Source organism: Magnolia sinica, chromosome 13 (genome assembly GCF_029962835.1).
Source record: "Magnolia sinica isolate HGM2019 chromosome 13, MsV1, whole genome shotgun sequence".
NCBI lineage: Eukaryota > Viridiplantae > Streptophyta > Magnoliopsida > Magnoliales > Magnoliaceae > Magnolia > Magnolia sinica.
In genome coordinates, this window is record NC_080585.1 from 49,759,201 (window position 1) to 49,831,289 (window position 72,089).

General features: G+C 40.9%; 1 protein-coding gene across 1 annotated transcript; it reads right to left on the reverse strand.

The window, feature by feature from the left end:
* Nucleotides 1–10,391: 10,391 nt before the first annotated feature.
* Nucleotides 10,392–46,928, reverse strand: LOC131223755 (reticulon-like protein B5). Its single transcript, XM_058219255.1, has 6 exons — nucleotides 46,773–46,928; nucleotides 42,998–43,192; nucleotides 12,980–13,160; nucleotides 12,274–12,415; nucleotides 11,862–11,931; nucleotides 10,392–10,625 (listed from the first exon to the last, which is right to left on the reverse strand). The coding sequence occupies exons 2-6, from the start codon at nucleotides 43,176–43,178 to the stop codon at nucleotides 10,456–10,458; spliced, it is 744 nt and encodes a 247-aa protein (XP_058075238.1). The 5' UTR covers nucleotides 43,179–43,192; nucleotides 46,773–46,928; the 3' UTR covers nucleotides 10,392–10,455.
* Nucleotides 46,929–72,089: the final 25,161 nt, after the last annotated feature.

Consider the following 72,089-nt stretch of genomic DNA (forward strand, 5'->3'; position numbering starts at 1 on the left):
TGTCAAAGGAGGCCCCACGTAATGGGAAGTCCACATCAAAGGTGGGGCCTACATGATGGATGGCTCATTTCAAAAGTGAGCCCCAAATTATGGATGACACATATCAAGATGAGCCCACATAATGGATTGGCTACATCTAAGGTGGGCCCTTGATGATGAATGACCCACATCCAAAGTCGGCCTGCATGATGGATAACCCAAAATGAAGGTGGGGCCCATACAATGAAAGGTCCATATCAAAGGCCGACTCCAAATGAGGAGTGGTGGATATTGAAGGTGGCTCCACATGATGGATAATAATATTGAAGGTGGGTCCTACATGATGGGTGACTCACATCAAGGTGGGCCCCAAAAAATGGACAATCCACATCAAAGGTCAGCCCCTAATGATGAATGGCCCACATCTAAGCTAGGCCCCACATGATGGACAATCCATATTAAAGGTGGGACCCACATAATGGACGACCCACATCAAAGGTAGGCTCCACATGATGGGCGGTGGGCATCGAAGGTGCATCCCACATGATGGAAATTTTAATTTAATGGTAGGCTCCACATGATGGATGACCCACATCAAGGTGGGCCCCATATAATGGATGGTCTACATCAAAGGTGCTGATGATGAATGGCCCACATCTAATGTAGGCCTCGCATGATGGATAGTCCACATCGAAGGTGGTGCCCATATGATGGACAATACACATCAAAGGTGGGCTCTACTTGGTTGTTGGATATTAAAGGTGAGCCCCACATGATAGATGACCTATATTAAGATGGGCTCCACATGAGGATAGTTCACATTGAAGGTTGGCCTTAATGATGAAGGACCCACATCTAAAGCAGGCTCCGTTTAATGCACAATCCACTTCGAAGTTAAGCCCTACATGATGGACGGTCCACACTAAAGGTGGGCCCCGCATGATGGATAGCCTACATCGAAGGTGGGCCTCACAAGGTGGATGGTCCACATTAAAGGAGGCCCCAGATCATGGACGATTCACATTGAAGACATGGCTAAGGTGAGCCCAACATAATGAAAAATCCGCATCAAAGGTTGGGTCGACATGATGGATGGTGGGTGTTAAGGGTGGACCAACAAAATTAAGGGATAAGTTCTTTTTCGATGTTGGAAACCAAACATACATTTCTACCTTTTAGTTGATAAGTATGGCATTTACCAAACATAAGCATACACTAAGATAAGTTACTTAAGGCATAAGTAGCTTATGGAAAGTAACTAATAATCAAAATGCCCCTTACGTAAATTACAACTTAAAGTTACTTACTACTTAAAAACTTACAAGCAGTCAAATGACTCCTAAGGTTCCATCACTAGTTGTTTTACCTTTGCAAACCTTGCCAGCTTGGAAATATTAAGGCTGAAAAATATATATATATATATATATATATATATATATATATATATATATATATATATAGATAAGAAGAAAATATTGATAATGATGATGTAGCACATGTACACATTAAAAGATGTAGCATATAGTTAGAGGTGATTTTCAGACAGTTCATAGGTTCTCCAGCAAAGCGTGATTTTTTTATACTTTAGTAATTTGAAATTTTACATGTGTAGAACACTGAAAAGTTATAAGTAGATTTTTAGGTTATCTAAAAGAAACCAAAGAACTATAACTATTTTACTCAGAGTTTCCTACTGTATTGGAAGGATATACCGATGCGTGTTAGATATCAAGTGCAGGGGATAACAAATAGATAATAGGGTGGATATTCACCTTAAGAGGTGCAATTGTCTCTTTGGGATTCAAGAAACAAACTTACATAACGTGCTCGACAATGGATTCTGAGTTCATAGCATTGGCTACAACCGGCAAAGAGGCTGAGTGGCTAAGAGATCTTCTATTAAAAATTCAATGTAACGTCTCAAAAAAATCTGTATAAAGACCCAGGTACCACCTCAGGCCAAAATCGCTAAGGATCGAATCATGTAGAAATTAGACGAAAATTTTATTAAGTAATAAACTGAATTATTCGGTGAATTAGCTCGAATCACTTTCTATACGAACTACAAGACCCAAAACTAGTAGAATCGTTAACTCTACATTTTCTAAAAACCTAGGATCAATCTCAAAACCCAGTTGCTCTCGGGAGAATCTTGAAACTCCGTATCGAACCTGGACCGTGCGTCAAAAGCCCAATTAACGTGAAACTATACGGTTATGACTGCTTTACTGGGCTTGACAACTATTTCGGAAATCAAGTCCAAATAGTATCCAGAAACGCACAACTTGAGCCCGGAGTGAAGTGTGTGAGAAACGCAAATATCTTCAGGAAATAGACTCAAACTTAAGTGAATTGTTTGCTTGCAAACTAAGTTTAAGGTTTCAGACCATCTGATTCTGACACAACTACACCCTTGGATCAGGGAAAATTCCCTACACATGTCAGTGTACTTGTGGCCCTGATCAAGTGACGATGGTTGTTGAACAGAAACTGGTCCTCCGGGTCGATATACAAACCCAATCGGATCGAAACTTTAACCTGGCATAGATCTATTATTAGGGAGCCTTCTCCGGACCGTATGCAGGAAATAGACTTCCAGATGAGCTTCGTTGGCCCGAAACAGACAACTTTTAGCTATAACCTAAGTATACCATGGCCCTGGGGCCATTGACATCAGTTCTGGGCCTATATAAGGGCCTTAACCCACCCCTCTCTCATTCTATACGGATTTCCTAACCCTAGGAGAGAGAAAAGAGAAAAGAGAAGGAAAGAGTGAGGAGAAGAGAGAGAGTGAGAGATAGTTGCTGGGATTCGTTCCTGCCACTTCATGTGCTGAATCACCTCTTCTGTGTCGCTATACCGGTGATTTCGACTCCACTTTTGGGTAAGGAATCCTAACCTTAATCTGCTTTAGGTATTCAGATAGGTAGATTGGTGAAATAGCTAACCTATTTCATGATTTAGGTAGCCGTTGTGCTATAGACAAAGGCGTAGTGTTCGAACTGAGTTTAATACGAGTTTACCGTTGGAAGGTGAGGATTATAAACATTTAGGTTATGATTTTCAAGACTTTTAATGTCAGTTAATGATTTATGACTGACTTGATTGCTATCACATATGCTTAAATGCGATGTTTTCCACGAATTAGATATACATATGAACTATGTTGAAATTAATGCATTCCATGTGTTTGTTGAAATGTTTGTATGAATACAGAATTATGATTTGTGCTTGCCATGATTGTTGTTTGGAAATACATAATTGTTGTATGTGTGGCAACCCCCTTATGAAAGGATTTGCTATAATATACGTTATAACTAATTTATTGTATGTATGTTAATATGTGTAGTCTAAGTGTTTGATAAAATGTCTGAATGAGAAAATGTTTGTTGAAATGTATTTAATGAGGGTATTGAGATATGATTCTCAATTACCTTATCTATAGCTACAGTTTCTTTTATGTAACCTCTCTTACTATTATGTGATTTATAGATGAAATGCCTATGTATAATAACATGTGCACTATGTGTTTGTTGAAAGGCTCAAATGAGATTTATGTTTAAATTGGTTGTCACATGCTGCTTGGACTATCACATATGAATGCCTATTATGTTTGAGTACGATTGGGATTAATACGTAGTCCAGGCAATCGATAATGGTTTATGATCAGTGGTCGAACTAGTTTCGCCACGATGGATACGTTTGATGAATTTGTGTTGTAAGATGATTATGACAGTGGTTAGGCCACAAGGAGTGCATGTACGCTCCGTATCGATTAATTCAACATACGCTTGTACCAGTCGAGCTTGTCAAGTAACCCGATTGGCCTAATGTATGTTCACCATGTATGGACGCTACTGTTTGAATCTAAGGTACCACTTACTATTGAAAAACCTGTTTAACCTTGGTACCATGATCCTCTAAGACTCATGAGCCGGGCATGGTGGTATGGGACATTGGGTCAAGCTTTCGGCCTATGCTGGGGTGACGAACCTCCCCGTAGTGTCCAGTGAGCAAACCAAACTCGTGAGCTGAATACGATGGTATGAAACACTGTATTCGAACTATCGGCTTACGCTAAGGTGACGAGCCTTTCCCATAGTGACCTCGAGTATAAAATAGGCCTACGATCAGGTGATGAGCTCCTCGTAGTGACCTCGAGTGTGAATTAAGCCTACGCTGAGGTGATGAGCCTCCCGTAGCAACCTATAGTGTAAACTTGCGAACTTGCATATTGTATGTGATTAACTAGGATTGACGACCCTAGATGGATCATTGTTTGGGTAAATGATATAAAGAGAGGTACCTTAGCTTCCCAAACCTGCTGTATGAATAAGTCTAAGTAAGAACTTGGCTAACACGACCATGCACCTCATTGCATGTGCCTTTGGCGTGGGTGTTGAGCACAATAGGAGTTTAGCATGCGCGACCGTGAGATGATGTTGCAAAGGGAGTACAGGCGAGGGCATGCATTATTAATACATATCATCCTTGCATTAACCAGAGTACTTAGGAATGCTTATTGTATTGCTTTATCATTATTGCTTGACTGAATTGATAACATGTTAACCTTTGCCTTATAGCTCCACTGAGTTGATCACTCACTCCCACTCTGGGACGGTGTTTTAAAACACCAACCAGACTCTGTTGTAATTTCAGATGATGGCGAGGCTTACGAGTTGGAGTCGGCCTTCTGCGACGATGAGGAGTTTTCCTACCTGCAACTCTCTGGCGGGTGTATGTAGACCTGGAGTTGCGTCACCAGGGCTACAGAGATATGGATTAGATGACATTACACTTTATCATTTGTATATTTTGGAACTATACTTGTAATTATTCAGCCTGGTGACATGATCATACTCTGGGGTTTATATCCACTTGCACACTTTATATATCTATTAGTCTTTCGCTTGCTTAATTTAATCGCCTCTGGAGTATGATATGTTGATTTGGTATACTCTCATGTTTAATGCATAAATATGAACAAAATTTAATCATCATTATCTAAGTTGCATAAGTGATGCGTTGGAACTCGGGAGTTGAGCATCTGCTCAACCCTCGATTTCAGGCCGTTACATTCAATTATGTGCAAATTATATATCGGATGTTTCATTTCATTATGACAATGAAACCACTCTAACTAGAGCTTATAGCAGTACATATAATGGAAAGTCTTAACATATAAGTCTAAGACATGATTATGTAAAACAGTTGATTTAAGATGAAATCATTGCAATCTCATTTGTGAAATTAAGTAATAACTTGACTTATCCTTTTACTAAACCTCTAACAAGAGAGGTTGTAAAGACGACGTCTAGAGTGATAGGGTTGAAACTCTTCAACCAAAGTTTCACCAGTGATGGAAACCTAACCCAAAATTAGAAAATCTTTAAAGTTCAGGTTCAATGGGTAAAATAAATAATTAATAAGTGGAAAGCTTCAGAACTAAAATTGTAAATAACCTCAGCCAAGATGAAGAGTGTTTGTCATTACAAGTAAAGAGTCAAGTTTTAGAACTCTTAATGAAATTCAGTCTATAAGACAAATGTTTTAAATAGTAACGGAAACACTAGAAGGATTTTACCTATATAAATGTAGAAGTGATGTCGCTTCTAATAAGAGTTAGAGTTTTTTCTCGCGATCGTTGTGAAACAGGATAAGCACATAGCCATTAAAAGTGTTAAGCAAGTAATATACAAGAAATTATATGACGTGAATGCTATTATGTGTGTAGTATATTCGATTATATTATTAAGGAATAACTGATTCAAAGCAGTGGCTGCCAATGATTTTGACAAAACTTTAAAATACTTACACTAAGAAAATATTCAAATTGTAAAGATATCTTTAACTATGCATAAGAGTTGTCTTTTATCTTTGAAAAAATTTTCTACTATTTATTTTAAAGCCAAGTGAGAGATTGTTAAAATTTTGGATTAAAAATAAATAATTTTTTTTAAAACAATTTGTTTCCCACTAAAATGAATTTGAAAAAAAAAAGAAGAAATGTTATTTTTCTGTTTAGTCCCACATCGTCGGATAGAGTGGGAGAAAACTTTTGGTTTATAAGTCTATGACTGTGGAGTATACTTACTTCGAGATATAGAGATAGAGATCTTCGATTTACGTGCTCCAATGCGTAGCACTGGAACACACGCATGCACGCCCGCGTACTCGGATGTGGGCATGAGCAGTGTGGTTGTAGTGTAGTGGCGCTAGATGGCGCACTTTGCACTTCTCACGTGCACATCATGTTGCAAAGTGGTGATCGCTCCCTCGTAAACCATCACGAGATGGTGCGATCGTGGTGCAAGAGAGGGGTGCGAAGTGGTCTGAGTTTTATAGGCTGTTAGAAATAGTCAGATCAATAGATCCAAAACCATCGACCGTTTTTTAGAATGGCTAGTAACCTTAATAGCCAAAATAGTCCGAAAACGGATGACCCTTGGTGATCAAATGGTAAGATCATTGATCTAATGATCTGAAACATTTAGAATTTAGTACCAACAGTTAGAAACATTTCATAAATGTTTTGAACCATTGATGACCACCTGGCAATAGTCCACACCCCAGATGCTATATAAATTGGACCCTCTATGTTCGGAATCATCCAAGTTCAACAGATTCAATTAGAATATGATCTGATCTCTCTAAACATTTTTTCCTTTTAAGTTTATTCAACAGCATGCTGAGTGACTCGAACAATGTTTGAGTCACTGAGTTTGACCATTTAACGAATTTGCTAGAGTTCCAAACTATACTAACTGAGTCCTTGAGTAGGTCCTTTCGTGATTGCTGCACGCAGGACCTTAAGAAAAAAGACGTGTCTTATCCGGAAGCAATTCGCTTTTCCAGTGGAAAAAACATTTTCCAATTTTCCGCGGTGTATCAACCAAACAAAATTTAATCGTGATCCAGGCCATCCACCTAATAGGACCCACCATGGGTAAGCCATAAGGGAAAGTGATGTTGTACAAGATTCATTGCCCACAAAATGGTGTTGAAACATGGACCATTTGTTTTTCGAAAATGATGTTCTTCAAGATTCACTGCCCACAAAATGGTGTTGAAACATGGACCATTTGTTTTTCTAACCATAATTTATATGGATGGTGAAGATCCCTGAACAATGGGATTTTTTCATAGTAGGATGTATACTGTGAATGGTCTGGATCTCATCATGGGCAGAAAGAAAAGGTGTAATAAGGGTGACAAGTGTTTGAAAATCTCTATGCACAATGACCATAGAGCAAATAATCTTATAATAATATTCCCTGCTACCACAAGAGGTCTCAAAGACCAGCCAGTTGGACGACAAGTTACAGTCCACGCAGCAGATGACTTCCAACATATTAAGTACAACATCCATCACTTTTAATTTGTTGGCCCCACCATGGGGATCACCTAATGCAAAATAATAATAATAATAATAATAATCAGCTCCATATAATAATTAGGTGGACCACAACATAAAAACCAATGTCTAGCAATTGATAAATAGCAAACTACAAATATATGTAATCAGTCCACTTGATGAGTAGATGTAGCTGATTTTTGCACAAGGTAATCCTCCTGATAGGACATGAGACCTTCACCTTATATCAATGGTGAAAATTCCTCCAACAGGCCAGGTGGGACCATATGGTCATTAATGGCCATTAGATGGAAAATGCCTATGGTACATATATGAAATAAATATAATTAAGATAAGATTGGGAGACTTTTTTTAGGGGCTCCATCTTTAGAGAGTGAAGTACCGTAAAATACACTGTGAGGCGTAACTTGCAGGGTTCTTCACAGTCATGTCTAGTAGATAAGGATAGCTATGCATGATGTGGATATTGGGTTGGGCGTATGATGAAATCAAACAACTCTCCATACTCACTCTACATGGCCAGTAAACGAGATGAGCGCACCAGTTAATATAAAATGCATAATGAGCGGATTGGATCTCTCACACTTGCGACAGTGAAAATTTTCCACATTGATCTCTCTATAGGCTTAGTCAAATGGCTAATTCGTTGGTCCCACATCTACATATTACTCTACCTCTCATTTTCGACCCTCGACCATGTACTTACAGCAATCAGTGATCAAGAAAACGGGGCCCGGGCATCAAAGAATAATAGATCCATGAAAGGAGCATCCTCACCATACTCACCCCCAAAACTAATAATCTTTCCACTTTCGTATGCAAGGGATTTCAACAACAGCTACGTTTCAACCACGAGAAGAATCTGCATGTCTTGAATTATGTGGTCAAAGGATACGAATGTCCAAAATCTTCTCTACACGTGAAATGCTCTCGTACAAACAATGCATTGACCTGCGTTTTCACACGTGAGAAACCAATCAATTGATCCGGATGGTCGGCCTGATTAAATCCGCTCTTGATGGGTCACCATACACGTGAATAATGGCCTTTCTTTCTTTCAGTCCATAGATGGATGATAAGAATTACGTGAACAGAGCAATTGTTCGCGGTTCATGAACTGTGTGGGCTTGATAGAATTGACGGTCCAGATGTGCACGACATTGATTGGAAACTCTACTTGCAGAAATGCAACTAAATGCACTGCAAGTTGCAAATGTGGCCAGCAATGCTCTGGTGGAGTCCCTTAATCAACATATGAAGCCTGACTGCTCATATAAACTGAAACACGTGCCAACGTGGCACACATCTGCAAGATCTGTGCTTCCTACCATATGGGCCTCGCTGATGAGATCTCCTGGCTCAAAATTAGCCAGTTTATGTCCTGGGGTAACTTCTTTTTAAAATAAAAAATAAAAAATTTACGTAGCTATCCATTTGTGATGTACAATGTAGCCCGCCAGATCTTGGGGCCAGGAGATATTGTGGCCCACCTAACAAAAAGCTCCAATCTCACACGTGTCCACAAACATAGTTAAGCGTACGTTAGTCACAACTTGCCATCTTAAGTTAAACTAAAGCGATATGTAACTAGTCTTTTGTTCAATATCAAATCTCAACCGTTAGATCTGTGGGTCTTTAGAAACTTGGAGATGAACTATCGTCCCAGACCGACACATATCGGGATATCACCTGATACGTAAGTCGATATTGGTTGCGAATAATACGACACGCAAAAGCAATTTTTGATCCTTTAGAACAACCCAAATTACCTAATACTACAGGGATACAATGGGGGGCAATGAGCATTGAGCACAGAGAGAGTTGGTGGCGATGGCGACAATCTTTTCTTCTCTTGAACAAACTAGGGTGTGGGCCCTAGACTAAGATGATTGGTCCACCTCTTGAATTTTCCCTCTTCTTTTGGTGTGGGCTTGAGGAGGATTTGAGTGATACTTGTGTGGACCCAACCTGTGAAAACCGTGAATTGGGTACAACTCAGTGAGACAGCAGGAGGATCAATGTACAGTCACGCCTAAAAACATACATCAATTCACTTAAGAGCTCAACTGACGACGGTAGATGACAAATAAACATGCTAGACCCCACATTCCATCGACATTTTCTATGGTTGGCTGGCCCATCAGAGGTAGGACCTACCTGATGATCGGTATCAGTTCAACCATTCTAGTTTTTGTCACTGAACTCATTGTCAACAACTTCCAGGGCAACCAACCCACATACACAGCTTCTCTGGTAAAAGAGTGAGAGTTCCCACGAAATCTGAGCACTAGTTGTCTTAACGGTCAACCAAGCAACATCCTCATCCAATAACCAGACACGACACGACACAACACGACATGAGGACTGCATGCAATGGGTTTTCTCCTCTCTTTTTTTTTTTTTTTTTTTTTTCTTTGTTTGGCTGTGGTCCACCAGGCAGACACTAGAGCTCTCATTAGTTGAATCATTGGTACGGATTTAGAATTAAACAAAACCAATGGGTTATATATAATGAAATTTAAAAAAAAAAAATTAAAAAAAAAAAATTTTAAAGGGAAAAAGAAAACATATTCCAGCAGTTACTGGGCCAATGAAAAAGGCCAAAATCAACCACGTCCATATCAAAAAACTATGTTTTCCACACTCCCATGTTTTTTCACCATCACTTTCAGACGCTTGAGTTGATCTCACAGAGTCTCATTCTAACTGAAAATCAAAACACTTCCCTGAGCAATTCAACACTTCATTAACACCCACCTCTAACACGAGGTCCATCTTTTGCAAATAGCGCCTCTAAAACAAGGCCCGCCTTTTGCATAGTTGTCCCTGAACAACCCTGGGCTCAGGATATCCTCCTCAACCCATGCCTTTCTAGTAAACTTAAAACTCTAACCAGAAACAGGAAAAACAAAAAATGCAAACATAGAGGATATTCTTTGTTGCAAATAATAAAAAAAAAAAAATGCAAACATACAGGATATTCTTTGTTGCATAAAAATAAAATTTAAAAAAAAAAAATTTTTTTTTTTTTAAAAAGCCAGCTAGTGAAATCTTTGAAAACGAGTACCTATTCTACTTTTTTAATCTTTTGGTTGCATCTCTCAATGCTGCTTCTTGACCTTGAATGGCCCCATTGGGAGCTTCCGGAGCACCTTGGCGTCCAACACTGCATACTGCTTGTTGATTTCAACCATCGCCTTCTTAGCAAAGGTATCGACGAGGTCCTCATGCTTCTCATAGAGGACTGGTACCGTGTGCAGAATCACAAACACTGCACACACAAGGAGAAAAGTGATGGGAGATATATACTAACAAGCTGCATGTACTTGCATCTGATAAGCTAGAAACATCATATGAAGCACTAATCACAACAGGGGATTGTCCACATGGTTGGAGTATCCAAACCATCTGTCTGGTTGCTCCAACAGCTGGGTGGTTATGGCTAGAAAATCATGCCCACTGATGGTCGTCACCACCTTCATGGGTGCCAACCAATGTTTAGAAACTCAGACAGGACCTCAACCTGTTTTTGTGGGCGGTTGGGTCCAAAACTCCAGTTGAATAGGCCAGATCCTTTGGCCCATTTCGCCCTGGAAATCTGATGCATTAATAAAATAAAATTAATTTTTTTTAAAAAAAAAAAAAAAAAAGTAGATCTAACAGCAACTCTGCTATTAGCAGAGTGGTTAATCATCTGCTTTTCTGACAGAGATCTAGGGTTCGAGCTTAGACAGGTGAGTTGCATCTTCTTTTCGGAAAACAACTATGCCTGTGAGGGGCCTGTTTTTCAAAAAAAAAAAAAAAAAAAACGATAAAAAACAATCAGCGCCATACCAAACTCACGTGGGTCAAAATCACACAGAACAATGTATAATAATGCCTGAAACTTCTAAATTCAGTGGTGTGACCTGCCTGAGTTTTGAGTCAAGCTAATCTTTGGGTTGTCCCTTCATCCTGGTGAGTCCCACCTGATGAACAGGTTGGATAGAAGATACAATAATGGGCCACACACAAATCTCTGGTTAGTGTTCCCTTCCCATTGCACCACATGGTGTGGCCCACCTGGGTTGTGGAAATTCTAGATTGATGGATTGAACAGTTGAAGTGGCAAATGTACAAAAAAAAAAAAAAAAAAAAAAAAACAGAAGGTCAAAGTGGCATGCTGCCACTAGGAGCACTGTAACTTGTAGTTCTCAGAGGCACTGTTTACATATCTCACAACTCACACAGATCATGATGATTATTACACAACGTAATCAGGTTCAGAAGTGACATTGCAGCTAAGGCTACATTTGCTGAGTCAAAGGCCCTATATTACAATAACACAAGCCACAAATTCTAGTGCAAATAGTGCAAATAAAAGGTGAACCAAAATTCATCCATCAAACAAAAACAAAATAGTGCAAATAAAAGGTGACAAGAAATCAAGCATTAAGAAGTCATGGGCAGTACATATAAGTAACAGATCACATGTTGCAAGTTGGAAGAAAGAAAGTGGGAAGCTGACCTAAATAGAAGAGGGTCAAGAATGTGAACCAGCTGCCGACTACAGAGAGAATCCACAAGCCTGTCACCACCTGAACATCGGATTTTACCATCATTTAGAAGGGGGAGGGGGGGATTTGGTGGTGCCCACAAAACCCATTGGGGATCGCTTGTTGTCTTTGCAGGTGGAGGTGGCAATGGGACCAGCCCGGCCCGACCAGATCAAAATCCAGGCCAGAGGCCTCCCCATTGCCAGGACTACTTGCAGGAGGAAATCTCACAAAACAGAACTGACACGCGAAATTCAGGTATAGGTTTTGCCGAGTTTCCTCCTACAAGACAAGCAGCATCAGGGCTGGCACTGCTGCATTTGAAACCTCCTTATTCCTCCCAGAAATTTAACCAAAACTGGCCTACACCTTAAAAAATGTTACCATAAGAAGTTTCTTCAAGTCCCTTCCAGCAGCCACATTGCGAAAAGTTGCAAAAGCTCGGTTAATTTCAAATCTTAATGACAGTGCAATGCTCACAAACAGGTCTTCAGGTAAGACAACCTCGGGAAATTTTGGAGGAGCCCTAGAGTTTCAGAAAGAAAATTTCAGAGATCAACACTAAATAAAGAGAAACAAGAGTTGAACCAATGACCCACAAAATGTTCCATAACAATCAATGGGGAGCAGAAAATCTGCCTGGACCATTTTGCCCAGAGGGGTTGTTGGATGCATGGAAAAACCACTAATGAAAAAGATGTCCATGTCCAGGCCCTTTTCCTCATGTTCTTTCTTATATTGTATGCATAAAAAAGTCATTCTTAGAAGTGCTAGAATGTTACAATTCCAAATGTCAAATATGAAAGTAACTCAACCACCCGCAATTTTTGCCAAAGTGGCCCATGAGAACATATTTTCTCAACATAGAACGACAACAGAGACATCTACTTTTCTGCAAGGTTTCCATAAACAAAAGCCATCCAAAACAACAAACCCCAATGTCATTTCAAATAGAGCTCTCTTTCTGTTTCAAGGGGCACCTTTCCCAGATATCCCCCTTGTGAGATTTTGTTCAAAATTTTACTTGCAGGAAACAAATGAAGTAATTCAAAGTAATAATCAAATATTAAACAAAAAGGGGGAAGATTACTTATTTATGGCGCTAGAGGCCCCGGACCAGCAGAACAATATCCCCAAAGAAAGCATCAGAGCATGGCAAACAAAAGTCAGCAAGTGATAGCCAAGCCATTCAAAGAGAAGCCAAATAGTAGTCGCACTGATTAGTATGCCAGCTGATATCTGCTTGTTTCTCCACAGTATAATATCAGCAGCTGTAAACGCAAGCAATGATTATTTACTAGCAAGCAAGATCGATTCATGCACATAGCTAGAGAAATGACAGTCAAAGGAATTAAATAATAAAAAAATGGCAGCCCCCAGATTTCTCAACTAAAGAATGCAAGCAAAATACTTTCATGTCCACTAAGCCCACCTAATCAACACGAACCTCATAAATTATGAAACCGCATATTATATGCACCAAATGTAAAATAAGCCATTCGCTCATGTTTTCCAATAAAATAAAATCACATTCAGCAAATGAAAAAAAAAAAAGTTGGAGAATTCATGTTCGACTAAGAAATCAACCTTTCAAGTTTTGATTCACATCCAATCAGTGACTGATAGATGGAAGACGAGCAAAATATGACTGTAAAAGTCTCAAACAATGGACGTTACCACAAAAAACAACGGCCTGCAGCTGTTATGCCCTTCAACATTTAGTTTCACTCGATCAGTCCATGTAAATCAAGCATCAGTTTCGCCATCATAGGCCAGAACTTGAGAGTGGTTATGATGAATATGCTCAGCAACCTTTCGAGTTTAGACTCACATCCCGATCAATGATCTGCTGATGGTAGACAAGCAAAGTACGACAGGAAGAGTCTCAAACAATGGAAGTTACACATAAACAACAACGTTCTGCAGAAAACTGTTGTGCTCTTCACTTTTTAGTTCCACTCAATCATCTGCGAAAATCAAGCATCAGCTTCACCAATATATTATTGGAGCAGAATTTGAATGTGGAAATGATGAATATGCTCAGCTGAGTACTAAGATCATTGTTAGGGTAGATTAGTATAAATCGGATGTATCTCTGGACTATCTCTTAAGATTTGATAAGATATAATCTCTCTTGTATATATATGGATCATTATCAATGAATACACAACTCAAGATTTCCACCATGCAGTCTCTAAACCTATCATGGTATCAGAGCCCCGGTGCCTATATGATCCATGTCCTGCACATCCATCAGCCCATCCTATATGATCCTCACACCTTTCGATCTCGATCCTCACCATGGTGGATGGTTGTTGTGCTATCCATCATAGGCTACATCTACATCCATCATTTTCTGCACCGTCCACCGTCTTTGACCTCCAGTAGATCAGTTTTAACAGTACATCTACGATTAGACCCGCCACCTGCTTCATCTACCCACTGTTCTGCATCACCCATCTGATCTTGCCTCTGATCCACCAATCTGGCCAGGGAACCCAAACCCATTAGCCCCTTCATTCATTGCTGGCCTGCCACTGAATCACCACCACTCCTAACCATTCGTCACCCATTGCAATGCTATTAATCTTGGCCATTGCATGACCACCTCCCTTTGCAAACTCACCACCAAAGGGCACCAGCTTCATGCAGATCAACACCACCATTCCTGGATTACTATTTCATATTGTCGGATGCCACCTCTGCAACCAATCCGTCTGGAAACCCACTGGCGTCAGGCCAAGATCCACCTACGCTCCAATTCCATCGGACATTGGCCTTCCATAATTCGTCACCCTTGGCTCTATTGAATCAGAAATCAAGTCGATCCGAACCCATCACTATTGAAAGTTAACCCACCGTCACTGCCATTGCAACCTGGAATGCCCATCACTACCATCTTCACCATCAATCAAATCTACTGGAAAGCCACCAGCTTCATCTCTCATCACTACACAACTCCAACCCATCTCCAAATCCAGTAGCCAGCAACCCAACAACCACCAAACCCATCGCCACCTCCACTTGCAACCTCAAAATCTGGTCCAAATCCAATTTGAACATAGACACCTTCAACCAAGCACAAGAATCACGGGCAAAGCAAAACAATCACTAGAAACTTTCATTCATTTCCAAGGTGCCTTGATACTACTCATCCTAGGCTCTTAAATAAGCTTTGAGACGTACAAATAAGGAAGATTCTTAATGTCGTTGACAACCAATGACTTATTACAAAAATAGATAAGTAATAAAGAGATGCCTAAGAGATAAGAATGCATTTTAAGAAGATTTGACTAATTTATGATTGCATAGCAAGCTGCATAATTAGGAAGCTTGGGCCTCCTTGTTGATGGAACAGTTGAGGGGGCTTGGGCCCAGCTCGACTTACATCAATTTTATTTATTTATTTATTTATTTTTATTTTTTTTGAGAGATAACTGATTCTTTATTAAGAAGAAAAAAGGAAAACAGCAAACAGAAGGGAGGCGATCAGGCCGATGAGGTAGCAGGACGATCACCCTCCTAAAGAAAGAAAATTACAACCATCTAAGTTAACACAGATAGAGGCCCACTCAGCTAAATAATGTTGAACTCTACATCGGACAGATTCCGACGTGTTAGAGATATCATTGAAGCACCTCCCATTCCTTTCTTCCCATATTGCCCACCAAACGAACAGGAGGGCCATTCTCCAAACTATAGTCTTTTCCTTCCCGAGGGAAGGGCCATGCCATGCTTTAAGTAACCGGTTCGTCGAGTCAGGAAATACCCATGAAAGACCGAACCACTGTAAGGTTGCCATCCAAACCCGTTTGAAGAAGAGACATTGAATGAAAAGGTGATCAACTAATTCTTCATTAGCCAAGCAACACAAGCAGACATTTGTGATTATCATTCCCCTCTTTCTCAAATTGTCTACTGTCAGGACCTTCTTCTTACCCACCAGCCACCTGAAAACCGCTATCTTTGGGGGGACTTTGTACTTCCACACATGATGAGTCATTGAGTCAACCGAGGGGGAGGGAATACTACTGAGAGAGCCGTATAAGGATGAGGTGGAGAACTTTCCTAGATTGTCGAATCTCCAAACAGGCCTGTCTTCTCCAGACAGATCTAGATTAGAACTGCTGATACACCCTAGAAGAGCTGCATATTCTTCAATCTCCCTATCTAGCAGATTTCTACGGCAAATGGGATTCCAGATTATTTCGTCCCCGCTAGTGGAATAACAGTCGGCTACCGAAGTAATGGGATTAGAAGCTAGGCAAAAAATATTAGGGAAACCATCTTTTAGGGCCACGTCTCCCATCCAAATGTCTTCCCAGAACCAAATGTTTTCTCCCTTCCCTATAACAAATCCGATTCCTTTATGCACCTCTTTTTTGATAGATAAGACATCTTTCCAAAGAGAAGAAGCACGATAAGCTGAGGAGTCTTTGGTCCACCATCCTCCCGCTGAACTACCATATTTGCACTTGATTAACGTATTCCAAAGAGTCCCATTTTCAGTCCCTAACCTCCAGGTCCATTTACCCAGGAGGGCCCAATTCATTTGTTTCAGATCTCTGACCCCTGCTCCTAATTTCACATGATTGCACACCTCCTTTCATTTTTATTTTTATTTTTTTTGAAAGATAACTTATATTAAGAAAGAAAAAAGAGAGAACTGACAAAACAGAGGGCACTACTGAGATAGCAGAAAAAGCAGAAAACAAAAGCTAAGCCTGAAGGAAGGCTATATCAACATCAAACCCATCCATATGGGATACCCATTCCGCGATCATACACTTAACGAAGGAAGCTACTATGTGAGAGGACTTCGACTCATTGCAAAAACAACAGTTATTTCGTTATGTCCAGACTACCCACCATATTGCCATGATTGCCATCCGCCAAAGGCCAGACGACAGCTTGCCTATTCTAACGCCATGCCAAGCCTTTAAAAGCGCTTCTACATCCCTCGGGAAACACCAACTGATCTTAAAGCTTGAGATGATGTCTGACCAAATGGAACGAGCAAACGGGCAGTGGATCAACAGATGGTCCATAGATTCTTCCACTTTCAAACAATAGATACAAGCATTGGTTAAAGCCATGCCTTTTCTTCCGAGGTTATCAATAGTAAGGATTTTCCTGTTCGCAGCCAACCAACCAAAAACGATTAATTTTGGAGGGGCGTCATACTTCCAAAGGAAATGAAAACCCTGCGACGAAGGAACTACCGTGACTGAGAGAGAGCTGGTTGTAGAGAGATCTGACCGTGAAGACTGAGGATTTGTCCGCTTTCCACATTAGACTGTCCTTTAACATCTGATTCGGCAGAGCATACTGAACGTAGTCCAAAAGCTCAACCAATTCGCTGATTTCCCAGTTCTCCAAATTCCTACGGCATTGATTATTCCAAACCACTCTATTTGCCACGATAGAATAATTATCAACAATAAAGCTATTTTTCTTCACAGCAAGATGGAAAATGGATGGGAGCTTGTCTTTCAGAGGGGTGTCTCCAAGCCAAGTATCCGTCCAGAGGTGAATGCAATCACCTTTACCAAGGACAAAACCTATTCTTTGAAGAACCTCTTCTTTCAGGCGATAGATGCCTTTCCAAATGGCAGACGCCCTATACAAGGAAGACTTCGAAGTCCACCAACCTCCTTCCGAACTCCCATATTTTCCTTTGATAATTTTGTTCCATAAACTATTCTTTTCCGCCCCAAGTCTCCAAATCCATTTCCCTAGGAGGGCCCGATTCATCGTTTTTAAATCCTTTATGCCAGCACCCCCGTCCTTAATCGGCATGCACACTTTTCTCCACTCCATCAAGTTGAAACTCTTCCTGTCTTCCTTGCCTCGCCAGAGGAAATTACGCCTGAGGGAGTCTATGATTTTAAGGACCTTAGCAGGGCAGCGAAACAAAGACATGAAGTAGGTTGGAAGATTGGATAGAGCTACTGTGATGAGCGTGAGCCGACCACCGATAGTTAGGTAACGACACTTCCACGTGGTCAGGTGATGATGGAATCTCTGTATGACCTTTTCCCATTGCCATATTTTTGGCCGGCCGATGCATAGAGGGAGGCCTACGAAAGTAGCAGGAAGAGATCTCGAGGAGCACCCCATAAAATCAGCCATATCGCTAACCTCCTCATTGTCCATGTTGACTCCATAAATTATGGATTTGAACATGTTTACCTTCAGCCCTATAACTGCTTCAAAGCATCTAATAATTGTGCACAGATTTGAGACAATTTCAGTGCTGGCCTCAGAGAATATTAGGATATCATCCGCGAACTGCACATGAGAGATTGGATCAAGTAACCCTTGCATCTGGACACCCCTGAGTATACCTTCCAAATGGCCTTTAAGAAGCATCGAAGATAAGGCTTCGGCAATAATTAGAAAAAGAAAAGGAGATAGAGGGTCTCCTTGTCTTAGGCTGCGTGAGCTCTTGAAGAAGCCTTTCGGCGTTCCGTTCAGAAGAACAGAGAACCGCGCTGAACTGATGCATTCCTTGATCCATTTCCTCCATAATTCACCGAAACCCATACACTTGAGCATGTATAGAAGGAAATCCCAATAGACGTGATCGTAAGCCTTCTCCATGTCCAATTTGCAGAAAATATATTTCTTCTTCAATCGATAACCGGAATGGAGGCATTCATTTGCAATGAGGGAACCGTCGATTATCTGTCTTCCTGGGATGAAAGCGCACTGAATGGGACTGATGATTGATCCTATAACTTTCTGAAGACGGTTAGCTAGGATCTTAGCCAAGATTTTATAAAGGCTTCCAATGAGGCTGATGGGTCTGGTCTTTGAATTCTGAAGCACCCGAGAACTTAGGCACCAGCGCGATGAAGGTCACACAAATGTTAGTTGAAATTCTCCCCCTGACATAAAATTCCTTGAGAAAGTCCATCACCTCATCCTGAAGAAGGTCCCAGAAGACTTGAAAAAATTGAATCGGATAACCATCAGGTCCGGGCGCTTTGTCTCCCCCTAAGGCAAACACAGCCTCTTTAACCTCTTCTATTGAGAATGGCATCTCCAAAGCTGCTGCATCTGTTTCACTTATAGACTGGAAGGAGAGGTTATCCAGCCGCGGTTTGGACCAGCCATCATTATGGAGGAGACCTTGAAAATAGGAGATGGCTTCCCGAGAGATAATCTCTCTATCCTCAGATCATCTCTCTATCCTTAGATCAATTGCCATTTATCATTATGCTGTTGACGCGATTGACCCTAGCGTGCATACCAGCGATGCTATGGAAGTACTTCGTGTTCTTGTCACCTTCCTTGATCCATTTTGCATGAGCTTTTTGTTTCTAGGAGATTTCGTGTTGAAAAGCTTTGGCTGATAGCTGTTGATTAAGATGAATTCTCTTTCCTAGGGATTCCTTTGACATTGGGATGCTTTCTGCATGGCTGTCAATCTGTTGAATTTCCGACAATATTAAGTCCATCTCCACTTCCGATTGCATTCTTTCCTCCTTGTGCCGCTATCTGAGTTTTTCTTCTAGCATTTTTAGTTTGGAACACAGTCTGAAGCCTGCAAATCCTTGAGCCTGAAGGTCCTTCCACCACTCTACCACCATAGCTTTGAACCCTGCACGATGCATCCAGGAAATATCAAAACGAAAAGGCTTTGGACCCCAGTCTACCTCCTCAGTAGAAAGAAGAAGAGGCCAGTGGTCTGAAGTAGTCCTGGTAAGGACAGACTGAGAGGAGGAAGGCATAAGATCCAGCCAATCGGGAGAAAGGATAAAACGATCCAGCCTGGACATGGTTGGGGAGAGTCTCCCGTTCGTCCAGGTGTTGCAAGAACCGATTAAAGGAAGGTTGACCAAACCGTTGTTGTCAATCCAAGCGGAGAAGGCTGCCATGTGGGGCTTCATCTTAAGCCCCGACGACTTCTCGTTCGCAAACCTAGTGGTGTTGAAGTCACCAACGAAACATATAAGACCATCAAAACTTTGGCGGACAGTGGTCAGTTCTTCCCAGAAGACGTCCCTTAGATCATTGTTGGTGGGGCCGTAAACTGAGTAGATGAGGAAATTCGTTGCCGAGACATTGTTTGACAGAATAACTGAAATCGAAAAATCACCTATTACACTCTTCACTAGAGACCAGAAAGCAGATCTCCAAGCGATAATAATACCCCCTGAACAACCCGATGCTGCTTTAGCCACCCATTTGGCGTCCGATACCTTCCAAAGCGTTCTCATCAACCGGTCATCAAAGACTTCTACTTTGGTCTCCTGGAGGCAAATGATCTGAGGGTTGCTTCTGCTACAGGAGGTCTTGATGAGTCTCTTTTTTTGCTTCGACCCCACACCCCGAACATTCCAAGAGACCATCTTCACGGGAGAACTACTCTTCCCCGCAAACCCTTTGATCCTTCTTCAGGCCTAATATCAGCTATGATTTCTGGGGAAGTTCCTTTCCGATTCAGCTCCTTATTCCTACTTGTCCCTGGGGTTTGATTTTGAGGAGTTCTGTTAGGGTCCAGAAGTCTACCTCTATTTTCAACACACTGGAAGAGGGCGAGAAAATCTTCCGGACAGTCACCGAACGACAGACCGAGAAGCCTCCCATTGTGCCCCATCGCATCACGAATCCACTTCTTCCTATGAATCTTCTTGACTAGGGCAGCTCGTTGGTCTTCCTCTAACAATTTAACTGCGGCGTTCCCGTTTCGGATTTGGAGCGGCTCCGCTATTATCACCTCTGCGCCTGACGAATCTTGAAAAAGAGAAAGAAGGTTGAGTTCTGAAACCTACTGGGAAGAAAGATGCTCGGGGTGGGAATTCGTTGAGGATGTGGGGGATTGCAGGAATGAGGAAGAGTCGTAATCAAGCGTCTGAGCTTCAGATAGAGCATCGAAAGGGACGAGTTGCAGGTTCCCGAGCATATCTTCCCGCCCTGTATCCCTAAAGAAACCGTTGCATTCGTCCGTCGAGTGATCGTCAGAAGTGAAACGACGCTTGGGCGCCCAGGGATTTCGACAGAGAAAAGGAGTTATCTGGATTCATGCAAAGGGCCGGAGTCCGGTTCAGGTCAAGCATAGGATCGGGTCCAGCAACGATCTTCCGACCTGACGTAGTGAAATCCAACCCATCCTCCGCACCTGACATACTCTCCGAGCCGGGGTTTAAAGGAGGGTCGTATCCGAGGCAAGGATAGGCCAATCCGCCACCCATCAAGGGAATAGATGGATGGTGTTGATCTAAGGGACCCAAAACGCCTTCCTGTGAGGGACCTGGCGTTCTAAACACCATTGGTTGAATCAGACGATCAGCACATGTAGGCGTTGGATCACCCCGATCGACTTCAGTAATTTCCGAACCAGCACGAGTCCCCGTCTCGTTGCTCGAAATCCGATCGGTGGACCAATGATCACCTGCCATTCGGCCGCATGGCCCTCTAAGTCCCAACACTCTGACATATACAGCGTCTCGAGATGGAAGCGAGTAACAACGGCCACCACGTGTATGAGACTCTGGCGTTCTTCTGTTGCTGCAATTAATGCTTACACCTACTTCTCGAAAAATGGATGGTGGTCCGCTGGAGCACCTAATACCGGTGTCTTCACTATCTCCAGCAGTGTTTATGGTCGGAGCCGAAGGCTGAGGAAGCTCTCTGCTACGCCATAAATCACCTCATCGCGGAAGGGGATGAGATGTATTTTCCTTTTGGACCGAAAGCTCAATTACTCTGTCTTCCACATGAACTGAAATGAGATTAGGGAGGGGAGAGCCTTTCCTTCTGCTGATTTGGACACTGATCACGCCCATCTCCATACCCTGCTTCATTTTCAGATTTAATTCAATAAAGGAGCCCAAAGCAGATGCGGCTGCGATGAAGAAATCCTCGTTCCACAACTCCATCGGGACTCCCCATATGAGAATCCATATGTCCTCCATACCGAACAAGGAAAATTCATTCCAGGAAACCACTCCCCTAACAAGACCCTCCCTGTGGATCACCCCCGCCATGATCAGGGGGTCGAGATTTATGTCTGGTTCGCCTTTCACCCAAATCTCATTGTAGCCGATTGGACGCAGGGTTAGTGAGCCTGCGCTAATTCTTGTACATTCATCGATCCATTCGCGTATCTGAGGGATGGTTGCATTCTCTTGAGTTAATATCACCGCTGTATCCTTCAGTGCGTCTTTTGCTCTTAGCACGTCTTCGTTGCTAATCCGAATAGGGCAGGGAGACTCCTTACATAACTTTGGGTGAATATCCACCTGCTCTGTGTTAGAATCTGGCTAGGATAATGACTTTTGACTGGGTTTAGTCGGATTTATCAAGACATCGCGGAAAGAGGTGGTTGGGTTGACAGAGGTGTATGGTTCAGTTGCAGCCCTAGTATCCTGTATTGGTGAAGATTTCCTTTTCGTTTGCTTTCACTCTAGCCCAAATCGTGCTTGTTGCACCAAAAGTTTCTCTACCCCAAAACTCTGGCCGTGCGGCATTGATACAGCTCGCGAGAGCTCTTCCTCCGTGCTCATTCTGATAAGAGTGAAGCCCCGATACTGGCTTGTGCCTTTGTCTCTAGGCATGATGACGTCCATCACTGCCCCTGCTCTCCCAAAAACCCTTTCAAGATTGAGGGGAAACCAGCCTGATGGGAATCCCTTGACGAACAGAGTTGGGAGGGAGTCGTATTTGTTGCTCCCCCTCCGATTGTCTTGTGTTTTCCTTCCCACCTGAGTCCATTCATCTGCCTTACCAGTAGTTGCCATCGTCGTCACTTTTGTCGTCGTCACTATCGTCGTCATCTTGCAGTCGCCATCGTCGTCGTCACTGTTGTCGTCGTCTCGTTGTTGTAATTGTTGAAAAGGTTTGTAATGTCTTGCACCTTAACTTGAGAGGAATTTGCAGAAGTTCCCAAGCGCTTTAAATTACAACCATTAGAAGTGCTCCGAATGCGGCACTACCAGCAGAAAACAAGAGTGGAGGAAGCCCGATTAGCAACTGCAGCCACTTAGGTCCCTTCACATGTTTCTGAACATATGGAATCCCTATATTGAAACCATGAATTGCACTAAGCATTCCACCAGCTCCTGAGCCAGCCACTGCAGTTGCATCGTGTAAAACAACAGTTATAGTCCATTCGCCATTTACCGAAGAAGGGTGTATGATAGAGAGATAACGGGGGCAGCGAGGGGAAACGAGGCCGAGTTTTATCGTGGGCTCGTGGTACAGGTTACCAGACCTCAATTTCTCTTCATACACCGTTGTCTCCGTTGAACAAGGTGGAATTTTTTTCTTCTCCTCTTTCCCATGCCACAGAAAATCTCTTCTCAATCTCTCTAGCGTCGACAGGATCGAGACCGGGCATTTGAAGAGGGACATGAAATACAAGGGTCAAGTTCGAAAGCGCTGATTTTATTAACGTGAGCCGACCACCAAGCGACAAATATCTACATTTCCATCTAGCTAAATACCTTTCAAACCTGTCAATAACTTTGTCCCATAAGAGCTTAAGGGGCTTGCCAATACATAGGGGGAGGCCTACAAAGGTGGTCGGAAATTTTCCCATGGAGCATTCAAAGAAATCAGCAAACTGATGAAGCTCATCCTCCTTTACGTTCACACCGAGCATCTTAGATTTTTCTAGATTGACTTTAAGGCCCGAAGTAGCCTCAAAACATCTGATGATGGTTCGCATGTTGCTGATTTTATCAAAATCTGCCTCACAAAAAAGGAGGGTGTCATCTGCAAATTGAATGTGGGATATGAGATTATTCATACCTTTAACCCTGAAGCCACTAATAATACCTTCTTCTTGACCTTTTCTCAACATTCTGGATAGGAATAAAAACGGAGACAACGGATCTCCTTGCTGAAGGCATCTCGAACTGCTAAAGAACCCTTTCGGGGAACCATTGAAGAGGATCGAGAAGAAGGCAGACCGTAAGCAGTCTCTAATCCATCCATTCCACTTGGGCCTGAAGCCCATCCAATACAACATGTATTGGAGAAAATCCCAACCTACATGATCATAAGCTTTCTCTATATCTAGCTTGCAAAGAAGACCCTTAGATCCCGATTTATGACTCGAGTCCAAACATTCGTAGGCGATAAGAGTGTTATCGATGATTTGCCTTCCCAGAATAAATGCGCTTTGATTTTCTGATATAATGTTGCCTAGAACCCCTCTCAAATGAGACGTCAAGACTTTAGCCAAAATCTTATACGGACTGCCTAGAAGACTGATCAGCCTAAAATCCTTCAGCGAATCAGCTCCCGGAGACTTAGGAATGAGAGCAATGAAGGATGCCCCTAGAGCTGTCGAAAGACGACCTCTGGCGTGAAACTTTGAGAAGAATGCCATCACATCTTCCTTTATCACTTCCCAAAACGTTTGGAAGAAGGTGATCGGGAATCCGTCAGGACTGGGAGCCTTGTCTCCTCTCAGGGCATCCACTACCCCCTTTACTTCTTACAGCGAGAACTGCACTTTAAGACCGAACTGCAAAATATCTAACTTGCGACGCTGCCATCCTTGGGACGCTGCCCCCTGGCTTCCACTTCAGAGATATGATCGAAATGCAAAAAATCTCACTTGGGACGCTGCCATCCTTCGCTGTGGAGGAGATCAGAATAAAATTGAACTGCCTCTTACGAGATACTGTGCTTATCTTCTATTCAAACCCCATTTACCACGAGACTGCGAATTTTGTTGCTTCTAGCCCGAGCGCTGGCAATACTGTGAAAAAACTTAGTATTTTTATTTCCTTCTTCAATCCATTTAGACCGAGATTTTTGTCACCAAGATACTTCATCCTCAAGCATCCTGATTTTCTGATATAATGTTTTGCCTAGAACCCCTCTCAAACGAGACGCCAAGACTTTAGCCAAAATCTTATACGGAATGCCTAGAAGACTGATCAGCCTAAAATCCTTCAGTGAATCAGCTCCCGGAGACTTAGGAATGAGAGCAATGAAGGATGCCTCTAGAGCTGTCGAAAGACGACCTCTGGCGTGAAACTTTGAGAAGAATGCCATCACATCTTCCTTTATCACTTCCCAAAACGTTTGGAAGAAGGTGATTGGGAATCCGTCAGGACCGGGAGCCTTGTCTCCTCTCAGGGCATCCACTACCCCCTTTACTTCTTTCGGCGAGAACTGCACTTCAAGACCGAACTGCAAAATATCTAACTTGGGACGCTTGGGACGCTGCCATCCTTGGGACGCTGCCCCCTGGCTTCCACTTCAGAGATATGATTGAAATGCAAAAAATCTAACTTGGGACACTGCCATCCTTCGCTGTGGAGGAGATCAGAATAAAATTGAACTGCCTCTTCCGAGATACTGTGCTTATCTTCTATTCGAACCCCATTTACCACGAGACTGCAAATTTTGTTGCTTCTAGCCCGAGCGCTGGCAATACTATGAAAAAACTTAGTATTTTTATCTCCTTCTTCAATCCATTTAGACCAAGATTTTTGTCACCAAGATACTTCATCCTCAAGCACCCTGGTTGCATAGCTTTGAGTAAGGTGAATTCTTCTGAGATGGGTTTCTTCTGACATCTGAGAATCTTCAGCAAAGCGATCAATCGACTGCAATTCAGCTAGAATTTGGGAACTTTCTGAGTCCCTTTTCCTTAGCTTATTGCTTTTCCACCCCTTGATCTTCTCCTTGAGCATTTTCAGCTTTGTACTTAGCCTGTAACTTGCGAACCCTTTTACATTGAACCCTGTCCACCAATCCCTGATTATAGACTGGAAACCTTCAACCAGGGGATCTTAAATCTAAACGGCTTTGGCCCCCAATTATCGTACTCAGCATCAAGGACTAGCGGGCTGTCATCTGAGGTGGCTCTCGGCAAGAGAGATTAAGATACGAGAGGAAAGGCTTCTGCCTGCTCGACCGAGACAAGGAAACGATCCAACCTAGCAAGTATCAGAGTGGCCCTACCATTCGACCAAGTGAATCTGGAACCTGATAGTGGGAGGTCCACCAATTCCTAATCGTCGATCCATTGCAAGAAAGAACGAATGGAAGATGAAACTCTGCCCCCACTGGATTTTTCTATCGCGTATCTCGTAACCAGTGTTTAAATTCTCGACGACAATATCGAATTGTCGCCGATAATATCGGTATCGCTGGCTCAGTGATACCGAAAACCCATTTATTCGAATCGCTGCCAGATATCGTCGATAATGTCGCCGATATTTTCGAAGGGTGGGAACTGTAGCCAATAAGAGATGTTTTCGGCGATAAAATCGTCGAAATTAAAAACAAAAAACGCAAGAAAATACTTGTTTTTCACCCGGATCTGGTTGAAAATACGAATTTCAAAAGCCTCACGGCTGTTGAGTGCAGATCGGCAACTTTCCGGTAAGATTTAACCCAAAAAAATCGGCTTTTCCGTCGAAAAATCCTCTGGCAACTTCTCAAGAAAAAATCGGCTTGCGGGCTATGACAATCTTGAGATTTTATTGGAAAATAAAGGTTTTTTTAAAAAAAAATTGGGATGAGGGAGGGATTTTCGGGTTGAAAATCTAGAAATTTTGGTGGGAAGGAGAGGATTTTCGGGTTTTTACCGAAATTGGGGACGGGATTTCATTTTAAACGGGGGTTTGGGTTTTGACGGTGCAGGTGCTCCGTGGGCCCCACCATGATGCATTTGTTGTATCCATTCTGTCCATTAATTTTTAAATATAATTTTAGAGCTTGATACAAAAAAAAATAGGTAGATCTAAAACTCAGGTGGACCACACCACGGGAAAACAGTAGTCATTAAATGTCCACCATTTAAAACCTCCTGGGGCCCACTGTAATGTTTATTTGATATCCAAGCTGTTAATTAGGTCTTAAATACCTGGGTGAAGGGAAAAAAGAAATATTAGCTTGATCCAAAACTTTTGTAGCCCGCAAGAAGTTTTTAATGGTAGACCGTATACGTTCAATCAACATTGTGTGGTCCACTTGAGATTTTGATCCATCTCATTTTTGGACTGTTATCATAAAATTATCTATAAAAATGGACCAATGTAATGGATTAAACATATGCATCATGGTGGGACCACAGAGCACGGACCAGTGGTGAGGCTTTAAATCGAACTGCGTACTGAGCTACTCAGTACGCTTTTATGGTAGTGAGTCAACTCATTTGGGCCCACTGTTAATGTATGTAATTTATCCACACCTTCTATCCATTTTTTTTGCTAATTTTAGTGGTTGATCCCAAAATTTAAGTAAATCTAAAGCTCAAATGGACAATACCATGGGAAACAGTGTGGAATAATGATTTCCACCGTTGAAACCTTGTTAGGGCCCACGATTATGTTTATTTGTCATCCAACCTGTTCATAAGGTTGAACGGACCTCGATGAAGCGAAAACACGAATATCAGTTTGAGGAAAAGCTTTCGTGGCCTCCACGAATTTTTCAATGGTAGAGTTTCAATCACATTGTTTCCTGTGACATGATCCACTTGAGCGTTTTATATTCTTTCGTTTTGTGGTAAAGCCATAAAATTATGTATTAAAATGGATGAACAGAGTGGATAAAATAAATAAATAATGGTGGACCCCACAGTGTTTACTCAGTACACTAAGGGTACTGAATAACTCCGTAAGCAATCCGCTTCCTACCGGAACCGGATTGGCTGGTGTACCTCACACCACCTATATATCTGGTGTATTAACGTCAACAAGTTCTGTGGATCTGATCATGAGGTATGTGTTATATCCAAACCGTCCATCCATTTGGCGTGCTCGTCTTAAGGCTTGAGATGAAAAATAAGATAGATCTAACTATCAAGTAGACCACACTGGAAAAAAAAAAAAAAAAACGCAGTGGGAGATTAAATGTCTACCATTGAAACCCTTTTTGGGGTCACAGCAGTTTTGGATCAATATGAAATTTGTTTTTCCTCTTCATTCTGGCCTTTGTGATCTTATGGACAGATTGGATGGAAAATAAACGTTATGGCAGGCCCTATGAATTGTTTAACGGTGAAAATCAATATCTCTGCTGCTATTTGTGGTGTGGTCCAGATGATCTTTGGATATGATTCGTTTTTTGGATAATGCTCTAAAATGATCTATAAAAATAGATGAACGGTATAGATATAATAAATACATCACTGTAGGCCCATGTAACTTTGATCTACTTTGAACCGTCCGTACAAGAGCGTCCGTACAAGAGGAGCGTCAGTGCTCGTCTTCGCACGACACGTACCACACACCAGCTATACATACCTACAGCAGCTATATAGCTGGTGTGTGGTACACTAGCCAATCCGCTTCCATTTTGTGCACCTCCGTACAACCATGATGCATGTGTTGTATCCATACCATCCATCCATTTGGAGAGATCCTTTTATGACATGAGAAAAATAATGAGACAGATATAAAGCTTAAGTGGACCCCACCGTAGAAAACAGTGGAGACAGTGACATCCACCGTTCAAAACTTCTTAGGGGCCACGGAAGTTTCCAATCAAGCTTATATTTTTGTTTTCACCAGTGTTTCAAATAGCACTCATAGCGTAGTGGTAGCGTACGCTACGCAGCGTAGCGTGGCCGTAGCGCTATGTAGCGTCCCAAATTGTAGCGTACGCTACAACTACGTAGCGCGTAGTGTCCGTAGCGTAAGCTACAATGTATTTTTTTTTACCTTTTTATTTTTTTATTATTTTTTCTTTCACGTTTTCTTTGTTTCTAATGTTGAGGAATGTGACACTTGTATTATACTTGATACTTTTAACCTATGAGATTTTTATTTCTTTTCATAATTGTAACTTGTGGTTTCAATTAGACATTATTAATTAAAGTGATTTGCTTAGAAAGTTGTTGATGTGATAATTATTTGATTTGGCTTATATACGTGGATTGGCTTTTGATAAATGATAACTAATGACTTTTTTGAACATACTTATAATTGATAAAATGAATCATCTTTTAGGCATTTTTATATTTTTTTCCTTTTTTTTCACTATTTATCATATTTGTCCGATTTTTAAATTAAAAAATAGAAGTATTGTGTAGCTTACGCTACACACTACGGATTTACGCTACACGCTATAGAGGGTTGAGCACTACGCATCACGCTACGGCTATTTAAAACACTGGTTTTCACTTCATCTATCTCTATGTTAACTTGTGAATAGGCTGGATCTAAAAAAATACATCATGGTGAGCCCTATAAATGTTTCAACTGAATAGGCTGGATCTAAAAAATAAATCATGGTGGGCCCTATAAATGTTTCAACGATGGGTTGACTGATCCCACGGTTTTCTGTGGTGGGTCCACTTGAACTTCAGATTTATCTCATTATTCTTATAAGTTTGCATTTGTATTATATAAACTCATTTTGATTACTATTTGAGTGATTTCTTACGACAACACATGCCTTTTGGCCCCCATTAAATGGAAACTTATTATTTAATGCATTTTTTTTGCAATTTTTTCATTACTGAATATGTAAATGTGTATTTAGGCATGTCCCGAAGTTTCACTAAAAAATTCCACCATTTTTTCCATGTTTCCCCCTTTTTCCCTGCATTTCCAGTTATCAGCGATAACGATATTATATCTTTATCTTCGGGCAGCAAAACTCATAGCGATACCGACAACTCAAACACTGCTCGTAACATTGAAGTCACCCCCTTATGCACCATGAACCATTGACTTTGAGCCTAGCTTCGTTCAATTCTTCCCAGAAAACCTTTCCTTCTGTCCTCCTGATTTGGGCCATAGACTGTTGTAATTAGACAAGTGAAATCGGAGGCAATCTCTTTAAGAATGATCAATACAGAAAATGATCCATTCCGGGTTTGGAGAAGAGACCAAGAAGAATATTTCCACGCCACTAGTATTCCTCCAGCATTTCCAATAGCATCTAGCGCGGACCACTTCGCGTCTTTTTCTTTTCCAAAGTGTATTTAGCAAAGAATCAGTGAAATTCTGAACCTTGGTTTCCTGAAGGCAGATGACGTCCGCTTTACTTCTCCTAAATATATCTTTGATGATCCTTCTCTTGTGTTTGGATCCCACCCCTCTAACATTCTAGGAAATAATCTTTATTTAGGAAACTTATCTACCCCAAGATCCTCCTCTGATGCAATTCCGACGAACCCCATTGGACGAACTGGGACTCGTTTGTAGACTGTGAGGCTTCCTCTTGTTGATCGGCTTGGTGGAGGACCTTTTTGGAGTTCTCGAAGCGATCGGTGGTCACCCACGGGCATCTATGCAATGGAAAAGGGCTACAAAGTCCTCTGGATAGTAGCTGAAAGATAAACTTGTGGCCCTTTCCACATGGCCCATCACATCCCTGATCCATTTTTTCTTTTGGATGATGTTAACCAACTCCGCCCTTTGTTCTTCAAGATCCGTTCTAACCAGTTGAGATCTTCCCATTTCTTCTAAGATCGGACCCACTCTAATCTGAAGGGGTTCTGCTTCTGTGATTTGATCTCCACTGTCTTCATGGAAGAGGGTAATGAGACCTCTGTCTGAAAGACCCTCTAAAAAGAACAAGGAAGATAGGCATTCAGGGGAGATCTCGTAATCCGAAGACCAGGAGTGGAAATCTCTATCACCCTCTGAAAGATCTTCATCTACCATGCTATTAATCGGTTGGCTGGATCAGTTGTAGTTGATAGAGTCCTTTCTCAGTGGAGATAGAAAGGGAAGGCAAATCTTGTGATGATAGTTCAGGCCTTCACAGTCGCAAACACGTGTCTCCATCTCGAATGGCAGCGCTTCAGTACCATCTTTACTCTGTGAATCGGGAATAGGGTCTGCAGCGTCTAAAGCTTCCGCGTCAAACTCGAATCACGTATCGAGCCTGCTTTTCGCCTCCCAAGCCTGCACCGGGGAACCGAACCGATGTTTCGAAATTCGAAAATCCTGAACCTCCCAACTTTTTAATATTTGCACCTCCCGAACCTCCTAGCTTGTGTACTCCCGACCTTGACTATCCTCCCGAAAGCTGCCACACGTCCTTGCAAAGCTACCAGGCTCGGCGATTATCCCCATGTTTTGAGGATCGTTCCGAATCTCATGAACGGTCGACTTTCGGTGGATCATCTCTGCCGTTCGTGAACTTAGGGCTAGGATTTCTTTCTGCTTCGAACACGTGTCGATCGGGTAGGGAGATGAGCTTTATATTTGCCCAATGATATCTATACCTTCCGTTAGTGTACTGCTCCCTTCTAAGTTACTACGCATGGCTATCTAATGGGATGGTGCTCCAATAGTACACAGACCCTCAGTAACGCTCAGAAAGAGTACTCCTCCTGAGCATGGAGGACGTAACACCTTCGTCTTCAACTCTAGCTTCTCTATTCACATCCGTCGATGAATGAGACCCTTTGGACCCAAATGTCACCCCAATGAGGGATTGGGTCATCTTTCCTCTCCTGTTGAATCGGGAGGAGGAGCTTTCTTCCCTCAGCCGTAACGTAGATGAAAGGCGGAAGTATCTTCCCCTTTTTCTTCACACCCTAACTCTGATAACCCCCATCTCCTCTCCTAACTTTGTTTTCGGGTCGATTTCTATGAAGCTGCCCAATTGGGATGATGCTGCCAGAAAGAAGTCTTCATTCTAAAGTTCCAAGGGAACTGACCAAATGAGGATCCACACATCTTCATATCCGAGCACGGAGAACTCTTCCAAGGTCTAAATAGAACAGATAGGTCCTTTATGCAATGCCGCTGCCATAATCAAAAGGTCTGGGTGAAAGTCTGCAACAATCATAGATCCAGCCTTTGACTTCAGATATAGAAGCCCCTTCTTTGGTGAAGGCCACTACCGAATTACTGAGTTCGATTCTAGAACGATCGAGGATATCTTGGTTGATGGGCACGTTGGGGACTTTGCTTGACTCTTCTATCGCCTCTTCTTTAGTCGTTACCGTCTTTCGGCTAGTGTCTTCTCTATCCTTCCCATCTTCCTTTGATTTTGTAAGCACCTCCTTGAAAGAAGATTTTCCTTTCTGATAGAAGCTATCTAGATTAAACTCCCTTCACACTACTGGGGCCCTTTTCTGTCTGTACTCTCCTGCACTATTGTTACGTTTCAGTTATGGACCAAACCTTGCTCTCTGGACTGTCATCTTCACTCCCCTAAAGCTTTCGCCATGTAGAATCTAAATCACGCTGGCTAGTTCTCTCTCCGAACTCATTCTCACTAATGCAAACCCCCTATAGTATCCATTTTTTATGTCTTGGCCTCACTACATCCATAATTGTTCCAGCTCAGCCAAAAACTCTTGCAAAATTGATGGGTAACTAATGGGGACATCACGCGCACACGCATGCCCCCATACGCACGTACGCAAGGAGGAGGGCCCCACCATCAATCTGGATCGATGACGACGTCCAAGGAGGGCCTCCTAGTTAAAGGACTACGTTTTAGTTCGTAGGAGTGGACCTGATAGTCATGTCAATCCTACCATGGGTTCTCATGATCGTGGCCCACTATTTTAATTGATCTAGTACTTTGGGTTTTGCTTATTATTGTTATTAGGAATATCATGGATGGTTTAGATTGCTTTGATTAGTTGTTATTTTTTATTACTTCGTCTCCAAGTAATAGGTTGCGCACATAGCGCGAGTTTTGGGATATAGGGTTTTATTATAAATAGGCATCCCTTGTAGTCTTTTTTTCTCAATGAAGATTAATAAAATTGTTGTGTTTTTCTGCTCCTCTAAATTTCTGAGTTGTGGAGATTCATTCAATTGGGTGCGAAACCCTCCCTTCCTCGAAGGGCTAACTACCGTGATGCGAAGCCACACCTATCCTGATTCGCCCCCACCTTCTTCCATCCATATTTCTCCTCCTATAAGCATTCCATCTGCAAATCCATCAATATTTGCAGGCGTTTTTCTCTCTACAACAAATTTCCAAAATCTGGCCCTGCAGGAGGGCTGAAACTTCGGCGGAGCACCACACACAAACCGTGAGTCGGATCGAGTTAAGATTTGGGAGTTTTGGAGTCTATCCCTGACCGACCAGGGCCAAGCTGGCCTTTTTCTGAATAGTGGGCCCCACACACGTGCGGCTGGGATCACACGAACGTGCGTCTAGGCCATTGTTGCTGTCCACATGTGCGGTACTTCTCTTGTTCGTCTCTTTCCTCTCTTTCACTCATCTTTCACCCAAAATCCCTAAACCTAACCTTAAATTACTCAAATCCTCAATTTTATGTCATTTCTTTAACTTTAGGGTTTCCCGAATTGAAATTTCTGAATCCCTTGGATTGGGGGAATTATTTTTGTGCATGTGTGGATGAATTTACCCTCTGATTCTTGTTTGGTCTATAATTTTGATTGATTCGGCCCTAACATGTTTAGGCCTAGACCCGCATAAGATTCCCCTTGATTGAGTGTTTGAACTTTTGTGTGGGATATGGAATTTTGTGTAATTGTTTCTAAACTAGTGTGATCTAAAGCCTGAAATCTTGCACATCATACTTGAATTTCATGTCTTGCATCAAATTTAGTATTAGAGCTTAGGGTTCTTGTAGGGGAATGCATTACATGTTTAGGGTTTAGCTTATGTGTCCATTATGCATCAAGTATCATCATATAGCACTGTTTAGAGGTCCATAATTTCTGATATAGGCTGTTGAATTTTCTGCTATCAGAAAATCCGCATATCTCTTTACTCGATTTTCTATTGACAAATTTTTTTGAGCAAATAGGTTGCTGAAAATTGAGTAGTATTGTGTCATTTTCTCTATATAGAGTCTTATAGGAGCATTTAGTCCTATCTAGGCGCATATAGTCGTAGTAGAAGATCCTTAGATTGAGTTAGTAGTTGTATGCTCACACGTACAGGCCGTGGTTTTGGTTTGCACCCTACACTAAATATGGACCAATTGCAAGAGTCAATGAACAAGCTAACCCAGTAGCTTGAGTCTTTGGGTAGGCGCTTGGAACAACGTATGGACCAACGCTTTGAACAGCTTGATGTGCACAATACCCAACTAGAGACCTCCGCCAGGGCAAACCCTGCTATTGGGAAAAATGTCCAATCTCAGGCAGGTGGTCAAGAGGATAGACCAAGGAATGGAGGTGGCCAAGGAATCGGTTATGGGCATGCACCCATGTGCACCCATCCCGTGAGGGACATCAAGACCACTATGACCCCGATACGCAACTTCTCAAAGGAGTTAGAGTAGATGCCCCCACGTTTGATGGTCACTTGGACCCTAAAGCTTTTCAAGAATGGTTGGCAGACATGGACCACCTTTTTGAGTGGTACGACATGTACTGCCTTGTGGCTAGAGAGAGTGCACCAAAGGCTAGTATAGGGTTACCCACTAAGGACATTCAGGTAGTAGATGAGTTTCGTGATATCTTTCCTGATGATCTACTGGATGAGTTTCCCCCTATGAGGGATATAGGGCACACCAGGATGTGGGACACCGTACTACCTTAGCCGAGTTTACGTTTAATAGTTCTGTCGATAGGTCCAAAGGTCTAAGTCCTTTTGAAGTCGTGACTGGTTATAAACCTAGGAAACCTATTGATCTTGTCCCTATGTCACTGTCCCATAGGCCGTCAGAGTCTGCAGAGTCTTTTGCGCATCATATTTATTCATGGCATCAAGAAATCAGGCAGAAGATCATGACTAATAATGAACATTACACACTTTCTGCAGATCAACATAAACGTTTCAAGGAATTCAATGTAAGAGACTCTGTAATGGTCCACATCAGGCCAGAGCAGTACCCTCAGGGAGTCGTTCGTAAATTACACACGCGTAGCGCTGGACCATTCAAAATTATAAAACGAAGTAGTCTCAATGCGTATGTGGTAGATCTTCCACCCTTCATGGGAATTAGTTCCACATTCAATGTGGAGGATCTAGTTGCATTTCAGGGGGCCACTGATGCATTGTCCAGCCTTTTGCCTAACCATCCTGATTCCCCAGACTTTTTCCTTGATCCATGGCCTTTTCCCGACCCATCTTCCTAGCCTCTATCTCCCATACCTACCCTTTCCAACGCATCGTCCCAGCCTCTACCTCCCATACCTACCATTCCCGACCCATTTTCCCAGCCACTACCTCATATACCTACCCTTCCCACACCTAGAGAGGAGATAGAGGATATTCTAGACCATCACATAATATCCACGTCAGATGACAGATTTCAGAAGTACCTGGTTAATTGGTAGTCACGCTCGGCTTCAGACAGTACATGGCTCACTGAGGAGGAGCTTCAGAGACGTGATCATGACATCTTAGAGTGGTTCAGGAGTTTTGTTTCGCCAGTGGAGAAATCTATGTAGCCGGCGAGAGTTGATGGGGACATCACGCGCACACGCACACCCCCATACGCACGTACACAAGGAGGGCCCCACCATCGATCTGGATTGATGACGACGTCCAGGGAGGGCCTCCTAGTTAGAGGACTACGTTTTAGTTCGTTTGGAGTGGACCCAATAGTCATGTGAATCTCACCATGGGTTCTCATGATCGTGGCCCACTATTCTAATTGATCTAGTACTTTGGGTTTTGCTTATTATTGTTATTAGGAATATCATGGACAGTTTAGATTGCTTTGATTAGTTGTTATTTTTAATTACTTTGTCTCTAAATAATATGTTGCGCACATGGCGCGAGTTTTGGGGTATAGGGTTTTATTATAAATAAGCACCCCTTGTAGTCTTTTTTTCTCAATGAAGATTAATAAAATTGCCGCGTTTTTCTACTCCTCTAAATTTCTGAGTTGTGGAGATTCAATTGGGTGCGAAACCCTCCCTTCCTCGAAGGGCAAACTATCATGGTGCGAAGCCACACCTATCCCGATTCGTCCCCACCTTCCATCCATATTTCTCTTCTCCTACAAGCATTCCATCTGCAAATCCATCAATATTTGCAGGCATTTTTCTCTCTACAGCAAATTTCCAGAATCTGGCCCTGCAGGAGGGCTGAATCTTCGGCAGAGCACCACGCACAAACCATGCGTCGAATCGAGTTGAGATTTGGGGGTTTTGGAATCCATCCCTGGTCAAGGTGGCCTTTTTCTGAATAGTAGGCCCCACACACGTGGGGTAGGGATCACACGCACATGCGTCTGGGCCATTGTTGCTGTCCACACGTGTGGTACTTCTCTGGTTCGTCTCTCCTCTCTTTCACTCCTCTTTCACCCAAAATCTCTAAACCTAACCCTAATTTACTCAAATCCCTAATTTTATGCCATTTCTTCAACCTTAGGGTTCCCTGAATTGAAATTTCTGAATCCCTTGGATTGCGGGAATTATTTTTGTGCATGTGTGGATGAATTTACCCTCCTTTGATTCTTGTTTGGTCTATAATTTTGATTAATCCGACCCTAGCATGTGTAGGCCTGGACTCGCATAAGATTCCCCTTGATTGAGTGTTTGAACTTGTGTGGGATGTGGAATTTTGTGTGATTGTTTTTAAACTAGTGTGATCTAAAGCTTGAAATCTTGCACATCATACTTGAATTTCATGTCCTGCATCAATAACCAGCCTTCTGGGAATCCTTTGACGAAGAGGGTTGTGTAGCTATCCACATCTCTTTTCTTTTCGTTAGGTCTTGGATTGTTCCTCTTCGTTATTAGTTTCCATTCACCTCCTCCGGCCTTCGTTTCCATTCTCTCTCTCTCTAATAGAGCTCCCTTAAGTCTTACAGGTAGAGTCGAAAAGAGGAGAGAGCAAGCAAATGCATTTGAAAATATAATTCTGCAGGCCTCATCTCTCATATAAGCTCTTTTCTTTGGGCGTAGGGTATTCTTCTTCTCGGTTTTGATGCTCTTCCTCTTCGCTTCCTTCAGAAACCCTAGCTTTTTGCTGCTTCTTTTTCGCCATTTCTGTGGGGAGAGAAATGCGAACGGAGGGGTTTTTTCAACTTACATCACTTCTCCACGACTTGAAAGAACTCTACTCCAACGAGTTAATAGCTTGATATTGCAAACGGAGGGGTTTTTTCAACTTACATCACTTCTCCACAGCTTGAAAGAACTCTACTCCAACGAGTTAATAGCTTGATATTGCGCAAGTCTGTAACTATGATCCATGTAGCATCGGAGAGAGGTCTTCCTTGCCAACGAACAATAAATTTCTAATAAGCACCTTAGCGCGTGGAGACAATATGGTTGTCGAAAACATCAATGATCGTTTCATTCAGTGGGAAAATCGTTGGAAGTGTGATAGCCTGTTCCTTGATATCATCATCAGTATGGTGCCCACGAAGATGGAAAGATCTTCCACATTGTAAGTAGGATTGATAAGTAAATTTAGTGGGAGATCTAAACATAAGCATTGACACTTATATTCTTTATGATTTTAAACGGACCTGCATTACGAGGATGGTACTTCTTTGAGGATCCAAGGGGTAACCGTTCGATAAGAATACGGGTCGTAACCATGCCACCTTCACAAATTTGACAAGACGACATCTTGCTTTTACATGTTGCTTATTACTTTCATTACTTGCAACAATATTGCGATGAATTTTGTCATGCACAGCCTCTGGGTTTCATTTCAACTCTATGGGTAAAGGAATCAAACCTATGACATGTCGAATATCCCGTAGCAGAGGCAACTCCTCAGGCTTTGACCTCTAGAATTATGTCCATAACGATAACAGCCAACACTCCACCATTCTCACCTAAGGGGAGGATTAGGATCAGGGCCTTGACCTCTGATATTATGTCCTTGCAGCGTTGGTTGCATTTGGTATGAATTCCGTGGTGGATGGCATTGCAAAGGTTATAACTACCTTATAAGCGAAGTTCGCATCTGTGAGTGTGATCGAAAAATGGTAGGGAAGTGATCGATAGCCCTACAGTGGAGTTCGATTAAAATGTAGATCTAGACCTTTTCTTATAGAAGATTGCCTAGCCGGAGAGCCAAAAGTATCGGAGAGTGTGTTGTTGTAGGTTCAACTTGTCGAGCTTTCCAATAAATATTGTTGACTAACTAGAAATCATACATGACCATCTCGCATTGGATCTATTGGCGTCAGTGTTTTAAGTATCGACAATATCAGCCGATATATCCCACGATATATCTTGTATCCCAAGTAGTGGGATATATCCCACATGTTCAATCCAAAGAGCATTTTCGATTGTCGATCCTTTTTACTAAATGTAAATCATATTAAATCAGTGTCAAATTGTTACAAATCATGAAAAATCATGGATTGGGAGATTCGATTTTGAGATTTGGAGGAGATGGGCTAAGTTGAGAAAATTTGAAAAAAAAAAAAAAACAAAAAAACAAAACAAAAATTTTCAATTTCTCGCAAATCGGTTGCAATCTTTGTGTCCAAACATAAAATCAAACATGTATCCTAATTAGTGATTCTTCTTTTTCTTTTGAATGTATTGTTTGTGTTTCCACACAACTTCTTACATTTATAAATTATATTAATAGACTTTGAATATACTTGCATCGAATTCTGTTAGGCATCGCATAGATTAGGACCCCATTCCAAGAAAACCTATAAGTGTGTATTGATGTCTTTTTTAACAATCGCTGAAGTTTCATTGAAAAGTTCTACCAATTTCTCAATGTTTTCCCATGCTTCCAACAATAGCAATACATTACGCAATACAACCGACATATCCCATGTGATAATCAATATGTATCCGTATCCCAAGGGTGCGATACATAACACGATACCGATATTTCGAACATTGGTTGGTGTAACTTTGCCCGATAGTGGTTAGCTATTACGCGGTCTGTCTCTGCAAGCTTACAATGGACAGAGCTCATTAAACTTCTTGGTGCATTCATCCACCAATAAAATTCCTGGTTTGCACGCAATGAGCTTCTGGAGAACAATATCCATGTAGTCTAAAGGTAAACATAGGACGACTTACGATGAACTTATTGTCATTAATGTTTCGCTACCAGATTCTTATTGGACCCTTTAGCTTGACCTTAACAAATGTCACTCGCCGGACATCATCCATGTCATACCATGCAAAAATATTCAAGCATTGTAATCTAATCGATAAAAGCCTTTGTGACAAGGCAACCCGTGGAGTCTAGAATTTCAACTCATAATTTCTTAGTGATATCATCTTCCTTAGGCATCCCTAACAAGGTGTCATGGACTCTTTATAAAGAGTCCTTGCATGAAGTCATAAACAGACTCTTGAGGACTAGTGCAATTGTCTTGTTGTTGATCAAAAAGCCTCCCTCAATTGAAGACTTCAACCCAGTCGTTAAGATTCGCTCTGACACCAAACCGGTAAAGCCAACTGATGAGAAGAATCAGCCTAAACGTAGACACCTTCAACTAAGCACAAGAATTACAAGCAAAGCAAAACTGAAAATTCACCTGTGGTGTTAATGGGATTACCATGGTTGCACGTGAGGATTGGCGGAGCTAAGGAATAAAGGTTATGTCCTAGAGGGGGGTGATTAGAACCAAATAAAATTTTCATCTTTTTAAACCACAATTGTCTACTTAAGCTAATATGCAAATTAAGCTAAGCGAGGCAATTAACTAAGGCTTCCAAGCCAATAAATGATCCAATCACATCAACTACAAATGATATGTCAATTAAGCAACTAGTTATAATATGATAGTGTACATGTGTGTGTGGGATGTGTTAACTATCAAGTCCTAGCATTCATCTAATCATGCATACAAATAATTAAGCATTCAAATACATAAGCATAATTAAACAAGTGCGCAAATGACAATTCCAAACACAAGCATGTATAGTGGTTCGGTTTCCTTACTCCACTCCCGGTGGAAGCACTAAACCCATGAATGTACTGAATTTCACTATCAGAAGTTTTAAATTAGATTAACCTCTAACATTTGCAATCATGCACAAGGGAGGGCTCCCGCAAGAAACTTTGTATGGTTTTCTATAGGCTCACATCAAAGCTCAGTCCTACATAAGAACCTACTGATGTACACCCGTCAAAGGCTCCGCAAGAGACTTTAGTTGGTTTTCCTTAGGCTAACCAACAATCACGGTTCTAGCCCAAGGACCAACATTTACTCCAGTCGAAGGCTCCCACGGAGACTAACACGTATGCGCCCATGTCCGGTGACCTACACAAGGACTTGATTTAAGCCCCACACAAGCATCAAGGTCCTACATAAGAACCTAGATTTTAGGCCCTACACAAGAGCCAATGTCGTACATAAGAACCTGGATTTTATGCCCTATACAAGAGACAAGGTCCTACATAAGAACCTAGTCAAGTTTGGGTCACAAACTCTTACCCTCAATCCTACACAAAGAAAGAGAGTATACATTTGACAACTTGCTTGCCAGATTAAGCCCCTTTTTATAGTGCCGTCTCAGGTTGCTTAATCGATGCTCTCCCATGCTTCAATCAGCTCCCCTTTGCTCCCCTAATCATGATGTTAATGCTTTGCCAAGTCTTCAGCCCCAAGATCAAACACCTTGCATGTACTGCTCCTTTGAGGTGACCAAGGTGATGGGAGGTTAGTTGAATCTTACTACAACTAATGGGAAGTTGTATTTCCTAGGGGATTCACCTAGATGGACCTTCTAAAATATTTAGACAATATTATGTCTATAAAGGTTGAGTCTATTCTCTAGAAAAAGGAGGAGTTCAAGCACATCTTCAAGGTGGTGGTTGGAAACCCAATTAGTGTTAATCTCAAGGAGGACTTAGAACTCATTGGTTTAGAGGCTTGGGATGAGGGATATGATCATGAATTCACCTAAGCTTCTATTGCACCAAAAACTCATCCAAAAGCCCAAGAACCAAATGCCCTTTATAAGAAGTTCGAGTTCCAACGGTAAAATTAAAAATAATAATAATAAACGGGCAGATAACAGCTATGTCGATGCCATCGAGAAAATCAGATAATATGATATATTTCTTGCTAGACATATCTGAATTATTTGTTCGATGCCATCAAGTGGTCTTCGATGCCATTAAAGTGGATCTTCGATGTCATCAAAGGAGACCTCGATGCTATCAAGAAAATCAGATAAAACGATCATTTCTTGCTGGACATATCTAACTTCTTGTTCGATGCCATCGAAGACCCCTCGAGGTCTGCTCGATAGGATCAAACAGCACTCAGAAACTGTTGTTTTGGGCATATGTTTTCACAGCAACTTCGCACCTCTTTTAGCCTTACTTATCATGTTCCAATTAGGTTCCTAATGCTAAGGGATGATCAACAAAGTTTACCTATTAAGCCAAGATCATCTAAAGGTTCAAGGGTTGTTTTAGTCAAGTGTTAGGGTCACCAAGGCACCTCTTTTACCTGTTCTTTACTCCTTGATGCTCTTGTACTCTTGTGTCTTCGATCTTCAATTTCCAAAGGCTCAACCGATTACATGACACAAGGACTTACGTGATTGACAAACAAGATACACAAATCAGTGCACTAATAAAAACAATAACTAAAAAATTTCATTCATTTCCAAGGTACCTTGATACTACTCATCCTAGGCCCTTAAATAAGCTTTGAAATGTACAAATAAAGAAGATTCTTAATGTAATTAAGAACCAATGACTTAGTACAAAATTGGAGAAGTAATAAAGAAATGCCTAAGGGATAAGAATGCATTTAAGAATATTTGACTAATTCATTATTGCATAGCTAGTTGCCTAATTAGGAGGCTTGGTCCTCCTTATTAATGGGCCAATTGACGAAGATCATCAGCCCAGTTTAGCTTGCATCACCATGCCATCCGCCTCCCATCTTCTTCGTCATTGATCTAAACACCGCCTCTACATCATCACTGGTTTCTTCAAAATTCACCCCCTACACGAAACCCATCTCCGTTCAGCATCTTTGTTTGTTTGCCTTCAGCACCATCAAATCAACATGCACCATGTAATAGAACTTCATTATTGTTTTCCATGTCTATTTGTTAACTTGTTCGTCCGATCTTAGCTGTTGACCCCCTTTTCCATCATCAACATCCCTACCACTTCTCCATTGATCTTCTGCAACCAACCACCACCCCAATCCGGTCTCTCTGCCACCACCAGATTTGTTGTTGTTCAATTGCATGCACTGCAACCCACTACCATCTATCGCCACTACTTAACTCTGAATTTAGTTACATTCTTTTGGAAAGAAAAGAGACATGAGTGCCTTTTGAGCTTCTTCTCTTTCATCATGTGTTCCTTGAGTGTACACATTGCATGCATGTTTAGTACATTTTTTAGTATCATTATTTGGAGTATTCTCCATCACGATGTTATGCCTAGATCTGCTACTGTATCATTGTGAGTTCTGACCCTCTGCGCCCTTAGGTGCATCCAATTTAGTGCTCTGCAAGAGAAATTAAATTGGTATGCGCCACATGTACTCTCCTACACCTCGTGTGCCTCAAACACAATCAGTTGGATCATCGTCAACCTACCCTTCTAACCATACCTGATATTTGTTGTGCAGAGCTTCCTTGCCAGACCTGCTTTATTGTTCATGGACTTTCTGATCACACTTGTTTCGCTGTGTCAAGCCTTTTGGCCAGAGCCATTGTTCACGGATTTTCTTGTGTTTCTGGTGAATATTTGAGTTCTGATCTTGTGTTTGTTCTCTATCATCCAATTTCGATTGGATTTGATATCCAGTTGTCATTGAGTCGGATATATGTTTTATTCAGTCATCATCCAATTTTGATTTAGATCTAATATCTGGTTGCTGTTAATAGACTGGATCTAGAAATCTGAACCATTGTATACTCATACTTTGTGCACTTGAAGCAATAGGTAACTGCTCTCTACAAACTTGTTTTGGCACGCTTGTCCTTTTGGGTCCCCAGCAACTTCTGAGGTTTTGCTTCTTCATCTGAACCTATCTACATCACCAGCATTTGAACAAACGCGACATTGTTAAATTATATTAAATCCTGGGATATCGCCTCCTAAGATTGGTAAGATACATTCTTTCCTATGTATATATAGGCCCTTATCGATGAATACACAACTCCAGATTTCCACCTAGTCTCTAAATCTATCACTCATCGGTGACCTTCTTAGAATAGGTGGCAAATATAATTTTCAGAGCCAATTCCTAAAATTCTCCAATTATTGAAACTGTGATTACAAATGAAAGAACAAAAATATCCCCGAAACAAATCCATAAAACAAAATAAAATAACTTATGAACATAAAGAGAGTAAGGATGCATTACATTTCCCGCCTCCAAGGACTGCATGCACCGGTTGCTGCCTGCCGAACAAGCGATTCGTTATTGATGGTTTCTCGTTATCAGAATCTGATGAAGAAGAAGATGAGACATCATAGTGATGAATCTTCTCATTGATCTTCTCCATCAAAGACTCAGAACCAGTACCTTCAACAGGCTCCGACATTATTTTCCTAAAAACTGAAAGGAAAAAACATGATAAGATATTGAACATACAAACTAGAAGAAAATGCACAGAGTGCAAAATTTTAAAGAAAGAACAACCACCACCCAAAAAGAAGAAGAAGAAGAAGATAGGATAAAGAAAGAAAGAAAAAAAAAAAAAACAAAGAAAAAGACTGCATGATGTTATCAATTAAAAGCAATTCTCGCAGAAATCAGGCACAGAGAAAAGAAAAATATACTCAGTAATCTGAAAAGAGGATGCCAAAGTCATAAATCATGGGACCTCTTCCATATGAAGCCCAACAAGCCATAGATGGAACCAGTCAACCAGCAGGACTTATCATTGACCGTCCATGATTCAAAAATGAAACCAGTTAACAATCCTTGAAAAAAAAAAAAAAAAAGAACCAATTAATGCAGTTTTGATGGTTTCATGTGGACCTTTGCTATTTAATTTTTACAGCCTCTATGAAAGCCATGATGTGGGCCATGTGGCCCCCCATTGTGCAGTCCAAGGCATACACCATGCACAATCCATGGAGGGGTCCACAGGTTAAGCAGTTAAAGACAGCAAGTCCCTCATACTAGGAGGCCCCATGAACTATAATTTGGGGCAGGAGGAATAGTATCCTTGGACCTTGAATTCCTATACATGGAGTGATGTAGGACGACCTAATCCAACCTTAAATGAGCATGGTATATGAAAGGGGTAGATTTATGCAATCTTAAAAAACAAATAAAATATCAGCCTTGTACATCATAAACACAAGAAAGAAATAAGGTTAATATAGCATTGATTATGGCCATCCATCACAAACGCGAAGTATTGAATCTTAAAGTCTGATTTTAGTTGGATCCTACGAAAGATAAAACTTTCATCTTGCAATAGGTCCGTCTAACGATCCAAGTGGATTTTCTAATCCAGAAAAATAAGAATTTCTTGGATTGGGAAATCTGGAAAATTCATAAAAGAATTGGTGGTTCTTCAAATTTAGATTCGGGTGATGAGTTTTATATGGGGCTGAAAATCTTTTGATATCTAATGATTTAGATAAAAAGAAACAAGATTGGCTTCTAGATCTAAATATTTTAAGAGAAAAGGAAGAGAATAAGGTTAAAGAAAAAGAGTACCTTGAGAAAAGAAAGAATGAGAAAGAAGTAGAGGATGAGAAATCATTTCCCTGGGCCTCACGCCCTCTTCCAATCACTGGAAGTCGAAGACGAAATCGTCGGAAGCAAAAAGCTCTCTTTTTCTTTCATAAACATAACATAACATGCTTTAGGCTTAGGGCAACCTTTATAAATTAATAATTACAGGAAATTACTAAAACACCCCTACTAAAAAAAAATTAAAAAAAATCGCACAAAAATTGTACGCAAACTGTCTCAAAACTTAAATAAACCAAATATTCATAAACTAAATTCAAATTTAAGATGTCCGATGGGCCCCGATGATAGCGCCATGAAGGTGGCGTAATGAAGGTGGGCTGTGGCTGTGACGATCCAACGGTCCGATCACACCATCCTCGCGATCCAACGGTCCAAATGTCTCCTTTAAGCAACTTACATGTGTCACAAACACATGTGTAAGGTCTTCAACCTCTAGAGACCCAACTCATATCCGTCATCTAACCACATTGACACGGGTAACACACGCCTCCTGTGTTGATATACTTTGACTGGCCTGATGTCCGCATCATGGAGCCCATGGTTTGTGATCCAAACTATTGATCTGTTAGGCTCCAAACTGGGAAATTCCGAATGTTTCAATCAGCCTGACTAGATGCAGTAGAATTTTGAGAAAACTTATGTTCATGGTGCGACTCATCAGATTAATGGATTGGATCAATGAACCAATCCTTTAATGGTCCCTCGGATTGGATCAAGGATCCGTCCATGGGGCCTATTTGTAGAAACTCAGGACCAAAGAACATGGTATGATTCCTCCTATGAGTTAGCCTTTATTGGAGAATCTATAAAAACATGACTATAATAGAAGGAAGAAACTGATTCGATGAAAATAAAAACAGATAGAGTGAGGGGGGAAAAATTCAGAATGAAGGATAACAAAGATTTCATTACAAGAGTGGAAAAAAAATATATCTACAAGAATAACTGATGCCATAATGGCCAATAGCACCACAATTAGTGGTACCTTGGCATCTTTGCCGCCAACACAGCAATTGTGTATGGCATAGGTACTGTGAAAACAATAGGCACACCATGAAGAACACACTTCTCGAAAATCATGCTGATCCTCTCACTAGGTGGGTCAAACCTGTATGTTGAGTCGGACTATTGGTTGTCCATTGAATTCGATTTTGCAGCCCCCCCTGATGAGCTGAGATGCCTGATTTTTGTCTGCAGGTAATCTTATGGTGGGGCTCACCATTTTCATGGTGTGGATGTCCTACAAAAGTGGCATGTTGATGTTAAAGATGGTGCATTGTCGACCGCGTCTGATCAGTTCACTTTCTACAATTACTAATATGTAGAAAGATGGAAGTGCCGCAATCAATAAACATCCAGAAACCAATAAACAGGACAATGCAATTGACAGAATGTATTGCAGTATAATGCAACAGATATGATCATATTCCCAACAAATAAAAACAAAAACGCATGAAAAGTCATTATATATATTAAAAAAATAAATCTAAAACGTCTATAGGTAGAATGGGTCAACAGGAAAATGCAATTTTATTATTAATGTACATAAAAAGAAAAAAAAAAATGAAATTTCAATATATTAGGCTGTGTTTGGTTGCACCAAATTTCATGAAACATCGTTAAAATCTGCCTCAAATTAGACTGATTAATCACGAAATTTCATAATATTTGGTCCAACCAAATGCAGCCTAAAGCACAAAGAGAGAGAGAGAGAGAGAGAGAGAGAGAGAGAGAGAGAGAGAGAGAGAGACTACAAGATAGATAAATGAAGTGGTCAATAAAACAATGCAGTTCAGGTTTCTTTAGAAAATAAGAAGAAGAAGAAGAATCACATTGAAAAAAATCCACTGCTTAACAGAGGAAATCAACAAAACAATGCAATTACTAGATCGATATTACAAAAAACAAACAAAAAAGAAGATCAGTACAACATCTCAATGCAATCGATAGATCGTTTTCCATGGAAGAAAACGAATCAGATCCCATAAAAAAATATTTTAAAAAAAGTAAGAAATCTATGAAAATAAGGTATTAACAGCACAATAAAAATCAAAGAACGATTTTCATGGAATCGGATGAAATTTCATTATAATAAATCGAAAAAATGGGGAAATTGTGAAAAGACGTATTGACACAAATGCAATTCATTGATCGATTTCCATTGAAATCTAGACATTATAAAAAATTAAAAATTAAAAATTAAACAAATTTTTTAAAAATTTAAAAAAAAAAAAAAAAGAAAAAAAGAAAATCGACTATTGTCAGAAAACTCATTTCATAGTGAGATTCTCATCGAAATGCATGAAATCTCAATAAAGAAAGAAAAAACTCAAAGGACGAACGGATAGATAGAACAAAATGAAATTCAACAGCATTGGATCGATCAAATTACAGAAATTTCCATATCAGGAATCAATTGTCTTACAGATATGAAATCTAGCGTTAGGATTAGGGTTTCCTTCTTGAAGAAGCTTTTGATTTTTTCTTTTTCTTTTTTTCTTTTTTTCTTTTTTTCTCGCTCTCTGTTTTGCTTCTCTTCGAACTCAAAAAACCAGGGAAAAACAGGTAAAAGTAGAATGGAGTGATGTGGACGTGGCTTCTTTATATACTCGACGTATGCGTGACTCTGACGGTTGAGATGCAAGTATGTAACGAAGGGGAGCGGATTAGCTATTACTCGGGGACGCGGATTGCGTCCTACCCGCGCCCGTCTCTAGCCACGAACGGGCAGTTCCGGGGGCGGGCCAACCGTGATGTATCATTTTATCCATACCGTCCATTCCTTTTCTCGTATCATTCTAAGATACAATCACAAAATTGATACAGATCCAACGCTCAAGTGAACCACATCGCAGATGACTCTTACATTTAATGTTGTGTGCATTTAATACAACCAAAGCTTATTATTGTCCACTTGAGCGTTCGATCTGTCTTACTTTTAATCACGTACCTTCAAATAATTTGTGAGAAGGGATGGACGGCACAGATAAACAGATACTCACAGTGATCCCGCCCACATAACTGCCCGTTCGTGGCTAGAGATCGGTGGGGTACAACGCAATCCGCGTCCTCGCCCGAGTAACATCGTAGCGGTGTTACTTACCGTATGTGGCCCACCTTTATAAATTTCTTTCATATCCACGCCGTCCTATCAGTTTTTTTCAGATTATTTAAGGATGTTATTCAAAACTTAAGCAAATACAAATTTCTAATAGACCATCCACCGGAAAAAGTGGCAAATAACTATTAAAAGCTTTTGATATGCCAGAAAGTTTTAAATCAAGCTATTTTTTATATAATCCCTTTATACAGTTACGTGTGACCTTATTAACGTATTAAATGAAAAATAAACATTATAGATTTGCTTACGGGAGAACTTAGGAAGCTTTTAATGGTGAGCGTTCTGTCATCACTGTTTATTGGTGTGGTCTACCTTATATTTGGATGTATTAATTTCTAGGACCATGTTCTAAAATGGGCTGACTCCCACCGTTACGACCGGAATCGTCTACACCACCTGCTTCACGCGGGGCGTAAAAACCCAGACTGCGAGATCAACATGTTTCATGTGTAAAATCCACTCCGTCCATCATGCAAAAGCTATTATTTTGACCGTATATACATAAGATAAGACTGATTAAAAACTTATGTGGGCCACACCCATGTAAAAAAAATGTAAAATTAATTCCAAAACCACTAAATTCACACGTTGTGGCCCGAATGAGTTTTGTATTGGTAAACTTTTTTTATAGTCCATTTATCATTACACTTGATTAACGGGTATGATGAAATACACGCACCAATTTGCCCTAAACATAAATATGTGATTAGCATCCAATTCTCATTATTTCATGTGATGTGCCCACATTGTTATACCCTATTTCTAACTATTTTGATAAAGTCAATACGGGAGTGACATGTGGCATTGTTCGAGGAATAAAAAGTAGATAAATATATCTTCAAATATTTGGAGCGCTTTTTACAGGTTTATAGTTGGCATAAATCTAATTTTACATGTTAACAAAATTATCAATATACAATAAGTGTAGTCTAGCTGTTTAAGATATAAAGGGTTTAGATTGGATATCTTTTTTCTGTCAAATTCCTCTACCATTTATAGATTTCTGTTGTAGTTTATTCATTCAAATCTTTCTTTTATTACTACAATGGTTACAATAGTTGAAAAACCTATTTATATATCCTTCTTTTGTCATGTTTCTCTTTTGTGACTGTTCTTCTTTTGAATGGCTCTCGACTACTTCACAACAATTAATCAAATCAAATCTATCAATTTATCTTTTATCTCAGCTTATCCTAGGAGCAGCAATGATCTAGTAGCGGTAATTTTTAACTATAATCTTTAATTGTAATCCAAGTCTACGTTCATACGCTTGATTTATTTTTTATTCAATATTAAGCAGTTCTTTCAAGAGTCGCATTCTCGCAGTTGCTCTTAGTAACCGATTATGAGTTTTTCCTTTTTTGTTTGATTTGGATTAGTATTCTAATGGTCATATCTTATAGAAGTCATAAAATAACTCATCTTCAAAAAAAGAACCCCCACCCTCTGAGTATCTTCTAATCGCTATAAACTTCTACAAGTGGTTGGGTAAGCAACTCATCTTTTCAAAATTTAGTCATATATGTGCGTATTAGACATATCTGCTTATTTTGGCGATTGGGGTCAAAGTTGATCGGTTCGGATCGAGCCACTATATCAATTATGACATGCCTGCATAATTAAAAATAAACCGAGTAGCCAATATTTTCGTGGCATGCCTAGTGGGACTAAAAACTACTTGGCTGTCAAAAATATTCCTTTTACATCGGTCGTGCAACAATTTTGGCAAGAGTCGACATTTTTTAGCATGCCTGGGGGACTAGCAACTATTTGGTTGATATAACATTTGGTTAAATCAAGTGTATAATGATCGATTTAATCATTCGTAATCATGAGTTGAGGATGTGGTTGTAATACTTTAACAGTTGTTGTTGTAGCTAATGAGCCTCCTACTCATGAAGAAGAGGCGCAAGTCCAACAAGTATTTGAGCAAGGAGATCCATCACCTAGTCCGATGCATGTTCCTCTAAATCCAAAAGGCCCATCAACATCCTAGGTTAAACATTTTGAGATTATGTCAGTTGGGATGATTGATATGCAAATAGAGATTCAGTACATCACATAATTATTATGACTTCAATTAGAACATTCCAGAGTTCAGGCCAAGGCTTTCAATAAGTGGATAGTCAGCCACACTGAGAGCATGAATCAGTTGGTAGCTTTGTTTGCTGATAAAACATTTGTTACACCTCAACAACAAGTCAATGCAAGTTTTGTTGCAAATCGGGAAGTTATACCAACAATTCATTCGATGTCATAGACACTTCCATTGCAAGGAAACATATCATCTAATCATATCCCTGGTCTGATCCAATATGTGTGAAATTCACTGATATTGGTAGATTTCAGACGTCTTGAATGTGTTTCCGTTCCAAACATATGAAATTTACCACCACCGGTAGATTTTAGGCATCTTAAACGTGAAAATAGGAACATAATTCATGAAGCCAAGAATCAAGGAATGCTTGGGGAGCATCCCTTACTTAGAAATCAATCTATAATGAAGAACAATATTATGATGGCCTTAAAGTACCTACAGTTGTTGCACAATAATACTAGGAGCATAACCAAATTAAACAACTGGTTCAGGAAGTAGCAGGCCAAGTTCTTGACTGAACTACTACTCTAGTTTATAATAAGGCATATCCTGTTTGGACTGACTAGCAATATCCTTTGCCAAGGAACTATCGACCTAACTTTACGTTGTTTACATGCAATACGGGTCAATCGACTATAGAAAACATATAGGTCGATTTACCATACAATGTGAAGAATTGACTAATAATGAGTATTACAAATTACAGTTATTCGGTTATTCACTCACTTGGGTAGCATTTACTTGGTATTCGAATTTGCTAGCAAACTCCATATAAAACTTGGAAGAAATTGAAGAAAAATTTCATACTCAATTCTTTTATAAGGATAAAGAATTTTCGTAGTTGATCTTACTTATTTTCGACAATTACCAAGGAAATTAGTCGAGAATTATATTACTCGATTTAAAAGAGAAAAAAGCCGATACAAAGTAGTTACGACCGAAGAAGAATTTTTCCAATTGGCTCAAGATGGACTGAAATTTAAGCTTCGAAAAAAATTTATAGGAACGGAATTCACAAATCCTTACGATTTAACCGGGAAGGTGTCTCAATATGAGGCTATGCTTCAAGAGTCAATGAAACAAAGGAATTCATTGGTAGAAGACATTATTATAACCCTAATTATGATGTTGTAGTAGTTAAAATAGTGGCTAAACAGCCATTCACATATTCGACTTTAGTTAAAGCAAAGACAGTGGTGACTTCTAATCAGAAGTTCAACGATCCTACACTTTTGATATTTCTCATGTTGATGAAATCTTTGATATTATATTAGCTGACAAATTTATCAAAGTTCTAATTACTCATAAGATTCCAATAGCCAATTTTTTTTTTATTGTAAATAGCATGAAACTCAGTCGCATTCTGCTAACAAATGTGTTATTTTCAAGAATGTTATTGAAGATAATATCAATAAAGGGTTGTTAAAATTCCCTTAAAAAGAAAATAAATCAATGTTGATCGATATCAATCAATTCCCATCCAACATAAAGATCAATATGGCCACCATCAATCCTCAAAGGTTGTTTTGACCACGACAAAAGATTGATGTTGGAGTTCATATGAATCATCCCAATGAACAAAATTGCATAAAAGGTGTGAGGCCGGAAACAATGGTCGACCAAACCGAAGCATATTCATGTGTGACAGTGTTAAATTATTAGAACCTTTGTGATAAATGTGCAGAGCCAATTCTGTCGGGTGAGAGATCTTATTGACCGAAATATCCACTGAAGCAACCAACCAATATGAATTATGAGGAAAAAAGTCTCTTTTGCTCTCAGAAGGACAAACACGTCAGCAATTACTCTGGGACTTTTCAAGGGCCAAGGATGGTTAAATGTTGGCCTAGCCGAGAAGGTGTTTAGAAAAGGTCAAGCCATTCAAAATTTCTAGTGATGCCTAAGGAGATGACTCATACTCAGAAGCAACGTTGACGAAGATAATAGGCAGCAAAGAGAAGGCAATTAACCATTGCTTTAGATCAATCCCAGAAGTATCAACCAATTCGACCAAGGTTGGTAATGCTAAAGTCAAAATGAAAACAACAAATACTGACTGATATGAAAGAATCAACTAAATTTCATGCGGATCATGACTCGGTCGAATATCCTAGTTACAATAAGACAATGATGAACATGGAAGGATCGACCGAATACCTCAACAATGAAGAATTCTCGGATGATCTTCTTATTGAAGAATTGTTCGTTAAAGAAAAAGAGCTAGAATCTTTTTTAAAACAGAAAGAGAAAGTGAATGAACTTGCATATGAATTTGATACTCAACTGAATTCGAAAACACCTAGGGGAAATGCTCAAATTTGGTCATACAATTTGGACCATTGTCATTAATTCCATTAGATTGTAATATGGTGCTGACTGTGCAAATTTTTAGGCAAAACCATCTTAGCCAAGCACAATGGAAAGAGATATGGAAAAATTGGGCCTACCGATAATTATACAACATAGATCTTTTGACTTTGGGGAGGAAGCCAAAAAGGGTCAACCGTTACAGTCGAACCATGGTCCCCTTTTGAAAAAATTATTATTGAAAGGTTGACTCTTACAATGACCCAATATTTAAAACCATTGTATATTTCCGTTCACTTAGAAGGATGTCTAATCACTCAGATTTTGGTCAACAACGGAGCTGTTGTTAACATTCTACCAGCTAAATGATGACTAAACTTGAAAAAACTCAAGAAGACCTCATCTCGACCGAGGTCACGATGAGTTTCGCTGAAGGAATAATGCAAACACATTGTATTTTACCAGTCGAATTAATGGTGGGAACTAAGAGCGTCCTGCCGCTTTCTTTGTGGTTGATACTTCATCAAATTATAATGCTTTACTTGGAAGAGATTGGATTCATTTGTTCTCATCCACCCATCATCATTACACCAGTTCATGATTTTTTAGAATCAAGATAGAGTAGAACTGGTTTTGACTGATAATAACCATTCTTAGCTATGTATAATATAACTGGAGCTTATTTCTATGGAGATGAGACAAGAATAGTAAACCAACTGACATTAATGCTAGACTACACCCTGATAATATCGTACATGATATTGTTACCATGATTCGATTGAATGAGGAGTTGCCGAAGGCTATAGTTCCATTCCGTGCGACTACAAGGTGCACAATTAAAGAAATCTCATGATGAAACAATCATCGGTCAAGGCCGAGTTCACAGCCAGAGTGTGGTGGCTCAAGGAGAACTTATGAAACTATGATGATGGGTGTTTTGTTGGTATGGCCGACATACTTGTATCGACTGATTAGAAAACTAAAGATGGTATTGAAATGAAGAATTTGAAGTCGACTCAAGAGAAATTGGAGAATTTTCAAGCTCAAGTTCACGGTCCTTTAATAGAACTAAACCTGGGAATAAAACAATATCCCAAACCTATTTTTATTAGTACATTGATAGATTCCCAAACATATGTCAAACTCTTTAAGTAATACTTAAAGAGTTTGTCGATTGCTTTGCTTGGAATTATCATGAGTTGCCTGGATTGGACCAACATCTGGTTGAATACAGGTTACCCATGAAGGAGGGATATCGATAACATAAGTATCCGCCTAAATGGATGACAACTAAGATAACGCAAAAGATCAAGGAGGAAATCGAGTGGCTTTTGAAAGTATGTTTCATTAAACATATTAAATATGCCGAATGAATTTTGAACATAATACCAATTATCAAGAAGAACGGTAAACTCAGAGTGTGTATTGATTTTTGAAATTTAAAATGAGTCACACCAAAGGATGAGTATCACATGCCTATGGTCAATCAGTTGATCGATCGGACAGCTGGGTATTAAATGGTATCCTTTATGGATGACCATTTATGATATAATGAAATAAATATTACAGTAGAAGATGTCCTAAAAATAACTTTTAGATGTCCTGGTACTTTAGGTATGTTTTGCTAGGTTACAATGTTTTTTGGTCTTATGAATGCCAGATCTACCTATCAAAGAGTCATGAATGCTATTTTTCATGATATGATTGGATGGTTCATAGAATTTGATGTCTGTGACGTAGTGGTCAAATTAGCCAGTGTGACCGAGCATTGCTGGGTAGAAGTTGGCGAGCGTAGTTTGATTGGCCCAGAGTTGGTGCAGGTGACTTCAGAGAAAGTTGACATTATTCGACGTCGACTCCTGACAGCCCAGAGTAGGCAGAAGAGTTACGCTGATACGAGGCGGCGACCGCTTGAGTTTGAGGTTGGAGACCATGTATTTCTGAAGGTCTCTCCTATGAAGGGAGTTCTGCGGTTCGGTAAGAAGGGGAAGCTTACGCCGAGATTTATTGGTCCATTTCAAGTTCTCGATCGAGTGGGAGCGGTAGCATACCGCCTTGCTTTGCTCACACCTCTTGCGGGCGTGCATAACGTATTTCATGTTTCTATGCTGAAGAAGTACGTTCCTGATCCTTCGCATATTATCAGTTGGGAGTAGGTACAGTTGAGCGAGGATGCCACATATGTACTGCGACCGACGCGTATTCTGGACAGGAAGGAGCAGGTATTGCGTAGCAAGGTTATCCCTCTTGTGAAGGTGCTATGGACGCATCATAGTGAGGAAGAGGCTACTTGGGAATCTGAAGCTGAGGTTAGAAGGAGCTACCCTCAGATCCTTAAGGAATATGAGAAGTATGAATTTTGAGGACAAAATTTTCTTTAAGGGGGGTAGATTGTAATGACCCGAAAAATTTTGTGCCAAGACCCGAGTACTACCTCTGTTTTCCTTAGAAGCTTTTTGGGGTAATTAACGCTTAACTCGATTGCTTGTGAAATTTACATCAATCACTTTAAATTTGATCTGCATGACTCAAAACCTGTAGAATAGTTAGCGCTATGTTACTCTGAAATCTGGGATTCATCGCTAAAGTCAGTTGCTCTTGGAAATTTTTGGAAGTTCTAGATCGGACCTGAACCACGCGTCGAAAGTCCGATAGAGATGATCTTAGGCTGTTGTGGTCACCATGTTGGACTTGGCCATCACCTCAAAAATCAAGTCCAGATGATGTTTTGGGTCGATTTGATTGAGTCCTGAATGAAGAGTGTGAAAACGGTTGGAAATTTAATGAGATTTTATGAAATCTGAGTCGTGTCGCTTGCGCGATGATTTTAAGCAATCTGACCGTTGGATTCTGACCCAATTTCACCCTCTGATCAGGAAAGGTGGTCCAGGCATGTCCTTGTGCTTGTGGACCTGATCGAGATTCGGTGACCGTTGAATTGAGTGTGGTCCGCCACGGCTGATCTGAAGATTCGGTCAGTACGAAAACTCAGCCTGACCTAGATCCATGGTCAGTGAGCTTAAGTCCGCCCTTTCGTGGTAATAGGCCCACCGGAAGTGCTCCGTTGGATCGAGAGAGACATGTTTTGGTTATACCCTAAGTATACCTTGACCCTCGGGTTATTTTCATCAATGTTAGGCCTATATATAGACCTTAAAACCCTAGCTCTCTTTTCCATACGAATTTCCTAACCCTAGCTAAGAAAGAGAGAGGAAAAGAGAGAGAAAGTGAAGAGAAGTTGGTGAATCATCTTAGATTCTTTCCTGTTCTTCTTCATCCTTAAACCTTCACTTTTGAATCGTTATTCCGGCGATTCTGAGTTCATCCTTGGGTAAATTAACCAAACCCTAATCTGTGTTAGAGCTTAGAATAGTCTTTGTGTTGTTGTTGCTCATTTCTATTCTTGCTTTAGGTTATCCTGTCGCCGTTAACGAAGACATATTGTCTGAAATCAGCTCGGTGTTCTTTTCTGGATTAAGGTGCGGACTTTAATCGTATAGGTTATGATTTTCAAGGCTTTCAATGCCAGTGAATGGTTTATTCTTGCTATGGATGAGATTTCACATGCTAAATACTATGTTTATTTTGCGTTCCTGATATGCATGTGTTATATTGAGTTTTGTGTATTCTATGTATATGTATAAAGTACCGTATACATATAAAATATGCACTTGTGATTGCCATGATTATCTGTCGTGTATCTATGCTAATTGTATGTGTGACAACTCCTTGATAAAAGGAATTGTCCAAATGCGTGTATTTCAACATACGTCATGTATGTTGCTCTATGTATTCTAAGTGTTTGTAGAAATGTCTGAATGATCTAAAGTGTAATATATTATACTATTTGTGGGCGTTGAGAAGCGATTCTCAACTCTCCCAATAGTGTGTATGATTTCCTTCATGCAAGTTACATTCCCTGTTGTTTAATTTCAAGTCTTACTTATGCTTAAATCCATGTTAAGTTGATATTCTTCAGATGCTTACATACCATATGATTTGAGTTGTTGTTCCATTACTATTCTAAATTGTTGATATCAATATCTGTTGTAGTGGAATGTGTTTGGGACTATGAATAGTCCAGGAAATCGGTAATCGGCCTTAAGTTCATGGCTAAGGTTGCTTTCGCCACGTAGGACGTGATTAGACGAACCCGAGTCGTATTAGAGTTGTCGGCAGTGGTTTGGCCACACGGAGTGTTTGCGCACTCTATGTCGTTCAACCCAATGTGCACTCGTGCTAGTCGAATTCGTCAAGTAACCCGATTGTCCGATGTATATTCACCATGTATGGACGCTACTGTTTGAATCTAGGGTACCAAACTTATCGATGAAATCCTATTAACCATGGTACCTTGATCCGCTAAGACTCATGAGCTGGACATGGTGGTATGGGACACTGTGGTCGAGCCGTCGGCTTACGCTGGGGTGACGAGCCTCCCCATAGTGACCAGTGAGCAACTAAACTCGTGAGCCGATTATAGTGGTATGGGACACTATATTCGTGCTGTCGGCTTACATTGATTAGTGACGAGCCCTTTGTAGTGACCTCGAGCATGCCTGGATACCGCATTGAGGTGACGAGCCTTAGTGTAGTAATGAAGGTATGATAGGTGTGCATTGATTGGTGACGAGCCCTTTGCAATGACCTGAAACCATATGATCGTATGAGATTGTCTAGGACTGACGACCCTAGAATGGATCACTATTTGGATGGTGACATGAGGAAGGTACCTTAGCTTCCCAATCCTGCTGTATGAAAAGGACTAATAACAACTTGGTAATCATGTTCATGCACCGCATTGCATGTGCTTTGTAGACGTGGCACACTTTGAGGCGATGTCATGCGTAACGAAAGATGAAGACGCTGAGGGTGTACGCGCGAGGGCACGCATCATTCTGCATACATCCTTGCATTAACAAGAGTACTTAGGACATGTTTGATTATTCTGCTTTATCATTACTGCTTGATTGAACTGATAACATGTTAACCTTTACTTTATTGTTCCACTGAGTTGATCACTCACTCCCACGTTTTAGGACGGTGTTTAAACACCCACCAGACTCTGTCGTAGCTGCAGATGTTGATGAGACCTCTGAGGCAGAGCCGGAGATCGAGGATGATGAGGCTGCTTTCTCTTTTATGCAGTTTTCAGACGGGTTCTAGTGAGCCTTGTTCTGATGTGCGGGATGCTGGGATTTCTTTTGGGAATTAAATGATGTAATTTGATACTTGTAATTTTGATAACAACACTTGTCAGTACGACCTGGTATGTATATGTATTTCAGGGATTTACACATGTACACATATATTTCTTTAAGTCTTCCGCTTGCGTTCTTTACTTATCCCTGAATTATATTTACTATTTGGCTTAATTTATTCCATGTTTTATGCACTAATACAGACAACATACATCCATCATTAAATATGTTGCATAAGTGATGTTTTGAAACTCGGGAGCTGAGTTATGCTTGACCCCCGAATTTCAGGGCGTTACAACTTTATGCAGCGATTTATTTCCAATTACGTTGGAAAAAATAATGTATTTTCTTCTTTGTTGAAGCTAAAACAATGGGATAAGTTCAAATGGAAGATATAACATTAGTTAGCTTTCAACCGCATTAAAGAGTATTTGTCCAAGCAATTAGTATTAATGCCACTATTAAAGGGTCGACCACTGAAGTTGTATATCTCAACTTCAGCAGAGTCGATTGGAGCATTATTGATGCAAGATGATGATAATCGAAAAGAGTGCATGGTTTATTATCTTGGATGAATATTATTAAATATCGAGAGGCGGTATTATACTATGGAAAAGTTATGTTTATCATTATACTTTACGATTACGAAATTACGACATTATTTGTTGGCCAAGACAGTCAATGTAATAACGATAAATGATTTAATAAAATGGTTGAATTGGTAAATAGATTCTTGCGTTGTCCAAATTTAATTTGGTTTATGTGTCATAAAGGGCTGTAAAAGGACAAGTCATAACATATTTTCTAGCCGATCATCCTTCAGATATAGAAGCAATACTTCCTTATGAGGCCTTAGATGTATATATGGTTTGTCGGTCGCCATGAAAACTAATATTTGACGGTTCAAGGACCAACAAAGGATCAAGAGTAGTGATCATTTTGATCAGTCTAGTTGGTAAAAAATAAGAATTGGTGTTCCAAATCGAGTTTGATTGTATTAATAATCAAGTTAAGTATGAGGCTTTGATAATCGATCTAGAATTATTAACTGATTTAAGAGAAAAATAAGTATTGATTATGGGCAATTTCTTCTTAGTAATAAGCCAACTTATTGGTTTGTTTAATTGTTCAAGTACCACTTTATAGTCATAATATTTGTTGGTAATAGAATTGTTAAGTAGATTTGACGAGGTTGAGCTAAAATATATATCTCGTGAAAACAGTATTGATTCCAACGAAATGACACAATTAGCATCAGGACTTAAAATCACGCAAGGATTTGAAGAGAGAATGATAGCGGTTCAAAGGAGATCCTTACCCTCAGTGTTTTAAAGGGAATATACCAATGAAATTTACCTGGTCGAGGCGAGTAATGATGATCAAAGAGCTCCAATTATAAAATATCTTCAGTCTTTACCGACAAAGGTCGGTCGAGATATTAAGAGGTCAGTTGTAAACTATGTATTGATCGATAAGGAGTTGTATAAAAAGGGAGTCAATAAATTGTTATTACAATGTTTAAGTAAGAAAGCATCTATGCTGGCCATAGGTGAAGTACATAAATGAATTTGTAGAGCACACTAGGTCAAAAGGAAGATGAGACTTATGCTTCGATGTTATGAGTATTTCTGGCCAAATATATCTGCCGATTGTGACCATGCTAAAGGATGTGAAACATGTCAGAAACATGGGCCAATACGACATATGCTTACGATCTAATTATATCCTATGATCAAACCTTGACCATTTCGAGGATGGGCTATTGATTTGATAGGAAGATTTACCCTCCGTCATCTAAGGGGCACAATTTTATTATTGTGGCGACCGATTATTTCACTAAGTGGGTAAAAGTAAAGCTAATGTTATGAATAGATCATTATTAGAAAATTATTGAGCTTATTCCTACTCATATAGTTAATCAATTTAGAATTCCTGAACCAATCACGATGAATAGAGGAGCGGCATTTTCATCCAAGCAAACGAAAGTAATGGCCAATGAGTATAATATTAAGTTGATGCATTCATCACATTATTATGCTCAGGCCGAGGCTAATAATAAGGTTATTAAGAATATATTTTACAAAAAAAAATAATTGATGAAAATTCTAAACAATAGCATATTAAGTTATAAGATGCTTTTTGGGCGTATTATAATTCGTTATGAACAAGCATAGAGATGAGTCCATTTAGACTAGTAAATGGACATGATTGTGTGTTGCCATTAGAAGTGATTGTCCCATCATTGTGGGTAGTATATCAAGCGAATTTGATCCTAGCCAAGTTCACAGAAGCTATGTCAGTTGACCTTAATGACTAAAATGAAACTCAACTGTAAGCTTTAGATTCTATTATGACAAACAATGCCAGAGTTGCTTGAGTGTATGATAAAAATGTGAAAAAGAAAGCTCTTGATGAAGGTGTTATGGTTTGGAAAGTAATATTACCTATCAGAGCTAAATATGTTGCATTCTATAAATGGTCACCTACATGCGATGGAACATACACTATGGTAAAAATTCTTCATGAAGGAGCTTATGTTCTTCGTGAATTGGATGATAACATGGGAAAAAATCTGATCAATGGTCAATTACTAAAAGTGTATCATATCATTTTATGGGAAATATAAAAAGATCATGGAAATGGTTAGAATAATCACAAAGGGTTTTTTATTTTTTAAAAATACTAAAATCGATTGACAAACTAGAGTAAACAAAAATATAAAAATTATATACTAATGGCTGAATATTAGCAAAAGATGACTGACTAGCCAATTAGATCTATATAAAAGAGAAAAAGAGAAAAGTGAAGGCTCGTCTAGAGAACGGATTAAGCATACGTAACTTTCATCTCATTGAATTCCTTAACAACGCGTTCTCTTATGAGTTCGATTGTTTTTCTTTGAGCCTTCCAAGATTCTCTACTTTCCAAACTCAGTTGAGAAAGCACAGAACTTGGTCAGTCTAGCAACCGATGGCATCAGTCTTGTACTCTGCTTCTCTCTTCCCTTTGCCGCTTTCAGGTGACCGAGTTTAGTAAAGATTGATCTGAGAGTTGATGAAGTTCAGGAAGGTTTGGAGGTATTCCGAACATCTTCCAGGATAGAGTTATTCAATCTCTTGGAGGTCATCACTGATCTCTCTACGTTGAACTTACAAAGTTCTCAATATCACCTTATTAAAGTGATGTTGCCAAGTCTAATGCATGTGGTTATTAAGCCCAATTGTACTGGTCAGAAAGTATGTTGGTTTCCGTGTGAATGGCAACCCATTCATTCGTATGAGCATCAAGATCTTTCAGATCTTTCTCGACATCGAAATATGTCCCCGATGCTCTAGAGTTCTGTCAAAGCATCCAGAAGTTCAGTTAAGGGAACATTATCCATGACAGTTATTTCGATAAGAAAACAAATGCGTTTGATTTAGGGGAATTATTTAATGATAACAAAGAAAGAATGAGAGAACGATGATCACAAGAAGTCTATTCTGAATTCATTTACATCCTCAGATTCCCTTGATTCTGAAAACAGAGTACAATCAATTAAAGCAATGAATGAAAGATACGACAGTCTGATGTTAATTTCGGTAGCATTTCGATGCTTTTGATGCTCCTCACCAAGGCAGAAAGGTTGTGCGGGCTTGAAACCCTTGATCTGACCATTGAGATCAGTTCTAATCATCATTCCATTCATTCTTCCTTGATCTGACTGTTGAGATTAGTTCTGATCATCCTTCCGTTCATCCTTCCTTGATCTGACCGTTGAGATCAGTTCTGATCATCCTTCCTTTCATTCTTCCTTGAAGCCCTCGAAATGTGGAGCAAACATCCCTTGAAATGTGGAGCGATGATCCCTTGAAATGTGGAGTGATAATCCCTTGAAATGTGGAGCGACGATCATCCCTTGAAATGTGGAGCGATGATCATCACTTGAAATGTGGAGCGATCATTTGTCTGTGTAATGACCCGAAAAATTTCGTGCTAAGACCCGAGTATTACCTCTATTTTCCTTAGAAGTTATTTGTGGGTTAATTAGCGTTAAACTCGATTGCTTGTGAAATTAGCATCAATCACTTTAAATTTGATCTACAGGGCTCAAAACCTGTAGAATCGTTAGTGCTAAGTTACTCTGAAATCTGGGATTCAACGCTAAATCCAGTTGCTCTTGGGAATTTTTAGAAGCTTTGGATCGGACCTGGACTGTGCGTCGAAAGTCCGATAGCGATGATCTTAGATAGTTATGGTCACCATGTTAGACTTGACCATCACCTCAAAAATCAAGTCTAAATGATGTCCTGGGTCGATTTGATTGAGTCCGGAGTGAAGAGTGTGAGAATGGTGAGGAATTAAATATGATTTTATGAAATCTGAGTCGTGTCGCTTGCGCGATGATTTTAAGCAATCTGACCGTTGGATTCTGACCCAATTTCACCCTCGGATCAGGGAAGATGGCCGAGGCATGTCATAGTGCTTGTGGACCTGATCGAGTTTCGGTGACCGTTGAATTGAGTGTGGTCCGCCACGGCTGATCTGTAAATCCGATCGGTACGAAAACTCAGCCTAACCTAGATCCATGGTCAGTGAGCTTAAGTTCGACCGCGCGTGGAGAAAGGACCACCAGAAGTGCTCCGTTGGATCGAGAGAGGCCTGATTTGGTTATAACCTAAGTATACCTTGGCCCTGGGGCTATTTTCATCAATGTTAGGCCTATATAAAGACCTTAAAACCCTCACTCTCTTTTCCATACGAATTTTCTAACCCTAGCTAAGAAAGAGAGGGGAAAAGAGGGAGAAAGTGAGAGAGAAGTTGGTGAATCATTGAAGATTCTTTCCTGCTACTCTACATCCTTAAACCATCACTTTTGAATCGTTATTCCAGCGATTCTAAGTTCATCCTTCGGTAAGTTAATCTAACCCTAATTTGTTTAGAGATTAGAATAGTTTATGTGTTGATGTAGCTCATTTCTATTCTTGCCTTAGGTTATCTAGTCGCCGTTGACGAAGACTTATCGTCTGAATCAGTTCGGTGCGCTTTTTCTGGTTTAAGGTGCGGACTATATTCGTATAGGTTATGGTTTTCAAGGCTTTCAATGTCAGTTAATGGTTTGTTCTTGTTGTGAGTGCAATTTCACATGCCAAATGCTATGTTTACTTTACGTTTTTGATATGTATATGTTTTATTGAGATTTGTGTATTCTATGTATATCTAGGAAGTATCGTATACGTATAAAATATGAACATGTGTTTGCCATGATTATTTGTCGTGTACTTGTGCTAATTGTATGTGTGTCAACTCCTTAGCAAAAGAAATTGTCCAAATGCGTGTATTCCAACATACGTCATGTATGTTGAACTATGTAGTCTAAGTGTTTGTAGAAATGTCTGAATGGTCTAAAGTGTAATATATTATCCTATTTGCGGGCATTGAGAAGCGATTCTCAACTCTCCTATTGGTGTGTATGATTTCCTACATGCAAGTCACATTCTTTGTTCTTTAAGTTCAAGCACTATTTATGTTGAAATCCATGTTAAGTGATATTCTTCAAATGCTCACATACTGTGTGATTTGAATTATTGTTTCATTACTGTTCTAAATTGTATATGCATATCTATTATAATGGAATGTGTTTGGGACTATGAAATAGTCTAGGAAATCGGTAATCGGCCTCGAGTTCGTGGCTGAGGTTGCTTTCGCCACGAAGGACGTGATTTGACGAACTCGAGTCGTATTAGAGTTGTCGGCAGTGGTTTGGCCACACGGAGTGTTTGCGCACTCTATGTCGTTCAACCCAACGTGCGCTCATGCTAGTCGAGTTCGTCAAGTAACCCGATTGTCCGATGTATGTTCACCATGTATGGACGCTATTTCTTGAATCTAGGGTACCAAACTTACCAATGAAATCTCGTTAACCGTTGTACCTTGATCCGCTAAGACTCATGAGCCGGACATGGTGGTATGGGACACCGTGGTCGAGCTGTCGGCCTACGCTGGGGTGACGAGCCTCCCCTTAGTGACCAGTGAGCACACCAGATTCGTGAGCCGATTATGTTGGTATGGGACACTATATTTGTGCTGTTGGCCTACATTGATTGGTGACGAGCCCTTTGTAGTGACCTCGAGCATACCTGGATACTATATTAGGGCGACGAGCCTTAGAGTAGTAACGAAGGTATGATAGGCGTGCATTGATTGGTGACGAGCCCTTTGCAGCGACCTAGAACCATATGATCGTATGAGATGGCCTAGAACTGACGACCCTAGAATGGATCACTGTATGGAAATTGATATGAGGAAGGTACCTTAGCTTCCCAATCCTGCTGTATGAAAAGGACTAATAACAACTTGGTAATCATGTTCATGCACCGCATTTGCATGTGCGTGAAAGTTGTTGGCATTGCGGGAGGTTATCATACGTAACGTAAGATGAAGACGCTGAGGGAGTAAGGCAAGGGCATGCATCATTTATACATACATCCTTGCATTAACAAGAGTAATTAAGACATGTTTGATTGTTCTGCTTTATCATTACTGCTTGATTGAATTGATAACATGTTAACCTTTACTTTATTATTCCATTGAGTTGATCACTCACTCCCACGTTTTGGGGCGGTGTTTAAAACACCAACCAGACTCTTAGATGCAGATGTTGACGCGACCCCTGAGGCAGAACAGGAGTTCGAGGATGATGAGGCCGCATTTTCTTTTATGCAGTTCTCAGGCGGGTTCTTGTGAGCCATGTCCTGATGTGCGGGGATTCTGGGTTTTCTTTTGGAATAGATAATTTTATTTTGATACTTGTAATTTGAATATAAACACTTGTAAGTATGACCTGGCATGTATGCATATGTACACATATGTTTCTTTAAGTCCTCCGCTTGCGTCTTTCACTCATCCCTGAATTATGTTTGCAGCTTGGCTTAATCTATTCCATGTTTTATGTACTCATACAGACAACATACATCCATCATTAAATATGTTACATAAGTGATGTTTTGAAACTCGGGAGCTGAGTTATGCTCGACCCCCGAATTTCAGGGCGTTACAGTTTGAGGGTAGGAGTACACAGGCCTAGGCAGGGAATGTAGAGTGCATGGATCTTACTTCGGGGAATATAGCATCCATGAAGATTACTTTAGGACAAAATCTTTGCATCAAGACAAGTTCCCTCATAAGGTGGTGCATGGGCTATCTGTTAAGACAACACAAGCTTCTCCTTAAGACAAAAGGAGAGAGAAGTGGTGCATGGACTATCTATTAAGACAACATAAGCCTTCCCTTAAGACAAAGGTAGAGAGAAGTGGCGTAAGGGGTTTCCTTTGCACACATAGTTGCACAGACTCGCGCAAAGAACTCCTTTTGTAAAAGTGGTTGCGTGGGCTCGCACAACGGACTTCTCTGTAAACATGGTTGCACAGGCTCGCGTAACGGACTTTTCCAAGGCTTTTCTCCAAGGTGCTTTGCGAGGATAGACGCAAGGGGTCTTTTCTCCAAAGTGCTTTGCACTGATAGGTGCCTCTCCACAAAAATTGGCGCAAGGACTACTCTTTAAGACAAGGAGTCCATGAAAAGTGGTGCACCCCCTTTAAAAGTGGCACAAAAGGCCTTTCTCCCTTCTGTTGCGCATAACCGTGTAAGACTTTTCTCTCTGTTCTTTAGTTGCGCGGAGCCGCACAATCACTTTATATTGCGCAGAGCCGCGTAAACCCTCTCTCTCTCTCTCTCTTGTCTTCCTTCTTTCTTGTCTCCCTTCCTTCTTGTCTTCCTTCCTTCTTGTCTTCCAACCAATAACAACCATCAACTCAAATGTGGCATGGGGAGGGGTATTTATAGGCATCCCAGGCCCCTTCCTCATTAAATTGTGGTGATCACCACCACTTCTTCCTTCACACAATATCCAACCTCCTTTCTTAAACATTGGTGTCCACCAAGCTCTCCCTTAAATAGTGGTGCACAACCACTTCCACCTCCATACAAGGCAATACCCATCCACTCTTTTTTACTAAAATGCCCTCACTCACTCCCTTTTACCAAAATACTCCAACTCACTCATTTTTACCAAAATACCCCAACTTACTGATTTTTACCAAAATACCCCAACTTACTAATTTTTACCAAAATAAGGAGTGAATGACCCTGAGAAAGATCTGCACCATGGAATTCTCTGACCAATGCAATGGAATATTTTTTGTGCCTCAACAGATGCCCCCTCGATCCTTCTTTGATTAATTCATGAAATCAAATGGAGGATCGATCTTCTTCCAACTAAAGAACTGAATGAACTGCAACTGAAGGATAATTGGATAATCATGCTTGACCAGAAGATCGAATGATCGCGCTCGAACGGAAGACTTGAATGGTCTCGTTCGAACGGAAGATTTGTATGATCACGCTCGAACAGAAGATTTGAATGATCGCGCTCGAACGGAAGACTTGAATGATTGTACTCGAATGGAAGATTTGAATGATTGTGCTCGAACGGAAGATTTGAACGATCACGCTCGAATGGAAAACTTGAATGATCGTGCTCGATTGGAAGAATGGATGATCGCGCTCAAACGGAAGATTCAGATGATCGTGCTCGAACGGAAGATTTGAATGATCGCACTTGAACAGAAGATTTGAATGCTTACGCTCGAACGGAATTCTAGAATGCTTGCGCTTGAACGGAAGACTTGAATGCTTGCGCTTGAATGGAATACTTGAATGCTTGTGCTTGAACAAAAGACTTGACTAGAGAGAATAAGATCCTCTTTTCATCGAAACTTGCCACTGTAACAGTTGTGGCAACTTCATCTTTGAGTAACTTGACCAGAGAACTATCTTTCATCACCATTGTTGTTGCAACGGTCTCTTTGATAAACTCTGATGACTCTTTCCTTCAACTCTGTGTCTAAGGAGTTGTTCTTTAATGCTGCTCTTGCCGCAACAACTTTCTTGATTATTTACTTTATTCATGATTTGCATAACCCAAGCTTTTGAATGATAGTCTTTCCTGCCAAATTAATTGGAATTAGTATCTTAAGACATTATAATTTTCTTTTAATTTAGATTCATGAAGCATTGATAATTTTTGAAATATGTTGAAAGCTTCTTCTCTCTTTTTTTAGGCCAATTGAGATATTCGCAATATGATAATGACTTAATCATTTCATCTTTGCGCTTGTCATCGTGCTTCGCATTACATTCTTTGCTCATTATATCGCGCTTTTGGAGATGTCATCTCCAACTCCATAACCGCTGAGTCTTTTTGCTGAGTCTTTTTTAGCTTGTGCTCCTTGGCATAGACTTTTCCTTAGATCTTTGTTGATTCGCATTGGACCATATAACTGGGCCTTGATATAAAAACAACTCTTAAATGTTCACGTTGGATCATGCCTCATAATTCTCGGCATATGAATTCCTCTGCCGCACATAAGAGATTATTAAAAGACCAAGGCATGAATTACTTTGTACATATAGATCATGCCCCCTTTCCAGGTTAACTTCATATAAAGATTTCTTCAGAAGATAATATTCATGAAATAAGATCTACTGCTACTCTTGAAGGATGGATAATTTTGCTACTCCTTTAACGAATCCAAAGAATATATTTGAATCTTTAAATTGTTTAGGAGAGAATGATGATTCTTCGCTAGTTTATTCTCTGCCGCCTTTGTGAATCTTATGCGATAATATTTCTCTATCATCAAGAAGTTAAGAGACCTTGTGACTCCTATCAATAAAACAAATATATTGTAATTGAAGACTAACAATTGATCTTAAAAATTAAACTTTTGAGTAGACAATTGCCAATATTTTGAAGGCATTTGCTGTTGTTGTAATTTGAACCTGATTTAAGAGAAACACATTTTTGTATGTTGTTTACTCAATATTTAAAATTTCCATCAGGCAATTGCATATTTGAGCAGTGGTGTTAGTGTACTTTTGACTGACCATACTTTGACTGGATAAGACTTAACTTGTCCTGACTTGACTGGACTTAACTTGACTAGTCTAGATTGAACTAGACTGGACTGGACTGGACTAAACTGGCCTAGTTGAACTAGATTGACACTACTGGACTAACACTTACACACACAGTTTAGGCTCTTGAGTAGTGGAGCAATACACAGTTTAAGCTCTTGAGCAATGGAGCCCACATAAGTTTTTAGACTCTTGAGTAGTGGATTCGGGTCTCACGTGATGGTCTCTGTAACTCTTATGAGTTCGCTGGACTTCTCACTGCCTGGTGAGTTCATAAACCGTGATCCATCAGAGGGGCCTAGTGAAGCTACCAGGGCCGTAAACTCGGTTGGATTTACGCACAGGGTTGGCCACAGTAACTCTCTAGAGTTCACGGGGAGCACAAGGCAACTTTTGGGGTACCAAATCTAGGGCCGCCAGTTCATCAATGAGTAGGTTTAGGCCCTTCCTCATGAGTTACTACTGAAATCAAGCCAAGAATCTGGGGGTCTTATGCATGATTTGTGAGGCCCGTATCCTAGCCCGTATTGTTTCGTAGGCTTCCGCGGTCCTTCCGGTCGAATTTTGGCGACCCGCGATTTGTTATTGACAGTTGCGCGCAACCTTGAGTCGTGTCCCGTATTCCAGAGTCAGCTCAACCCAAAACTTGTACCTTAGTGACCACGCCATCACCGTAATTCCGATGCCATGTATTACGAGTCGAGCCGATACCCAGGTCAGGAGATGTGGGCCCACGTTCAGTTTGAGGATAAACGCTGTGCATTGCAATCTCTAGAAAACATCACATCAATCCCATCAATCACATCAATCAAGTACAGATCACTCCCATCACTCACACCCATCCCCCAGTACAACCACCCCCCTTAAAGTCAACTCTCTCTTACACAAGTACTCCCATCACTCACTCACCCATCACTCACATCTCTCACCTATCACCTCTCTCTCTCTCTCTCTCATTTCTCTCTCATTTCCTCCCAAGCTCCATGAGAGCAACCCATGTCCAAGCTCCATGGGAGAGAGCTAGTGTGGCCCACCTTTCTACCACCCGATCCCACCATCCTAAGCCCATTTCAACCGTTAAAATTGTCCCTTTGGGACTCTATCATGCCTTGGCGGAAGAAGGAAGAAGAGATCTTGAGGTGGGTGTTTTCTATGATTAAATTTATAAATTTTTGCTTGGATTTGATGATTTGGGGGCCCACTTGTGGTGGGACCCATCTTGATGTACGATTTGTAGCAAAGAGGGGCCCATAGTGGCGGGGTCCCTCTATCTCACCATCTCTCTCTCTCTCCCTCCCTTCCATTTTTTTTATGATGATGATGAGGCCTTGTGGCCCAACTGGATGGGCCCACCACGAAGTATGCATTTTACCCATGCCATCCATCAAGTGGGCTCACATAGGTGGTGAAATCCTGTTCCAGCGTGGGTGAGGGGGTGCATACCCACCTGTGGAAAACGGTGGCTAAGGACGCTGCTACCAGCGTCCAGGGCTGCAGCGTCCTAGCCTGCTTATAGAGGGAGGAGTGTGGGACCCATAGCAGGCCCCACCCTTGATGTATATTCAATCCACACCGTCCACCCTTTTTCCCATCTCATTTTAGGTGTTGAGCTAAAAAAATGAAGCCAATCTGAATCTCTGGCGGGCCATAATGTAGGAAACAATAATTTTGGGTGACTTAAATTGTTAAGGCCCACTGTGACGTTTTTATACGCCGAAAAATATTACATATTAGACTCGTTAGATCTGTTACGAGCCGGGGAGACCAATAGTCGGCATGGATCCCCTTGATGTGGGCCCCACCTACGAAAAACCTCATAAAAAAATATATGTATATGGGACGCTGTTGCTGTCAGCGTCCTTTGGACGCTGTAGCAAGCAGCGTCCTTGCTGCTTGTTTAAGGGTGGGACGGTGGGCCCCACCACAAGCCCCACCTTGATGTATGTTGTAAATCTATACCGTGCATTTGATGGGTCCCCTTTGGGAACTGGGATTCCCCAAAAATCAGCCGTACATGGGGCTTAGGTGATCCACACCACCAAAAGTAGTAGTGGATTGAACATCTACCATTGAAACCTTTCTGAGTCACAGAAGTTTTGGATCGAAATGAAATTTACTTTTCATCTTTATTCAGGCCTTTATGATCTTATGAGCAGATTGGATAGAAAATAAATGATCTTATGAGCAGATTGGATAGAAAATAAACGTTATGGTGGGCCCCACATGGGACCCACCTATGTCGAAATGGATTGGCTGGTGTCCATTGCATGGCTGTATAGCCGTGGTATTGACGTCAGCAAGTCTGTGGGATGGCGGGTCCCCTTTTTGTTGTATGTTCCTCACCCACCGTCCACGTGGACGGTGGGGCCTGCATGCAATGTGTGCGGGGTACACACCGTCCAGATGGATATGACGGTGGGACCCACCAGATGTATTTATTTTATTTACACCGTCCAGAGACTCTGGACAGTGGATATCCCCCATGATGTATGTGGTGTATCCACATGTGTGGAGCCCACGTGTTATGTAAGTGTTTTATCCCTGCCGTCCATCATCTGGATGGTGGGATACCTCCATGATGTATCTGTTCTATCTCACACTGTCCAGCAGATCTGAACGGTGGGCCATACCTTGATGTTCATGTTGCATATCCAACACAATCCATCTGTTGCTACCCAGCAGCTAGATCTGCTTGGACGATAGCAAGCCCTGTGGGCCACAGCGATGCATCTATTTTATTTACACCATCCATTTTGGACAGGTGCCTTGTGTGGCTTGCTATGATGCATGTATTTCATGCACGCCATCCATTTGTTTGAGGAAGGTGGACCCCAGCATGATGTATGGGTATATATCCCCACCGTCCTCCCATTTGCTAGGCTGGGACCCACCCCACACGTTCTGCACGTGCAGGGGTGGGGCCCACCCTAATGTATGTGTTATATCAGCATTGTGTGGGGTCCACACATGATGTATATGTTTTATTCACGCTGTCCATCATCCAACAACGGACGGTGGAGCCCTCTGATGTAAGTATTTTGCCCACTCTGTCCAGTTCAGGGGACGTGGACCCCACCCTGATGCATGTGCTTCATTCTGTGCCATCCATCTCAAGGGTCCGCCGTGATGATGTATTTGTCCAAGCCGGCCATCTGTTTTGCCAGCGTGGGACCGCCATGATGTATTTATTTCATCCACACCCTCCAGATTGTGCTGGACGGTGCTGGACAATGTTTGGACAGTGCTGATCACATTAGTGAGCCATGTACCCTTATGATAGTGTACAGTGATACACATGTTGCACCTGCCACTATTGAAATGATTTTAGATGTAATCCAAGCTCCCACCATCCATTAGGACGTTGGAACCACCGTAATATATATGTTATATATATTCACACCGTCCATTCATGTGGCCCTTACGTGATATACATGTTTGATCCGAGCTGTCCATGTCATGCGGCCCACTTGATGTGTTTGAGGCCCATTGGTGCAGCCCATTGATGCGGCCCACTTGATGTATGAGAGGCCCATAGTGATGTGTGTTTGGCCCATGTGAGCGGCCCATAGTGATGAGTGTTAGGCCCATTTGACTCGGCCTATTCGACTCGACTATTTGACTTGGCCTATTCAACTCGGCCCATTCAACTTAGCCTATTCGACTCGGCCATTTGACTCGGCCTATTCAACTCGGCCATTTGACTCAGCCTATTTGACTCGGCTATTTGACTCGACCTATTCGGCTCGGCCCATTTGAATCAGCCCATTTGAATTGCCCATTTGATTCGGCCTATTGATTCGGCCCATTTGAATTGGCTCATTTAATCCGGCCCATTGATTCGGCCCATTTGAATTAGCCCATTTGATTCGGCCCATTGATTCGGCCCATCTGAATCGACCCATTTGATTTGGCTCATTTGATTTGGCCCATTTGATCAGCCCATTTGATTTATATGAGGCCCAATGTGATGTATTTGATGCCTGTGAACGAGGCCCAATGTGATATATTCAAGGCCCATGGGCAAGGCCCAATGTGATGTATTCGAGGCCCATGGGCAAGGCCCAATGTGATGTATTCAAGGCCCGTGGGCAAGGCCCAATGTGATGTATTCGAGGCTCGTGGGCGAGGCCCAATGTGATGTATTCGAGGCCCATGAGTGAGGCCCATTGTGATGTATTCGAGGCCCATGCGATGCGGCCCACTTGATGTGTATATGGCCCTTATGTGAGGCCACAAGCTCATTATATGTTTTGGCTTTATATGTAGGCCACTCCTTGGGAGCAATGTTGGTTAGATGCCCACATTGATGGGCGATGATGGTTGGATGTTCACATTGTGACCATCCCTTAGGCCACAGACAGATGGTTTCATGCTATTGGATTTAATATAACTACGGCCGAGGGCCGATCTTTATATTATGGTTGATCGGCTATTCATATATGAACCCTGCCTTATTTATATGCTAATTATCAGTGTCGATTATCGATGCTGAATGTCCATACTGATTGTCGATGTTAATCATCGATTCCGATTGTCTAGGCCGATGCTAATTATCAAGGTCGATTCTGATTATCGAGGCCAATTGTCGAGGCCGATTTCGATTGCTGAGGCCAATTGTCGAGACCCATGTGATGTATATGCGGCCCGTGTTTGAGGCCTAATGTGATGTATATACGGCTCGTGTTCGAGGCCCAATGTGATGTATATGCGGCTCATATTTGAGGCTCATTGGGATGTGTATTCAGCCCGTGTTTAAGGCTTAATATGATGAATATAGGTCTACGTGATGAGGCCCATTGTGATGCATTTGAGGGCCAGGCGATGAAGCCCATTGTGATATATATTAGGCCCATGTGAGAGGCCCATCGTGATGTGTATTAAGCTCTTTAGTAAGGCCCATGGTGTTGTATATCAGGCCTTGTGCGAGGCCATGGGTCCACTATATGTTAGGCTCTATGTGGGCCATTCCTTGGGGGCAATGTTGGTTAAATGTCCACATTGTCGAGGCCGATTGTTGATGCCAGTTATTAATACCGATTATGAGTATGTGATAGCATA

What these genes read in the sequence shown, in the direction of transcription:
- LOC131223755 (XM_058219255.1), bottom strand. Translation starts at nt 43,178, where the DNA reads ATGTCGGAGCCTGTTGAAGGTACTGGTTCTGAGTCTTTGATGGAGAAG. An exon ending in AGTCCTTGGAGGCGGGAAAT is followed by an intron (nt 13,161 to 42,997) that starts GTAATGCATCCT and finishes TTGCGTTTACAG; the next exon opens with CTGCTGATATTATACTGTGG. An exon ending in ACTTGAAGAAACTTCTTATG is followed by an intron (nt 11,932 to 12,273) that starts GTAACATTTTTT and finishes TCCGATGTTCAG; the next exon opens with GTGGTGACAGGCTTGTGGAT.